Raw genomic sequence first — 72089 nt, 5'->3', positions numbered from 1 at the left:
CAAACATTTCTTTATAAAAGAACTGATGTCTCCTGGTTATCTGATGACATAAATGACAGTGGCACCAGAGTTGCTCCCTGAAGGAATCCACTGTGTAGCTATCACCAAGGAGGACACTGTTGTGACATCACTTTACCTCCCCCTCTCAACCAATCATTTTTCAAAGGAGGTCAGAGCAAGTGGGAATGCCATGCTATCAGTTTTGGGTCACCAGTTGGGCTAGCTTGATGAAGGGTGGTGGAGTTAGAGAGAGCGAGGGGGGATGGGGGTGGGTAGGCTGTAACAGATATGCGTCTGTCCCCTCGTCACTTGTCCAGACAGGAGGTGGCGGCAGGGCTAAGTAGCAATGCAGAGACGGCCCGGGGCCCATAAACGCCAGAGGAGCATAAATTTTGAGCTTTATCAAAACCATGCAGAGACATGGTGGCCACTCCCCATGGCAAGCAGTCTTGGTATCTCAAAGCTAGACCTAATGTACTTTCAATACTTTTCTATCAATCTCACAATTAATTATTAAGTGACTAATAATATAGCAATATGCCTTAAAAAGCCCAGTGGAGGATACAGTAGCATAATGGACTGTATCATGTAGTATATTGTTGTAGTACTTGTTTTGAACCATACCAACTGCTAACTTAATTCACCCTAAGGTCAATATCAATGTTATGAACGTTATGAACATTACAAGGGAAAAAATTATATCCTATGGAGGAGGATTCATTCAGGATTAATTAATAAAGCTGAAAACCAGTCCAATTTGTCCAAACCTGTGGATGGCAAGTGCCCCTTCCTTGGCTTCATTCAGTCCCCCACCCCAACCCATCCCCAAAGGAGGCAGTAAATGGTGCATTTTATCTATTTTCTGTCAACCATGAAAGTAAAAGCAGCAGATAGTGATCAGTAAAATAGGATCCCCCCCACCACCCAAAAAAAAAAGAAAAAGAGAAAAACAAACTCTCCCATTTCCTTTAACAGTCCTTCAAAAAATGTCAAAGCAACATTTGTATTTCAATACAATTATAAGCCTTCTTCCGCAAGAAAGAATGCTGTCTTATCAGGTTATTCATGTGGAAATATCATCAGGCATACCATCCCACCAATGACACCAACCGGTGCTGCCACCCAGGGGTTGGGGGCAGGAGGGAGAGTGAGGGGCTTGCCTCTGAAAAGCTACATGTTTGCATTCTGCTGTTCAAATATTATGGGTGGCTGACACCAGCACCACCAGGGTACTGGCAAAGGAGAGACTGCCTCCCTAATTCATATAATTATCAGTAATTACCTGACTGTTTTTGTGCACATTCTGGAGTCTGAGGGGAATAATTGGAGTGGGTTGTTGGGGTTGGGGGGGGGGGCATGCTGGTCTGTGAGCTAACGATGTGTTTTTCGATCATAATTAATGCTGCAGCTCAGGACTTATTAAATTGTAGTCATACAGACATATTTAGTCGTAATTTGGCAGATGCTGACAGATCTGCGCTAAGGGCGGCAATCTGCCTGACTGGACGGAGGAGTCACAGTGGAATGAAAGGAGGGTTGATTATGCTGGGGCAAGAGTATAATGCAATGGTGATTTGTTTTGTTAAGAAACTGTTTGACATACTCAACTGTAGTGGAAAGTTTTAACCAGTTGAAGCTTGAGGGGTAGTGCGTTTTATGAAATAGTAGAATTCTATTATATTGAAGAGGACATGCATGTAGGACATTTTTGTGATGAGAATAAATATTAACTATGCAAATTCACTCAGATAATGCGATTTATAGAAGAGGCTCTCCTTCTATAAACAATTAAGCATGGAGTCAATGGACACATTTCCAAAAAAAAAACATAATCCAACCAAGTGTACTATCATTGTACCTTGAAAATGTCACATGAACATCAGCCCTTTCTGTCACAAATTTATAATTGTAATTTACTTTGAATTTGATGACAGTACTTTCTGTGCATGCGTGTGAGTGTACACATCTATATTCTAGAGCGCACATGTATACATGTATCTGAGAGAGGGTGGGGGAGACTGTTAAAAGTCTTGAGTTTTGGCCTGTAAATGTCATGTTTGGTAGGAGATTTCCGTTTTTGCCTTCTAATTGGTGTCGGGGGATTTCGGGTTTTAGAGAGGAAGGAAAAAGAGAGACGAAGTGAGGAGGAAAGTTAGCCCACAGAACTACAGAGCTGCTCTAAACCCAAACTGGATTTTAATGTGTTCTTCCCCCCAAAAAGAACGTACCTTGGGTCATTAAGACGGGAAAGAAGGGGTCACACTACAATAATAATCCCAAACTTTTATTTGACAGTTCAAGAAAAATATTGTGTCAACACATAAAAAAGGTTACTGACGATCATAAATTATTTTTACAGCTCAGAAGAGAGAGACATGCTTTGACAATTTAAATTTAGTGAACAGAAACTTACAGGCATGCGTGAGCCATGATCTTTTTCTTTCTACACTTAATTTGGAGTGCTGAGAGAACTCTAAGGGGGTGAGACTTTTTTTTTCCAAATATGCTGCAGTGCTGTTAATTTGCTTTGATTAGGTGGTTATTCTTGTAGTTGGTTACAAAATCAAATTAAAAAACATACTCTCTCTCACTTTCTCTCTTTATCTCTCTCTCTCTTTCTCTCTGGTCTTGACAGTGAGTGGGTTACTACACTGTTTACAGTATTTCACATTCCCTCTCAAGTGTTTGGCTTGGCAGGTAGTCCAATCTTTTCCCTAGCAATTACAGGCTTGTGGGGTTTCTCAAATGGGCCTTTTGAAGAAATAACACTTTTCTCTTTGAGCTCTAGAAAAAAAAGTGAAACATTTGGCAGGAAATGTATATAGTCAATCATACAAACCAAGCTCCCGCTGTCTGACGTACTTTGCTACTAAAATATCAGTATATCTACAGTACTCACATTGGGTGAAGACACATCTCCACCCAAACGCTCCTCTCACACACACGTGCATGCAAACACACAGAAATACTTAGACACTTTACTCTTCTTTCTAATATAAAATAAACTATCACAGACTGAACCTTCCTTGCCAAATGTGTGGGGTAATTATTGTAATAATTGTAATGTATATAGATAAAGATGCCAATAAAAATATGTCGACATTCCAACAGGTACAATCTCAAATTAAACCCTTTCAATGCGTTTGGTGATGACTTAATAGCAATGTATAAAACTATTTAAAAAAATATTTGTTTATTAATGTTTATTTATATGAAATCTTTTTATTTTCTTAACTTTTTCAAAGGAATCACGTTTTCACAACAGTCATGTAATTACAATAACCGTTGCATTCATACTAGGTTAAGGCATAATAATAAAAGGATTGGGATTATGGTTAAATATTAAACTTGAGTTTTGGGTTAAGGTTGGGCATCATTCTGATATGGTTACAGTTAGGTTGAGGATTACATGAGCACAAGAAACAGTAGCATTAGAAGGTTAGAAAACAGTTGTATTTCACAAGGTTTGACCTTGGGAACTTTTGGTTTCTAGCACAGTACTTTCAAATGTAATTCAATTTAATCAATAAAATGTTTACTGAAACACAGGGGGGGAAACAAGTTGTTTGCAGCACTTCCATGTAATATACATATATACAGTATAAGCCCACCTTGAGTTTTACCATAAACCAAACTTCCAACATCAATGTCAGTTGGATTAAAGTAAGCATTACACGTAAACCATTATCTCCACTGAAATTCTTTCAAACTGTTGCTCTCTTTCCGCTCCATAGGTGTATGATATGAAAATGGATGGGAGAAGGAGGGGTGCCTGAGTGTGTGTGTGTGTGGGGGGGGGGTCAAGGGTCTGAAATAGCTCTTGATTGTCTTGGTAGCACTGTGATTGTTTGTTTATTCTGTTTGAGGTCAGCACAAGCCCTTTAGAGCCTCTGCTTCTTCTCATGGCGCCTTAAAGGGGCAGAATGGACAAGCCCATGGGGTGTGTCGTTGCGAGGGTATAGAGAGAGAGAAAGAGAGAGAAGGGAAAAGAGAGCTGGAGAATGTTTGACAGAGAGTTTGAGTGAGTAAGTGTGCGCAATAAATAAACGTAAGTAAAAGTGTTCATGCAGGGCAGTTGTTCGTACTGTTAATGGCCGGGTTTCCCAGATTCGTTAAGAAGCTCTTAATGCTAAGAGCTTCTTAGGAGCGCTCTAAGAATGCTCTAGAACGTTCTTAGAACGCTCCTAAGAAGCTCTTGGCGCTAAGAGCTTCTTAACGAATCTGGGAAACCCGGCCAATGTATGTTTAGCAAGTCTGTGTATTTGGTAAATGTGAGTGAGCGTGTGAGAGAAACAGAAAGAGAGGAAAAGTTAATTCGCATATTTAAAGGTCTGTTATTGACTGGTACTGGTAATTTAAACAATAATAATGATGTGATTTCACTTCTTAAACCTGATAAGAATTTGATGCTATATGTAGTTGATGAAAAGGGTAATAACCACATAGCTGTCCTTGCATTGTTGAAGCAAGGAGTTGTGGGGGGGGGTCTGAAGAAGGTCCCCCCCTCCCCACCCTTGCACTCATCCACCCACCCACACAAGAGTTTAAAAAAATCCCATTTACCCCGAGTGGAGCCAGAGCCAGGCTTGAAAAGGCAGAGGACAAAAAACGATTTTCCACGGAACAAAACCATTACAATGGTCCTGCTTTGATCTCAGACAACCCCTTCTACCAGTGCCAATTGAACTTTGTCACCATGCAACTGTCATCCGCAAAGGAAGACCCCATACACTCTGAATGAAGCAGTCCACAGCAATTTAGTCCAGACAGGGCTTTGAAGTGTCAGTGAAAAGTCCGGCTCCTTCCTCATGCTCCCTCCCTCCCCCCCACTCTCTCTCTTCTGTTGGACCCACTAATAAACTGCCCTCCATGCAGTCCCCCTCGCCATCAAAGAGAGAGAGAGGGGAGAGAGAGAGAGACAGAGACATAGAGATAGAGAGGGCGAGTGAGAGAGAAAGAAAGAAATATAGTCTCTCACTCAATTCCTCCTTCCCTTCTAAGTAACACAGGCATGCAGCGCTGGCATGTGGATAATCAGCCATGGGGCCCCAGCAACATCAAAAGCACAGAGAACCCCTAAGAATACAAATGTGAGGCCTAATGGTACACTTCATTAATGTCCTCCCCATCAAAGAGTACTTTACTGACTTGGGAGATTGACTAATTTACACATTGTGGGAAATTGCTCCCAGCCATGCGTTAAACTGCCAGGCAGCATTTATATAGAGGGAGGCCGAAAGAGAGAGAGAGTGAAAGATAGAAAGAAGAGGAGAGAGCCAGATAGAAAAGTGGACGCCCTCTTCCTTTTCTTCAGTGCTTTCTGGAACTGTTGTAAGTGGCTTCACGCCAAGCCACATTCTCACACAGTCACATTCAGACCAAAACTCAAAGTCTGTGTCTTTAAGTCTCACAAGGATTATTGTGTACTTTTGGTCACGTTCTATTGCTCAATATATATCTCTCACTTTCTCTCTCCTTGATTTATTTCAAATCTTTCATGCTCACCCTACTACTCTCAAACATGCTGAATCAACTTCTCCCTCTGTCTCTTTCTCTCAAATACATAATATACACTCCATAAATCCACTTCTTTCTCTTTCCTTCTCACATGCAAGTAAGCACTCTTCTCATCTCCCACACATTCAAACATACACACACACACATACACACACACACACACACACATAAACACGCATGCCCTCAATTGACTGTCGTCACCAGTTATTGCAAGCTTGAGCCTTGTGTATCCTAACATATTTTACAACCGCTTTAACTATTCAACGAGGATCTAAGTGAATGCTCGAAAACTTTTCTATAGGTCTCTTGTATGAAGTAGATTTGCCATTGAGGTGGTGGAGAGGGGAAAGGGAAGTTAACGCCTGCAAGGCACCTGCCATACAGAAGGTCTCTTTCAAAGAGCCAAACTTTATGTCTGTAATTTGTCTCCTCGAAACACTCTAAATGCAACGGCCATTGAGCCAAGACGTTCACTGGCTGTTATGAGGGAAAGGAGGAGAGGGGGAATGTTAAAAGTGTGTTGAGTGTCGTGTTTGACATAAGTAAATACACACATCTAGGTGGAACACCTGTTTATGTTGGAGACCTTGAAAATGACAGATAATATGAAAAGGATTTCAGTGTTTCTAATGTAGCAAAGACAGAGCTAGCTTGGCAAAGATGGCAGCTATGCCACAGGACTTGGATTTTCTGGCAGAAGGGGCATCCTAATGTGTCTTACCAGCTAGCTAACTGGGCAGAGGTTTGCAGTTTCCTGGCCAGCAGTAGCACACACTTTAGCCATTGGCTAACTAACAGAGGATATTTAAATATCATGACTAACTCAACCAATTAAACTGTCACAGTTTTTTTTCCACAGAGGCTACTCATCCATAATGCTCTCTTCTGTTGTTCCAGTCTTTGACTTTACACTCTCTATTCACATTGAAGTGGTGCAATGAGGTAGATCTGAGAGTATGTAAAATGCACTTTTGGGCCTAACCAGTGTTAGACTAAAGAGTGCTACTGCTTTACTACAAATTGAACAATGTGGTTAGAGTTTAGAGTACAGAACAGCTTGAGACATTTCGAGTGGTTCACTTAATATTTAACAGAGGTCATACAGAAGTTTGAGCAGTCCAAACTAATTACATAAAATTACAAAAATAAATTGACCATCCATACTTTCTTTCTAAAATTTCACTGAAGACCCAATACCTTCAAGAACATGGCTTCTTGGAGTGCTTGTTAGTTCATAAAGTCCCAAATTAAAGATGCACAAACAGTAGTTAATAAACACATGCAACATTTGGCTGCACAGTGAAAAATGATCATGTATTGTTTATTCTGGACTTCTTCCTAGTACTTTTTATTTGTCTGATTAATGTAAACCCAAATGGAGGAGCCTAAATTGATTTGATTTGTTACACATACCTCTTTTATCAATTTATTTGTTACAAATACCTCTTTTATCAATTGACACCAAGCTGTCACGAGCCCAAGTTCAATTTGCCCATTGTCCGTTTCCCCACAAGGCACTAAAGACTGAGCAATCTGTTCCGCTGATCGCAAAAGTGAGTAAGTGTGAAAACGAGCGAGAAAGAGAAGGAGACCAAGGAGGGATTTAGGTAATGTGGTGCTGCTTGTCGAACAAATTCACCATTGTGGCTCGTTAGTGTTATACTGTTCACATACCTGCCTTCAGGGAAGTTCAATGCAAAAAAAGAACAAGGGCCGCTTGGTGTATGCCAAGGAAAGGGGTGAGGAAGGGGGGTGGGGAGCGGGTGAGCTTGAGTATGTGGATGTGTGTGTGGAGAGAGGGGGGGTGGCTTAATGGGTCACAAATTCACATTGAGAGGGGAGGCACATCTGCATTTTATCAGCTTGGCCCAGATAATGTTACAGAGGATGGATGTCTGCAGATCATTGGTCATTGGGCCTTTTTCAAAGTGGTAAATTGTTGATGAAAAGCAGGGGACGTAGCACAATCACATAGCACACTGTCACTCCCACCCACAGGAGTTGAGCTCAACCCAGCAGCATAACACCCCTGTAAGTTGTTGCCAATAAAAAAGAAAGAGAGGAAAGGATAGATGAAAAATTGTGATACCCATCTTGAAAATCTGCATACCCCAGTTTTTTTTCTTCTGTATGCTGTGTTGAGACGGAGCTGTATGTGTCCCTGTCTTTGTGACTACTAAAATCCCCACAACCACATTATGCCTGATTATATCTCAATAGGGAATCATGGGACTGTGGGGGCAGGGGTTTGGCGGACAAAGTATTCCTGGAGGACAAAGAAAGTAGTCCCCGCGGACCTGTCCTCTCTTCCTTCCGCTTTATCACAATGTTCCTCCTCTTTCTACTCTATCATCTACGTTATATCACTGGCTCTGAGTCTCTGGTGTCTGGGAATATGATGAATGACAGTGAAGTGAAGGAGTGGTGATGGGGTGGGAACGGATATAGGAAAACAGAGAGTTAACATCAAAAGGGGATTTTCCTTTGTGGGATCATTTAAGTCATGGTGAACAATAATACTTCACTTTGTATTGTAGGCTACTGTAATGTTGGTTAAATTTGATGGTTTTGTTCTTCTTGGTCAATAAAATAGATGATGCCATAATCATGGAAATGTAATATATTTGGACTAAAGCTCAGTGATGTGATTTTCAACAAGGCAGAATGTGCCTTTTCAAAGGATGAGGTTATACCATATCCTTTTAAATTCCACACAAACAGGATGCATGACGGTTTAATTCACTGTAATAAATTGGTCCTTACACAAACATAGAATTGGGTTGTCTGAAAATCTGTTAAAATTAGGAACAAGGTCATTCAGTAAAAATGCTAACATCAGAGAAGCACATCAGGAACAACATGGAATTCAAACTTTTGCGCCAAGCAGCATGGAAAAGCAATGATTGTATGAGATGATTCCCTGTCTACGAATATATGTGTGGACAAAAACGTGTGTTCTTGGTCTGTTTGTCTTGCTCTCTGCCATGAATAGACATGAATACCTATAGATCAGTGGCAGAGTGTTCGTCTGCAGATCTAGAGGTTGTAGGTTTGAATACCTCAGTGCTTTTGATAAGAGTCTGCTAAATTAACACATTATAAAATGGTATCCAATCGATCAGCTAATCTGTGGAACCTCGTTTAATGTACAGAACAAAAGGTACAAGGCAAAGCTGTACAATTTGTCCAGCGAAATACTACATCCTATAAAAATGTCATGAGGCTTGGAGTACATCTCTAACCTTATCTTCATTGTTTTTGTTGATAGGAGAAGAGAGAGCAATCCCACACGGCGATCACTTCTTTGCCCCGTAGCAATGTTTATGGCGAGGATGAGGGTAAACAAAATTACGAGCGATGATGAGAAAGATAAGACATGGGAAAGCAGACGAGAAAGAGGCTATGGACTTCCGTCAAACCATCAAGTCTTCAGAGAGGCAGACCAGAGAATGAACGTAGGAGCATGAAAGCATGCCAAGCGAAGGAAGATGTAGCCGTATACAATCTGAGAAGCTGTGAAGGCTAATGTCCCCAAGTTATTCCTTTCCGCTGGCTCCAACATTAATGTTGCTTTGAAGTCAGATCTACAGTAGATACTGTTGGCCTACATCCCCTTGGATTGGACAGACATACAGGTTACAGTCAACAGACAAAAAGTCAAATAGGAATAAAGACCACAAGCTAATAATGTTTTAACGTTAAGGTTAAGGTTAACTCTTCATTTTACAGACGCTTTTATCCAAAACAACGTACAGGGTGATTTGACCATGGGACCTTTTGATCTGCACAAAAATGCTCTTCCACTGAGCTACACCAACCCCCCTTTATTTCTATTTTAATCGTTTTTTTCCGGTGAGCCAAATGATAAAATATCTGGTGACTTCATTAATCTGATATATTGCATATACTGACACATTTTCCATCAGATTTCTATATAGATTTTTTACTTCTACCAAACCGAAGCTATCACCTTTAGTGAATGCTTACATAATTCTGTGTGAATCAGAAGATGGATACAGATCAGTCCGCCCCCCTCAACACACAGACACTAGCACACACACACACATACGCACACGCTCCCTTATCTCCAGACTAGCATGCGCCCCAAGACTCCCTTAATCAAGACAAACGGGTGGGCAGCCCCTCCCCCCACACCCCTGCTTCATTCTATCTCCTCCCACTTAGCCTTCTGTGGCCGTTGGCTCGCTTGGGGTCCCACTATAATTGGTTTAGACATAATTTACTGTCCACTTGGTAATGTAGCATTTCAGCATCTGATAAAAATCATATCAAGTCACAGCAATGGGTGCCCCGGCTTGAAAGGGAGTCATTGTAATTGCTTAGATACCATAGGGGAGTTTCAGCTCTCTGTCTCCCTCAAAGTCTCGCTCTTATTGAGTCTCTCTTTCTCACTATCACACTCTGTCTCTCCCTCTTTCTATCTGTCTCACTTTTTCTTTTCCACTCTGTCTCCCCCTCGCTCTCTCACCACCAAAGTCTGGGGGGCCTCTCTCCCTCCCATTCTTATTGCTGCTTATTTTCACGGGTCAGGGAATGGAACTGTAATCACTGCTGTAAGAAAAAACTTAGCTCCACTCATAGGGGTACATCCCCTTTCTGTTTCTTTTACCCGTCACTCACTCTTTCTCTCAACCACCAGTTCATGGGGTGGAGGGGGGGGACAGAAAAACTGACGAAAAAGATAGAGTGGGGATGACGAGGGAGGAATTTGTCACGGAATTTAAGGCAAAGAAAAGAGCTGTCCAAAGACGTTGAATTGATGAAAGTTTTAATTATCCCTTTCTATTGATTTGGGGGTAATATAGTTTTTACTCTTTTACTTTAATGAGCCATGAATACTGCCTTAGGCAGATTATTTTGCCACAGTAGGCCCTAACCTTTATCATTGTTGTCATGCTTCCCTGTGTTCTTGTATTCTATTTGTACATGAATAAAACCTATAGATGTAAATCCCAGGCTTAACAATGTTAATAAATACTAGGTGTGCATTCTTATACTGTATTTAGGTAGCCCTAAGCAAATGGTGACATGTTTACAATCAACTTGACTAACTGTCCAATGATCTATTCAATGAACTACTCAACATGAAACCTGAATCTCAAGTCAAATCTTATAATGAAATGGAACTCTGTGATGTGATCCATATGGCTATGAAGTTTGGGTTCAATTGAGTGGAAGGACTTTCCTTCCGGACCTGTGAAAGCGGAAAAGGAGTTTATGACTCTGTTAATCCAGTGATAACACTAAGTATTACTTAGTTTGCAGGTTTTAAACGATCATTTTGCTAATGCATTAGGGAAAAATGCAATGTGTACTTAAAATACAAATTATGTCACACTATAATAAAAGGACTAGGAAAAAATACTCAGTGCTTGAAAAAGAAAAATAAGGTTTTAACAAAACCATGATGAAGTAAAGAATTATTACCATTCCAAGGCAAAAATGGAAGCACTTGGACACACACTTACATAATTTTAAGATAATAAAAATAACTGACAAAAAATATAGTCCACCTTTATTCCCCTTGTGGTATTTGGCTGTGATTTAGAAGACCACAAGACCACAATTTGCTTGTTTTTTTATGAGCGCCGCAAAATCTGTGTTTTGTCAGTGTCAGGAAGAGCCCTGGGTCCTGTTTAGGCTTTGTGCATGCTCTGTGGGTTCATGGCAAGAAAGGGAGGCCCAGTAGAGCCAGGCAATTCACTGTCTTTACCCTAAACTGTCTGTATTGGTATATTAGGAGCCAAGATAACTAGACAGGTGATCAAGTCGTGATCAAAGACGGAGGAGTTTCCACAGACTCTTTCATGTAAAACAACGCCACTGATAATACTAATTGTGACTGTCACGTTACAGTCACTTGAGTGGTTTCCTTTTCTTGTATCATCATGTCCTGATCTTTGTGGATTTTCTTTAAACACACTTTGAAGCTACATTCACCAGTGGTGGTTGCTGTGGCTTTTTTGATTAAGTATGTTAGTTCCAAAGCACACGACTCATTGACTGAATTCCAACCAAATACACACTGTGGTGTCGAGGACTTAAAATAAATTGAAACAAATTAATCAATATTACAGTCTTTTGATGCCATTGTCAATTCGTTTATTTTTGACAGATCCCTAATTTCTCCTTAATTTAAACTTTTAAGTAAAGCAAGCAGGAGCGTTTATTTATTTTCAGAAAATGCCGAGCTTGGCCATTGTCTGCAGCAGCTTTTTTCTTATGGCAAGGACCCAGAATAAACATGGATGTAAACATCACTTAGTTTAGCTGTAGCTCATTTGTCTAGACAAAATATTCACAAAGAAAAGTATCACAAAACAATGTAGGACAGTAATTGAACAAAGAGGTGCTTGTTTGAGGGGGTAGTTCCACCCATCCCTTGATCTGGTTGGTCAGTTGGGACTGAAGTGACATTGATGGGTGCTGTGTTTTAGCAAAAGTAGAACCATTTTGAGTTCAGAAAATTACCCAGGAGTACAGCATGGAAATAACACTGAAATCAATTTAAACCAATGTAAAATACACTCAAATCCTGTAGAAATTAGGTGGCAAAAACAAGACAGCTTTTACAATATTATCTTGGTGGACACATACCCAAACATTTTCCTGGGAGTCACCAATTAGGTAATACACTTTTTTAAAGTTTACTCACTCCCTTTTTATGACCCATAAACAGAGAACGATACAAAGATGATGGCGACGATACGCCACCACAAGGCTTGGTACACAAGTACAGCACTTAATTTGATAAACCTCCGTAACTACCTATTAACAAAACATAAGGCATAGTGGGTTGAGAGTTGAATGACTTTATTCAAAGGGCTGACTCCAGTGTCATCCACGGTTAACCCACTTTTCTGTAGCTTGCTTTAAGTTAAAGGTCCCATGGCATGAAAATTTCACTTTATGAGGTTATTTAACATTAATATGAGTTCCCCTAGCCTGCCTTTGGTCCACCAGTGGCTAGAAATGTTGATAAGTATAAACCAAGCCCTGGGTATTCTTCTCCGCCTTTCAGAAAATGAAATCTCAAACGGTCCTATCTGGAACTTTTCCCCTTATGTCGTCATAAGGGGAGAGGTTACCTCCCCTTTCTATGCTTTGTCCGCCCAGAGAATTTGGCCCGCCAATGAGAAAATGAGCTACGCGATACAGTTTTTTCCTCAAGAGACATCAGGGCTTGCAAATGACCGAAGCATGGCAGTTAGCCCCGCCTCTCTCCTCCTCATAGCATTTAAAGCTACAGACACAGAAATGGCACGTCCTAAGGAAAGCTCTTTGTGGGACTGCTCGTAGTGGCTGTAATTCTGCACCAAGGCTGAATATCGGGAAAAAGACTTCAGATACAGTATTAGGGGACCACTAAGGCCTATATAAAAGCATCCAAAAACAGCATGCCATGGGACCTTTAAATATGCCACCACAATGCTTGAGGACCCACAGGCCCGGTAGGTGAATGGGAATCAACAGGGATTCAATGGATACCAACTAGAACTTTTTGTAGAAGTTGTACACTAAATGAAAGGCAGGTTCACAAGAAAAAAAGTATGTTTGGAATTAGATATATGGTTTCCATGATTGTTTTAAAGTAAATAATTAAGAAAACTGTTCCCACCCACTTAGTAGATCAATGGTCTGGGTTCTATTTACACCATGGGCTATTAAGCCATCTTCTCTATTACACCTCTGACCATACACACAGCTGAAAAGTATTGCGCCTTGGGGGAAAAACTTAGGGGGAAAAAAGAGGGGCCAAATTGCCAGTTGAAATAACTGAAAAGGGGATTAACAGTGCGTGTGGCTATGCGGTTAACTGCCTATCCTCGAACTTGATAGATTTAACAACTTAATAATGTGTACAAAGGAGCGAAAGTGGTGCTCCAATTATGGTAGAACTTAAGTAAAATACAATCCTATCACAAGATAGCTCCAGGACTGGAATCCATTTCAGAAACCAAATAATAAGCAAAGTGTTTTATATCAGCTTGTGTTGTTTAAGATAGCTGTTGAAAAATCATATCATGTGGCAAAGGCAGACAGCATAATCGTCTATTAATCCAATTTAATGCACTCAAAACAGCATATTGAAACAATTAATTTCCAAACGCCCATCTAATGAGAATTACTACTACATGGTCAAGCTTTAATAATATTTGGAACTCCATTCCCCCCAAAAGTTCTGAAATTATATCCTGAAGGGAATCCCCATAGCTGTGTGGTTGGCACAATAAACTCAACACGGAGGGCCTCATTTACTAACAGGATTGCGCCCATTTCAGGCGTAAAATAGCGGGTAAAGACATAAAACCGTATTTACAAAGGCAGCGCACTTCAGTAAAAACGCAGATTACCGCTGCTGGGAGAGTATAAGGGAAAGTGGGTGTGTGCCGCAAAGAGATGGGAGGAGAAGTGTATTTCTTCCTTGTAACATGTTAATGTTAGCTGTAACTTCGTGAACCAATATTTCTATCTCCTGTTCGCTGAACCTTCTTTTTCTTTTCCTCGAATCACCCATGGTGGCAGTAACATGCAGGCGATTTCTCTCGTCTTTTAACGGCGCGTTAATTAACACTAAAGGGCGGAGTAAGGCGCTGATTGCCCAACGAGGATCTGGTTTGATAAATACCACGCAAAATGCGGAAATACACCGTGCGCTATTTGCGGTTGGGCAAAGGCGCAGATTAAGATGCGGTCGCAATCTTAGTAAATGAGGCCCTGAGTTTGAAGACACAAGCTGGACATGATCAAAGTGTAGCCTCTTGATAGAATTGTCAGATTACTTAAATAATCTCTAAATGGTTTTCAGACCTCCTCAAGAGTCAAGTGCAACTCTTGTTTTTGTTATGAACACTGTTGAGTTTAAACCCATTCACATAACCACCATGCCTCCCACACTGGCTAAACCTTCTAGAACTGTCAACCCAAGAGGGGATTAACTTCAGGCCAATAACACGCAATTAGATCAATGTTCTCCTCTTAAGCCTGTTAGTGCATAGTTGAGAAGCTAGTGGTCTCCCTTTAATTGTGTTTTCATTGACCAATGAGCTGTGGGTTCCTGGGGGTGGACAGAAAGTTCAGAAAGAACAGGGGTGGAAGTTAGGATACTAAGGAAGTCAGTGCATAGTAGGCTACTGTAGCATGCCGCAGCACCAATGGATTTTGACGTTGAGACCGGTAAAGGAGACTGAGGCTATCCTGGTCTCAGGCAAAGGATTTAACAGAGCCTCCTCAGTGTCCAATGATATGACAAAGGAGTGGACATTATTTTGCGGAGAAACTGACACTGCCTTTAATCTGGTAACTTTGTGTGCATCCCTTTCATGGGCGCGCTAATCCTGTTACATGCAAATAAAGACATAATCTTGAGTCTCCTCACCCCCATTTAGTTATCCCTACCATTCAATTGCAGGCCTTATTTACTATTGTCTGGGGGACCATTCATTGTGTGCTGAGTGACTACTCCTGCTGGGTTGTGTGGGAGAAGGTGAGAGGATTAAAAAACAAATCTATTATATTTAATTCCAGAAATATGAACACCTTTCCATAAATAACATCTTGTACTGACTTAAGGTATTAGTTGTTGACATGGTGCCTGTTATTGTGGGTGGAGCAAAACATTCTGTACCATGTTACCTTTCTAGGTCTCATATGAAAAGATTTCTTGACAGAAATGGGGAATAAAATATCAGATAAATACTATGAAAGGTAAGGTGTCAAAAACATAGATTGGAATGTTTAATCATACCTGTCTATGCATACACTTTTACTGACTATTCATAAACTCAGCAGAACACACCATACTCAAATAAAATGTAATGTATATAACATGTTTTCACGCAAAACCTTATGTTTCACTTTGGATAAAAGCATCTGAAAAATGTTTTATATAATTTTTTCATTTAAAAATATAACATAAGAAAATGTTACATCACTTCCATAGCCTTTTGGGTTGCGGAATAAATGAACAGTTTAGATATTACAGTAATGAAAATGATCAGAAAAACATCACATATTGACAAAAGAAAATCTAAATCACATTGATGACATTATACATGATGAGGATGAGTCTCTCCCACAACCCCTTCTGGAGGTGCCTCTGCCTCTTCTGCCTGAGTGAGGATGTGATGGAGAGCCTCTTATGATGGGCTCTTTCAAACCACTGGCAAAGGTATGGCATTCTGAAGGCTGAGAGCAATGGTTCGACTATCAGTCAACTCCTGGGATTGTGTATGTCTCACATAACACATATGTTACTGAATGGAGAGCATGGAACAAGGGAAAAAAGAGAATGGAGGGATGTCTAGAGCTGCATCATGTACAGAAAGACACTTTGGAAGTGTAACAATTTATACTCAGGCTTGTGATAATGAGTTCAGTGCATACAACTACTGTCTATTAGTGTCACTTCACCGTAGCTGGAATTTGCACTTAAACTGAGTTTGAGTAATATCAACTTAACTCATTGAAGTGAAGACCAACCAAAGAAAACCATTGAGCTGTGAATCAATTGAAACAGGCATCCCAGTTTTTCAATAACAACCAAATACTGTACATCTCAATACCATTTTGTTGTTTGGTTTGGAGGGTTGATGGATGTGTGTGTTTTTCCCTCTGTTATTTTTTGTCTAGATTGCTGGTGTAGGGGTTGGGGGTGATGCCGAAAACATAATTGGCATGGCCCCTGTGACACTGTCTGTCAAGACTGAGCTCTGACTCTCTTCTCTCACTGTGTGCGTCCACAAGTGAGGCCCCTGTGATGTTTCATTAAACAAGGAGCAGGGGGCCCCTAAAGAGATGTTTGTGCAGCCTTCATGGCTCCACCACACAGCAAGGAGTGCGCCGTCCATCGCAGCCCCCGCGTGATAACACCACCCTGCATTTCACGACGGCCCCTGTGTAAGCCACTATGCAAGTTTGTGAATGTGAGAAAGAAAGGATGAGAGAAAGACTGAGAGAGAGAGAAAGACTGAGAGAGAGAGAGAGAGAGAGAGAGAATGAGAGAGAGAGAGAGAGAGAGAGAGAGAGAGAGAGAGAGAGAGAGAGAGAGAGAGAGAGAGAGAGAGAGAGAGAGAGAAAGACTGAGAGAGAGAGAGAGAGAGAGAGAGAGAGAGAGAGAGAGAGAGAGAGAGAGAGAGAGAGAGAGAGAGAGAGAGAGAGAGAGAGAGAGAGAGAGAGAAAGACTGAGAGAGAGAGAGAGAGAGAGAGAGAGAGAGAGAGAGAGAGAGAGAGAGAGAGAGAGAGAGAGAGAGAGAGAGAGAGAGAGAGAGTGAGAGAGAGAGAGAGAGACTGAGACCGAGACTGAGACCGAGAAAGAGAGAGACAGTTTGTGTGTGTCTTAAAGTGCTGTTGGTTATTGTTTCAGATAAAGTACTGTTGATGTATGATTACTCGTTTTGCAAGTCAAGCAAAAAGCGACAATGCCGTAGACACTTTCTTGTTCACTGTGTTGTATGACTATTTTAATTAGGGCAAATATTTATTTTGAAACTATATATTTAGAATATAAACTGATCACATATTGCCTCACTTCAAAGCAACATATTGCCTTACTGAATATAGCACAATGGAATCAAGAAAGCTTTTGGTAAACAATTAACAACTAAAGCCATGCACAGTCGTGTAGTGAAACCAAATAAAATGTTTAAATTAATTTTAAAAAACTGGTGTCTCACAAAAAACATATGGTCATAATCATATACTTGCAGAAAATACTTGCATATAGTTCACATTAGATTTGATCAGTGCACACTAACTGCATAAATCTATTCAGGAACCAAACCAACTTGAGTATTCCTAAAAGGTAACTCAAAGAAAGGTTGTGTGCCTAAAAGGCATGGTGTTCGGTGTTCTTATGCAGGGATCTCATTTTGGACAGAGATAATAATCACACTTTATTATGTTAAATGAGGGGATGGGAAGATAATATAAATCATGAACGACTTTCCATCTCTTTCAGAGAGCAACTTTTGCCTTATAAGGCCTTTGAGGCACAGAGAGAGCATGTGGGATGAGAGGGACCCAGGTTGGTGTACTTTATAATATCTTGGCTGTCCTACCTATCGACTATGAGGATTATTTTCAGTAAGAATTATGGGGTTCCAGGATAATACTGTTTGTCTTGGCAATGATAGATTGTGTTCACAGTTAACAACCAGAACATACTCATTTATACCTATTTTACTAGAGCCAAATACCTCCAAGTTAGATCAGGTCTGTGCATTTTCTCTATTACTTTATCAGCAATGGTGACCTTAAATTTCCATACACAACAAAACTAAAACAAAAGGATTATTTGTTGCACATGGAACCAAATAGCTTGGTTATGGTGACAAACAGTCCTATGTACAGTATAATTATTATAATTGTTTATAATTATAATTTGTTTTTTCTTTTTTGTGCAAAGGACCATGCATGAATAAAAAGTTCATAAATAATTATATAAATCCTACAATCATCAATGTATCTCAAATATCTGTGCATGTTTGCATACAATGTAATTCATTTTAAACTTTAAAAGCATACACATGTATCTCTGCTATTTAAAATGTTCTGAATTATTTGTAATTCAGCTGTGTTTAGCACTGTGGTCATCTGTCCATCATGAGTAAAGAATTCACTGTGATATTGTATTTGAGGTAATCTTATTGGAAATGACAAACATTGACAACAAAGTATTTGCCCCTTTAATAGGCTCCAAATATCTATTTATGTCTGTGAGCAATTAGCTCATGGGTTTGCTGAGAATCCATTGTTTTGGTTCCTGGCAGCTCAGGAAGATAATGAACCATAATTGTTGAATGACGCGATAAATGCAAAGGTATATTGTGGCACCGCAACAGCTCTGCAATTATCTTGCTTTTGACATGAACGCTCTCGTTTAATGATGTCATGGAAACATGATGCAAGTTCAACTCCACCCCATTCCCCTTCAAATGACTATAACGTCCAAACATTTCCTTGAATTAAGTCCAAAAACATTCTGAGGAGTAAAAAAGAGGTTGAGGAATGTCTGTCATGCACTTAACAGTCAGCCTTAACATACTTTTAAATGTCCTTCGTAGGAACATTTCTGGCCAACTGATTTGCATTCATCTTCGCAGAAAGGAGAATTTATAGAATTTGATTTAGCATTTGAAACAAAATATAGTATATTATTTTACTTACTTTTGGAAGGTTTTTACAAAATAATATATATTTACCTATGATAACATTTTATGAAAAGATTTGATGTGATTATGCCTGGTTTTAGACACAATGTGGCATGTAATGCTTAACTTTGAATGCATAATTGGTTGTGCATAACTGTATCATTTCCATAAGGCTTTCTATTTTAGATAAATACAATTGGTTAATTAGCAAACTATCTTTGCGTGACTACAGTAAGTGAGTGGCCAGTGAAACTTTCTCTTGCAGGCGGAGTGACTGAAATATACATTTTCTGTTTTCACTTAAATCTGTCTTAAAAACCAACATTTACAAGGTGCCTGGGCAAAGCGAAGCAAATTATTGGTTTATTAAGTGTTAAAGGCTACTGGTGTTTCAGTCACCTATTACAAGTATGCAGTAAAAATGTGTCAAACAAATAGCTTCTTTCAACTTAATTGAATGGAACTGAAAGGCATGGAACACCTCTCAACAACCTTGAATCACATTGCTTTTCATTGAATCAAACTCAAAACCAAAATCTCTATGGATTTAAGAAATGTCAGATTACAGTATTTAAATGACAGTAAAAACACCTCTATGATTCAACATTGCGAAATATGAGATTAGCCTAAATGTCTCATTATCATTACATACGTTTAAAGTTGAATACATAAACACGCATGCACACACACACACACACACAAACATGCATAAGATGATCCACCCAGTTTTAGTTCATACTGTAATACTGCCATCTAAAAGTCAACTCATCTAGCTGGCCACATGTTATGATTCCCATCACTGATCACTGAGCACAAACACACAAACAAACCATAAGCAAAAGGCCACTGCCATAAATAAACTCAAAAATTAGTGAGGTTGACTTTTACAATTAGGACTGCAAGGGAAAATATATCACTGAGAAACATTTGAATGTGTTTCTGCTTCGAGGCAACAGTTTTCAGCCAGATCATCTTTCCACTGTGGATCACTCAAAAAGTGCAAGAGCAATATACTTGTGGAGTTATAATTTACTAAGCCCGTGGCTATATGAAAAGCCAAAGGGGGTGTTCAAAAACGCAAAGCCAAATAAGAAGGGTTATTTTTCAAACCTTCCCCTCTCGATTTTGTAGCAATTAATCTGCCCAATTTGATTATGACCTGCACAAATTAAACAATAAAAAACTGTCTAATGAGGAATTAATTATGAGGAGCAGGAGGGGAACCGGGCTGGCGCGGCAGCCATATATCAGCAGGGGTGGCAGACAGTGGTAGCCCATAAGAGAGACAAAGAGCCTTCCCGTCCATGTGGTCCCGCACTGATAGGACTCCCTCGTCACAGATCAGTAGATCCAGAGCCCTTCCAGCCTCTTAAACAGGCGGCGGTAATTGAAAGTGCCAAAATCAATAGCGCTGACAGGCCTTAATTAAATTAAATATGTCTCCCTGGATGGGGAGGGGGGTTCTGTAGTGGTTGTGCAGTGAGGCCGAAGTGACCTTAGAACTGGGGAGTCGTGTGTGTGTGGGGTACACATGCATATGTGTATACATGGGATGCACTATGCCAGTGCTAGACAAATAGTGTTAGAGAGAGGTAGCATCAGACTCTATGGGTTGTAATCAGCATGAACATCTATATAAATATAATCCTTTAAAAAGGTTAGTGTGTGCAGCAAATGGGTGGGTATTTTGTTTTGTAGACATTATACCATGATCCCAGATCAAACGTTGCCATGAAACCAGGTTGCTGGGATCACAAAAAAACAAAAATCAACTGTTAAAATCACCAATTTTCTACTTGATGTACAGTATGTATAACATGTGCTATTACCATTACAACAGTTCTTACACATCACATGTCTTAATCCATACAAACATCTCGCTTTTTGTAGAACTGCACCAACAGACAACAATGCCCTACTCAAAACAAGTTAGTTTGGTCAGTTTGGGGCAGATAATTGCTCTAAATGGTTTCTTAATCCCTTAATAAGGCACTGAGCAACAAATGTACCCAGTCCAACCATCTACTTTCAAGCAGCATTCACAGTCAGAATGAAAACCAGACACTTTAATTTAATTTCCCTTTTGTGTACAATCAAGTTCCCTATTCTCAATCTCTTTTTAAACGGACTTCAAGGAAGAGAATAAGAAACAGAAGGAATATTCCCGCAGCATCTATTTCACTTGGACCCCTGATTTGTCAGAATTCCTCTGTTATCCTGCAGCTGACTACTTTGTGTGGGGTTTGCCTCTTGCCCCCTCTCTCTCCCATTAGACTTCTATGGGATCTATTTGACTTTACCCTGATCCCGTTGACCATGGGGGAACATGAAGAGGTAGAGGACATCACCTGTGGTGAAGCCCAACTCCTCATCATTTCAGGCTTTGCCCACATTTAAAGGATTAGGGACAGTGGAGTCAGCAAGGGGTCACTGACAGTTCTCCTGTTGGGAAAGGAGGGAGTGGAGACAGGGGTTGACGATGGGGCTAGAAGCCTCAGCCCCCTCTGGATAAACTTGGGCTGCAGACTGTTGAGTCTTGGGAGATTATGTTGGAGCCAAGACTGCTACACTGGGGGATCAAGAGGACAGGGGAGGATGAGTGTTACCACCCAAGCACCCCCCCACTTTTCTGATATTTTGGTTGTTTTTGTTTGCTCATGTCTTGTTCCATGCCCAGTGCATAGAGAGAGAGACCAACCCAAAACGCAAGCCTGAGCTTTGTCAAAAACGGTCTGAAAGTACACAGTGTCACTGGAAGGCCATGGTGGAATTAATGTGACAATACTTCAGCGTGGACATCAAATGTCTGGGAAAAAGAAAGAGTACATGTTGAACGTTACATGACTTCTGGTGTAAATTCATAGTGGCATTTAGTGTCAACGCTGATTGTGATCTTCTTCAAAACAATCACATCTTCCGCAGCTCAAATGCTGCTCTCAATCTTGATTAAGGTGAAGGCCAAGAGTAATGTCTTTAGAACAAATGATGCAGAAAACAACATTTCAGGAAGAATGATATATATTGGTATCTTGGATGTTCCATCACTGATTTAAAATTGCAGAATTATCACGTTACTGTACAAAATAGTAAAGTGGGTACTTTTAATATAATGTCAAATAATATGATATAAACACAACCACATCACATTCAAGAAAGATTCTATGTTGTTACAGACAACAGGTAGTATGCAGAAAACAGGGTTATGATGATTGATTCAGAAGATTACCATCAAATTTGGACAGGAGAGCTCTTCTGAGCAGTTGATTGTGATCGTAACTTGGTTAAATCTAAGTTGATCAAACTAATGAACAGTTGATCAAAATGTAAATAAATGTGATATAGGACATCAATGGTGAATAAATATAGACATACATAGCTTCTAAAAAGAAATCAATTTAAACAACCTTGTGATCATTTATCCGTAATTGTTTCTAAGATCGCTATTTATTCAGCAGCTAAATTATAATGGAAAGCTTTCTTATTTATTTAGATCTATCTGCACATTTGTATTTATTGCTTGCTTATTGCAATAATTTGTTGGTGCAAATATTGGTTGCTATGTGCTTATTACTCAGACATATTTAATGACAAATGTTCTCAATTAACATGGCCCTGGCGATGGATTGAGAATCCATTCACTTATAAAACTACTTTCTGTGATTTGTCGGTTAATCAATCAATTTACGTGACCTATATCACTTTAGCCGGACCAATGGTTTGCAAATGATTTTATTTATATGATTTTTGTTAAATGATGGGAGAGAAATAACGTCTGATAATTCAATTTCACCCCAATACCTCTGGTAATTGAGATGTCGTTGATTGAAGAATTGGATTTTGAAGATTTCAGAGACCCATGCAATTGTATCTAAAAAGTACAGATGATAGGGTAGAAAAATTAAGGGCGTGTCAGATTGCGTTCACATGTTGAAATTATTATTCATTAAATGTCACCTAGAGGTCAGAGTTTGAGAGATATACGCGTCGATGCAGTTAGAGGGGGTTTGTGTGTGTGTGTGTGTGTGAGTGTGTGTGTGTGTGTTTGTGTGTGTGTGTGTGTGTGTGTGCGTGTGTGTGTGTGTGTGTGTGCGTGTGTGTGTGTGTGTGTGTGTGTGTGCACGAGTGTGTTTGTGCTTGTGAGACAGACAGAGCGATAGAGAGATCAACGCCTCAATAAATGCAAATGCTTATTTCATGAAATTTTGTATTTTACACAATTACTTACTGTTAATTTGTATTACTTACTGTTTTATTTTGTCTCCGGGCCATTTTGGGAATGGATATTCATTACATGGCAAATCCCGAGACATTGACAGGAGCCTGATGCGCATTGGGTCCACGTTCCTCCAAAGAAAACTAGGTTAGTAATAGCCTACATCTCGATAACTGTCATTTCTTCACAAATACCCATTAGGTTCATTATAAATGTTACAACATAGGCGTGATTTTTTTTTGTTTTGCTTTTTTACTTAGCTACAATCCTTTGGACTAAATGAAAGGTTTCCATTACAGACGCCGCATAACGGATCTCTTCGTTGCAAACACGACAGGCGACCCAAACAGCACCTTGACTGAATTCGCTTGGATTCCCTGGCGATGTCGCTTTGCAAATTATTATCGTTTCCAAGCGTTCTGAGAGATGTCATTTAAATATTTCTGTGAATGACTGCTATTCAAACAATATGATAACCCGCTGAGTCTTCAACAACCGAAGTGAAACTACTTTTCTTAACCTCCAGAGATTTTTGCCATCACCGTGGGGACACGCTTTTCCCTGTCACCAGAGGAAGGTGAGAAGATGAATGAGTCTTCAGTGTTTCTCCTGGAAGGCGATTACTGATTACTTTGGATACTGTGTCATACTACACTCCACGTAGTCTATAGCCTCTCATTTGATAATTTTACATGACTTGTTCACACCTTTATGCTTTTGCGCTGTTGGGTAGCTGGTGAGGGCAAGAGTTAAAGCGCAACTCCAGGCTAGTCAAATAATGTGGTCAAATAACGTCGCCTGTGTCATGTTTATTGTCAGGGTTTAGGCACGAGTGCTTTTTATTTACAAGTCATGAAAGCAAATAACGTTTAATTATCTCAGCGGATAACCATTTTATAACTAAATGTGTATCCCCAGATTTTTTATAAATACATAATTGTACACAGAGTAGCCTACAAGTAATTAACTATCCTAGAGGGTTGGACAAATTGTGATACTGGATGGAAAATAACCGTTTTAGTAGCTATGGCCTACGTTTAAAGCCCTGAAACGTAAGTTGTATTTGAATATTGCTGTAGGCCATTAGCCTATGCCTTAATTATGCAATCAATATATAGTGTAACATTATGATTATTTTTAACAGTTTTTTTGTTGTTGATTTAAAATAGCACTGTCCTTTTCTCACATGTAAAAAAACTGTTTTTCGTGAAGGTCCTCCGTTTCAAAAAGAGAAGTGACATGCACCTGTCAAAAAGTATGAATTCGACGCCAGGCAGGCCTGAAAACCTTGAAGTCTGCATGGCATTTTGGAGGTTAAATGACCGTGAGGCATTGTTACTTACTGGCAGCGAAGTGGCTCGTTACGCCTGATTGAGCTAATTGCTTTGAAATAGGACACATTATCTATAATTGTGGGGATCTTGGTGGAGACTGTCGGCTGTCTCTTTCATCTTTCTGAAGTGCATCATAATGCTGCGATCAAATTAAATTTAGGCCACTCAAAATTGGGCATTCCATCCTGTTCTATAAGCGCTGGTGTCTTAAAGTCACAGCATCAGTGACTGATGTGGAGTTGTAAACAAACCACATTTTGTTTTGCGGCTTTGCCATCTTGCCATTGGAGTTGTAGATGTTTTTGCCCACTAATTTTGGTAAATTCGCAAATGTAAAATAAATACATAAATAACAGAAAATATACATGACAAACGATTATTTTTATTGATCATGCCCCAAGAACTGTTACCAGAAAAAAATGATTTACTTTCATAGAATGCATGGACCAACATATTTTGCTTGAAAATGCTTTTTGACATCCTCAGTGCCTTTTATGTCGCTTCAGTCTAAACGGACAGACTCTGCTTGAAGAGGCCAAAGAAAACGGTCATAGGGGACCACAATGGCCCATTGTATCCCGTCCTTGCCTATTGACTCCGTATCAAAGGTAGTTTATAAAGTTGAACAAAGCCTCAATGAGGCTTACAGTTATTTTCCATCTCAGCTCAACACTCGCCTTGAGATTTAAATTAAACGGCATTGTAATCTGTTCGCCATGGCACATCATTGTTTTGAAAGAGCAGTGTTTGGGATGCTAATTGCCACCAACATTGTTTTCCCGAAACGTTATCTTCTGTGGACAACGTTAATAAACTGAGCTACACAAGAGATATAGCACACAAAGAAAAGAGTAGGTTGAATTTCAAGTGTCAGTTTTCTTTCACTTTCCCCTTTATCCCGTAGACACAAGGAATGCAGTAAAGAGAACAGCCGCCTGAGCACAGGCGTTGATGTAATGTATATTTGTGCTTACTCTTTTTTTACGTGAACACGAAATAAGGTGCAAGTGCGCGCGAACCCCAAGGGACATTCGACGACGCCACTTCAGACAGTTGAGTGGGGTGTGAGATCACAATGACTTCAAAGGACGATAGGGGTAAACACGTGTGCCACTCATTCCAGGTTAGCCTTAAACGTTTCCAAACATGTACAGCGTCCCCCATACTTTCCTGGCTGGACTCCCCTGTGTATTCTTGTATCTTTAGGGCCTTGGCAATTCACACAGAAATGGTCAAAGGTGAATGAAATATAACTTGCATGCAAAAACTATTCACCTGCTAACAGTACAGAATACAGCAGTAAATTATTTTAATGGGTTGAGCGTCACTCTTAAATCATCCTGCTACGCTGATGTTGTATTTGTTCCACAAGTGCAGGAATGACTACGTGCAACGTCAGAACTAAATCATGTTCTTGTCTGGCTGTATCCACAGTTACTTCCAAAGAATAATTTTCCGAGTAGGCCTCGTCTATTACTCCAGCTCCAGCGCTCATTGAAAAGGTTGGATATGGCGTGCGATCAGCAGAGAAAGCTAATTTTTCAGGCTGAATAGCCTAATGTCCCAGGGCTAGGGCGGGCAAGAGGAGGCGGGCTGCGGTCTGGATGCGGGTTAAAGTTTTTCAATAGTCTCTCAAAAGTCAGTGTTCTTTGATCACGCCGCTGCTGGCGCCTAAAAACAACCTTACTTGTCTGCATATTAAGGAGACTGACAAATCGTGGCAGATTGTTTAGACTTAGTAATTAGCAATGCAGAAGCTCTCGAGACAGTTAAACACATTAAAGGCCATACACTTTCCAGATTTCTAAATAGGCCTAGATACATTTTTAACATGAAGATGATTATGAAAACGGCAGTGCGGTCCTGCGCAAAATAGATGGATATGGTAAGCCCAAGGCTTTCATATCCCATATGGAGATATACATCGGGTATCTTATATCTGGAGCAGCTTGGAGTTTATACACAGAGAAGACAGGTGAAGTCATTGGTTAAATCTAAACTGGCTCCACGTTCCTCCTCCCCTTCACATTTTTTTTTACTTTAATGGATGTAGTCAAAGAGAAAAATCCCAGTAATCCCTCCCCCAAGCCCAATTATTACCTCTAAATGATTGCGAAGGTCTGTGTGTTTCAATACGATTAGAGCCCCGCAGCCATCAATAAACATTGCTCGGCAAGAGGTCGAACACATAAAGGAAGGCAGTAAACGTTGTGCAACATTTGAGACCAACTTTTTGTTACAGGTTCGACATTCATAGAGTAAAGTCAGGCTGTCGGTTACACAAAGTGCCCTATTAGTAGCATATACCGTACTGTATAGCTAGAAAGCTTCAAAATCCATATTATTGTTATCCTCCCAACGTTCTTTTTGACATAATAACTGTAAAGTGTCCTTCAAGGCATTGATGATGGTGTTCGATAAGATGATAACGATTATACAAAACACACAAAATTAATACATGCAATTATATTAATGATTGTATAAAATATTATTACACTACTAGCCCTAGTACACATTTTCTACTACTAATAACAATAATACTTGTAATATTAGTAGTAATAATCATCATCGTCGTCACCATAATCAACCTGCATTCCAGTGCTGAAATGCAATATATGAAAATGTAATCACTTCATAGTTTGTAATCACTTCCAGTTGTTAAAAAGTAATTTAATTGTTTACTTGCCCAGTCAAATAGCTGAGAATGGAACTCGACTGGAATCTCTATGACCAACCCACCTCGCAGCTGATTGGGCAGTTTTGTCCCTTCGCCTGCCTTATAGTACTGCACTCTAGTTTCATCAGGTAAACATGAGAATGCCATCAAACTAGGAGCACTTCACCAACTTTTCAGGATTGACTTTATGGTATACGTACGAGTGTTTTATCAAGTTGAAGGCAAACCTGTATGGCCCCAACTATTGCCATGTCAGCTTTATCCGTGGGCTTGAAAACTAAAGACAGCACGCGCTCATTTGTCGTCGGGAGAAGCGAGATGCAGACAAGTTTGAGCATGGCAGAGGAGACGGTAAAGCCCAAAGTTGCCATCCTTCCTTTCAGCGTCGAAGCGTTGATGGCCGACAGAAAACCGAGCAGAGACTTGTCATTATCAGATGTGTCGGCTGTTGCGGGATCGTCTCATACGCATGGCGCAAGGATGAGCTCGCTTTCAAGTTTGGATAACTCAGTGTCCTCTTTGGCCATGGGTTCCCCGTTCTCAGTGGGCGATATTATGAACATTCAAGACGATGCGTTGGTTAAACCCGAGAGCCCAGAAAGCAAGGACAGGAACTCTTGGATGCAGAGTCCTCGTTTTTCTCCCACTCCTCCACGTAAGTTTAGCTGTTTTAGCCAGGAGTGTCTGCGTGCGTAAAAATAATGTTGAGGGTGAATTACGTGTCTGGTTGAAGAAGCAGTATGCTTTTTCTGTTTATAAAACGACTAACCATTTTATGCCATTCAAGGCTGTTGAAAATAACGATAACTGTTTAATTTGTCTAGTTTTACGTCAATCCTAAATAATTATTTATATTCTATCAATGTAGCCTAGATATGTATATTATGTTGTGGTCATGACGGGATGCTTGCCATGGAGATGAGATTTTCATGAAATTGTCTCTGTCACAGGGAGGTTAAGTCCCCCCGCCTGTCCACTGAGAAAACACAAGACGAACAGAAAGCCTCGGACTCCTTTTACCACGTCCCAACTATTAGCTCTGGAGAGAAAGTTCCGCCAGAAGCAGTACCTCTCCATCGCTGAACGCGCTGAGTTCTCAAGCTCGCTCAACTTGACAGAAACTCAGGTCAAAATATGGTTCCAAAACAGGAGAGCTAAAGCCAAGAGACTACAGGAGGCAGAACTGGAAAAACTGAAAATGGCAGCCAAGCCTATGCTGCCTCCGGCGTTCGGGATTTCCTTTCCGCTAGGTGCGCACGTCCCCGCGTCCTATGGAGGATCTCACCCTTTTCAGAGGCACTCCCTGCCGGTTTCTCCCGTGGGACTGTACGCTGCTCATGTCGGATACAGCATGTATCACCTGGCCTGATGTGCTAGAAGGACTTTAGTGCCATATTGACTCTGAAGTGCTTCGATATTGCCTACATCGCCAAAAAGTTCACAGTAGTGAAAACCTGCAATTTCTCATATTACATATCATGACTGGATCGTCATTAGGACAACGTTGTAGACGAGATATCTGCTACAGTGTATCGAAGATTGATCTACTTTGCAATGGTTGCAATAATTATTGCCACATTAGCTGCAAGAGTCACTTCACTTGTGCCAGTCCCAGACGTTTACGCACAAGCTTGGCGTTTTCCACAAACAAACATAAAACCCACAGGTAGGTTGGGCGCATCACTTTCGTGGACTATTGTCACTCCACAAATAAAGGATAAGCCAGACGCTATATCGTCAATTTGCATTCATGTCAATGCGTAACATAATGGGTTACATAATCCAATGAAAGCTCTTTGCTAATTTTGGAGGACCACAGCATTTTTATTATAACAGCACTGTCTGTTGTTTGAATGATTCCCTTCGGAAGGGATGTGTACTGTAAGATAATGTATATTAGAAAAATATCCTCATTTATAATATGAATATATTTGTGACATAAATTAACAATAAATTGATTATTCATTTAAAAAAAACTGGTTGTTTGTGTTGACTGCGCTTCGAAAAAATGAAAGTTCATTTTAAAGTACCACTAGAGATTTATAATTTCAAAGTTTCTATTGTTTTTTGAAGCAATCAGTTATACTAATAAGGATTTCAATAACAATTTAAATACAGATACTGTGGTATCATCAGTATAGTCTTAATTTCTCACAAAATGATAGACTTCAAGTTAACTTGTCAGGCATAGGATGCTTGATGCTATGCTTGATATGTGTCAGCCTAGTGATTTTCACATTTCACAGTGTTCACAGTTAGAGACTAACATCAAGATAATATCTTGTCAATTAAGATGATAAGACATGTTATTTTTTATGTAAACAATTATATTAGCCTAATGCAATTTTAGACCTGTTTAACTATTTGAACGTTGACGTTTGAAAATAAACCCATAACCATTCAATGAAAGCTCTTAAAGCTATATCAATAGGCTACCTTCTTGTCATTATCCTAAAATGTGCCTGTTGTTGTCTGTTTAAAGGCCTTAACCACATTTTTATGCTAGCGTTAAGGAGCACCGCTTTTTAACATTCCAGTGTTGGACTAAGTATTATAGCCCTACATTGTGAATTAAACCTGTCAAGTGTAATTTTTCTGAGCAATATACGGAATGTATTTCTACAGCTGTTGCCGATTGCTTTGAAATAACTCAGCAAGATTTTGTTGGCGCCAGGAGAGCTCAGGGGGGACGGGGGGGGGGGGGGGGGGGCGGACGAACATCGACAACCGTCAGTTAGACCTCAAAACAGTCCAGTAAATTAGAGATGGTTTTAGGACTATTACCAGTAAACGACTTAACGGAATGTCGTTATTAGCCTACCTAGGTTACACCTAGCCTACATCATTGAGACTCCAGTTGCTAGCAGTCGTGTGTCCTTCACACATGAATATTGGCTTCTTGACATTGCAGAGAAACGATTTGGCAACGTAATAAACATTCACATTCGCTGACATAGGCTAAGCCTCAAATAACTAGGAAATGAATATGGGAAAATTACAAGGCTAGTCCATTGTAGGTTTAGAGCTTCTCTTGTGACGTTACAGCCATTCAGGCAGGGGTTAAATTGGAGTAAAATAATTGCTATAATGAGCAAAGGCAATCTGCCGCAGACGAATGCCGGCTCCAGCCAGGCTATAGCTTCAGGCGAGGCGGAACTTTTATCATTCCTAAAATGTCAACGGGGGACTAGGACGTGCAACAGTTTGCTTCTCTGCTTTCATTTCCTTTCAGTGCAAGTCTCCCCATTCAAATGCAGTTATCGTAAACAGGGGCAATGGGTAAACAGCAATATAGAACGAAACTTTGATGCGGTTGTTTATGACAGTAGCCTCCATTGGGCCTATCCAGTCATTGTCAACGAAAATGTTCTCTCTCAACCATTTTCCAACATTCTGACAGCTTAAGTAATAGGCCAAAGTCATCACTTAATTCCAGGAGGCATCAATTCAATAAATAGACTAATTGAAAATAAGTTGAAAATCACACAGTTGAACACCGTCTGAAAGGGAGAAAAAACCCTATGAGCCTAAAGGGATCTGTTAGACCTTTCAAGAGAAGTGTCTTTCTTTCAAGTTTCCCTCGATCTAGCCTGGAGCCAAACAAGACACAAAACACACTTGTTTATTTCATCTAGAAGATAACAACGGTTTAGCAGTGCACAAAACTGTTTAGTTGTTTGCCCTTGACAGCGCCCGTCCCCATTAAAAGGTGCAGGTGAGGAAATATTGTCTATAGGGCCTAATATGTTACTGTATAGGCCTTATGTGCTTCTATGTGACATTTTCATTAGCTTAATTTTATTTAACATAATCATTGCCGATTTAATAAATGTTTACACAACTTGTAATTGTGCTTATTAGAAATAAACGTTGCCTCCTACATGTCAATTTTTCATTTCCAGCGCAGTATAAATTTTTATGAAAGCTTTGGCTTGACCAGCGTTTGGATTAGCCTACTTATATAGCCTAGCCATCCATGTAGTCTACACTGATGGGGAAAAAGCAAAAATATTTATACATTGCAAAAAACAATATAGGCCTAGCAAAAAACGATTTGTTAATTGTTAATTACTTTACAATTGCAATATTATTGCAATTGTGAAGTCATTAAGGGGGAATCTGGGTGAAAACTAGCCTACAACACTAACACAGCAATTGAGAATGGCCGGGCTAGTTTTCGTAAGGCCTTCACGTAGGCCTATAGCCTATTGGCTGGCATTTGCTTTAAACAGCCAATTAGGCTAGTCAATACCGCAGACACCGCAGTCCAAGCATGGAGATATGTCTTCTAATGCTCTTCAATCTTGGCTCATTTGTTTAATTCTATAGCCATACATTTCTTGTGATCCAAAATAGATCTCCGTTTTAACGTAAGCATGGACCTATAAGGACCATTTCGCATCTTGTATAGTGACCTATACCACATCACCACCTTCTGTTGAAAGCGGGAGCAGCATTTAACCCTTTAACCAGTTTCCTGTGGCTGTATACTGCAGGACTGTCGTCACGTTTTATATGATGCTGGAGATTAGTCTATTAAAATAATAGGCTGTAATACACGAATTGCTGACATATTAACGACAATTTCGTAAAAATTATGTGCCCTCTTGAAAAATGTGTGTTGTGAACAACGTTCTCATCAGCTCTTCAAATGTCCCTATAAGACAACTTTTTAATAGGCCTCTAGTAGTTAATATGCGCTGCTCTATAGGTTATGCAAGACAACAATTGTGACAAAACTAGATAACTCATGGAAGATGGAAGGTTAATTCGTTTACTTTGTGCTTGTTGCCTAAAGCACTGCCACCATTTATTCAGTAATTGATAATGAGCAAATTGATGAATTAAGATTAAAAGTTGAGGATTTAGCTTTAAAAGTTCCAAACTAGTATTATCAGCCCAATTAGCCCAAAGTAGTGTACAGTAATTTCTTATTGATTTCAACCACTAATGCTTTCAATCACTGCATCATGCAATGCAAATTCTATAAGTAAAACACACACACACACACACACACACACACACACACACACACACACACACTGCATGTACGTTTTTTGAACTTGACATCCAATGTTGAAAGTTTTATGGGCATGGACATCCCATGTAACTTTACTATACAATATTTTAATGTCAGGAATGTCACTTAGCACTGGTTGGCTCTTTGTATAAAATGATGACACAAAAATTAACTATAGCATCAAGCTGATGTAGCCTATTTTGTTCCCCTGAGTTGCTAAATAATATAGCTCATGGCAATTAACTAATATAGCCTAGGCTAGTTGACACAGGCCACTCCAGCTAGGTTTTCTTGTTGGAGGGGCTGGCGCCTGGTCCAAATTGATGGAAGAAATGTTTCTTACTAATCCATTAAACACATTTTAACTATTGTTTAACTATTTAACTATTGGCATACATTTTTGTTAAGTCTGCAGATCTTACTATCAAGTATCCATTAGGCCTTCTGCTTGTTTAATTATAGCCTATTTAATAATGGTGAGCAGCCATCCCTAGAGTTAGAATGATTGATGAGGTCCTACTGGCGAAGCTTTCCTCATTAGAATTGACGCGTTGGTGATCTTACAAGTTAGCACAGTTGTCTGATTATATTTTTCACGTTAAATACTTTTTCCAACCTATGCAAGTAGGCACATTCAGGGACAACAGGGATCTCTGAGCAGAAAAGTAAGGATGTAACAGCCCATAGTCCATTGTGGTCATCTTCATTTGGACAGTGAGAAGGCTACAGAACAAACCGTTTCATATATAGAAAATAAATGGGTGATTTAAAAAAATATGAAGTCAGAATACTAGGTCTATCACTTCTAAAACTGTTGTGAAGGTGACCCCACCTTAAAAAAAAAATTCAAGCTCACAAAAGTTGGAAATTGTAGTTCTATAAATGACAACTAAAATATTATCTTTACATAGAAGTAGGCTAGTTCTGCAATGATTGTAGCATGTAGGCCAAAATTACAAAATTAATTAAAGACATGAACCAGATCCTTAAACTGCTTAAACTATCCGTGCAAATGTTTATCAGACGACTTATATACAAACCAAGGTAAAGCTGCTATGTCAAGATAGTTAAGAAAAACAATTGTATCTAAATAGGCCCAACTTTTTGTTTTATTGGTTTCAATCATATTTTTTATGTATAAGAATGAGGATATCACTGTATATGTTTTTTTATTACTAAGTTCTCTCCAAAGCAATGTAGTAGACTACCACAACCATCCATTAAGTTAAATTCAATTTCTTAATAACAAACCCATCAGATAAACCATACACACAAAGGAGGTGAACATGATTAGGCTATACTTACACTATGCTACACGAATGTGAAAATAGTTCTAACTCATACTACATTGAAGGTCATCTATAAATGACATATTTAGAATACATTTATAGCAGAAGAAAACAAAAATACTGAGATACCATTCTATTCAATGTTAGCATGTGCAGTAAAATTACACTACATCAATAGAAGTACCACGTCTTAGCCTACATATTTGAACAAGCACCACCTCCAACTGAACCTCGCCAAGACAGAACTTCTCATCATCCTGGCCAAACCCTCCATCTCCCACGATCTCTCAATTACCCTGGGATCTGCAACATTGACTTCTTCATCCTCCGCCTGGATCCTCGGGGTTACCGAGCTCACCCTCACGGCCCACATAGCTGCAGTCTCCCGGTCGAGTAGATTCACCATCTACAACATCCGGAAGATCAGGAGATACCTGTCTGAGCATTCCACCCCGGTGCTAGTCCAAGCACCAACTCTCCAAGTTGGACTACTGCAAGTCGCTTATCGCCGGTCTCCCAGCATGTGCAACCCGCCCTCTCCAGAGGATTCAGAACACAGCAACCCGCCTGATCTTCAACCTACCCAGACGCGCCCATGTTACCCTGCTCTTCATCTCCCTCCACTGGCTACCCATCACGGCCCGCATCAGATTCAAGACCCTGGTACTGACCTTCCGAGCGGTGAACGGGACTGCAGCTGACTACATCCAGTCTCTCGTCCAGCCTTAAACCCCCACCCGCCACCTACGGTCATCTTCGGACAACCGTCTGGTGGCCCACCTCTCAAGAGCGCCGGCTCCCAACCCAAGCTCTTCTCCTGTCTGGCCCCCCAATGGTGGAATAATCTCGCCACCTCCATCAGAGATACAGACTGTCTCTCCACCTTCAAGAAGAGGCTAAAGACGCACTTGTACAATGGTACTTAAGAAAGATTTGTTGGATCAGATGTTAATTTCCTCCAGGAACACAATGACACTTATTGAGGGACTTGCTGGACTTGTTGGTTAGTTGTAACTGATTTAACTGCTTGTACTCTCTGTGAATTATTTTATTGCTGCTTGCTTTCCTCCAGGTACACTCTAGCACTTTCGAGGATCATGTTGTTTAATTGAAACGTGTTTAACTACATGCTCTTCTGGTTCCACCCATTGGCACTTATTTGCTTTTCACAATGTATGCTTCATGTTTTGGCTGCCCGCAAGGTTTTTGGAGCTATCTCGTTGTCTATGATCATTGACCTATGCACCTTTTGTAAAGCTCTCTTGTAAGTCGCATTGGATAAAAGCGTCCAAATAATGGTACCAAATGTAAAATGTATGTAAATGTAATTTACTGCTCCTCCGCGTCAAGAGGGGCCAGTTGAGATGGCTCGGGCATCTGATAAGGATGCCTCCTGGACGCCTCCCTGGAGGGACTATGTCTCTCGGCTGGCCTGGGATCAGCCGTGTGACCCACCGTCGTATTGCGACAAATTTACCTCATACAAAAACAAAGTGAAGCATTTTCTTTTAACCGTTGGGCTGTCTCAGACCCCCCACATTGCAAAGGTTAAAAGAAAATTATTTTTATTAGTTTTTGTATTGGGTAAAACTGGGTAAACACAATGATGGTTCGTTATGAACCTTTGGGTCATGTGACCCGAAGGCAGCACAAGGGTTAAATAACGAATTAACTGCAAATGATTGACATTGTGAAAAGATTTACACATTTGAAATTTTGTCACACATGTATTTACCACAACTTTCAAGTAGAGGGCAGACCAGGACAACACAAAATAAGAAAAAGTTTAAAAGACATTCCTAAAAATGTGTCTTTAATCATAACTGTAGTTGAACTTTACATTAGGGAATACATCCATGTAGGAAATATGGAATGTTTTGTTCTGAAGCACATATATCTAAAAATTTCATTTTAAGAGATAAACACAGGAACAATCAGACCAAAGGGTCCATTATAGTAACTGATGAACCAACAGCACCATGGCATGAGGTTGGAGTGGACTGGTTCTATCTTAAAGGAAAGGACTACTTAGTAGTCATTGATTTTTACTCAAACTTCCCTGAAATGGTACTGCTATAAAGTACCTCCTCAAGTTGTGTCATAATCAATCTTTGCCAGACATGGCATACCACACAAATGAGTAACAATGGACCATGCTTTAGTAGCAGAGATTGGCAAGATGTTGCAGAACCTCATGACTTATGTTTTATTAAGCATGTGACATCTAGGGGTGAATGTGCTTTTTCAGTTGGGACCCCAAACTCTGGAATGAGTTGCCTCTACATGTTAGGCTGTCCCCTACACTGCATGTTTTTAAATCCCATTTTAAGGCTCATTTAATTCTTTGGTCAACACAGTATGACAGTTGCCTTTCTTTGTCTTTTTTATTTGTGTCTGTATTGTGTTGTTTTGTGGCTTTTGCTACTCCGACTGTACAGCACCTTGGTCAGTTGTGCAGTCTTCTATAAACATGAGAGCTCAGTGAAGCCCACATTGGATTTATACTACTCCGTTTTCACAGACACGGACACAGGGAACGCCCTCTCCGACGAGGAACTCCCTCTCCGTGCCCTCTCCAAGCCCCTCGGAGAGCTCTACGTGCACCTCCTGATTTTCCTGACTATCCGTCCGTCCATCATTTTACGGATACCCCTTGGCTGTGATTGGTCCGTATTAAGAACCTCTTGCGTCAGGGGCGGGGTTTCCGTGACCAACAAGACGGAACAGAATCCTTTGACCGCCAGTGCTGTAAGTTTACAATTCATATTTCAGCTAAACAGTACATGTAAATCAGCATCTAAATTAAAATGTGACGAGAAATGGGCAGTGTAGTGGCTGAAAATGTGCTTATTTTATTGATGAAACGGCTAATTTGTAAATTTGCTCCGACTTTTCGATAACCTAGCTAGCATCGCAGTGCAGCGCCACCTACTCTTCTGGCGGTGAATTGTTTCAGCACCCACAGCCTTCGGAGTACTATAAATTCAACAAATCCGTCCAACTCCGTCCGTCTGTCTGTCCGTAACAGAGTAGTATAAAGGCCGATTTATACTTCTGCGTTTTTACGGAGACGGACACAGGGAACGCCCTCTCCGTGCCCTCTCCGAGCCCCTCGGAGAGCTCTACGTGCACCTCCTGATTTTCCTGACTATCCGTCCGTCCGTCCGTCATTTTACGGATACCCCTTGGCTGTGATTGGTCCGTATTAAGAACCGCTTGCGTCAGGGGCCGTGATAAACAGGACGAACAGAATCCTTTGACCGCCATTGCTGTAAGTTTTTACAATTCATATTTCAGCTAAACAGTACATGTAAATCAGCATCTGAATTAAAATGTGACGAGAAATGGGCAGTGTAGTTGCTGAAAATGTGCGTATTTTATTGATGAAACGGCTAATTTGTACATTTGCTCCAACTTCTCGATAACCTAGGTAAATAAACACTCGACGACGACTTAAATTTTTTTAAAAAAAACGTTGCGCCACCTACTCTTCTGGCGGTGAATTGTATTCAGCACCCACAGCCTTCGGAGTACTATAAATTCAACCAATCCGTCCGTCCGTCTGGCCGTAACAGAGTCGGAGAAGTATAATTCGGCCTTAATTCGGCCTTAATCACTCTCTTCCTCTCCTGCAAATTGCAACACAGACTCATGTATTGAATAAGCGCATGATCAGACCGTGCATCAAAAAGTGCCATTTTCAGTTGTCGCGCATGCTCTTTGTCAAACACAAGTGCGTGTACCAAGATTGTTGCCATGGAGACAACCCTGAACCGTCTTTATTGTTGTCAGAATCAGAAGAATCAGAATGGGAATTATTCGCCATGAAAGTTTGCACAGACAAGGAATTTGCTTTGGCAGGAAGGTGCATACAATAAACATATAGGGACCTAAAATTTAAATATGTGGACTATCTATACTAAGGGTACATAAACTAGCAGTACTAAGTGGAATTAGAATTAAATAAAATATACAATAAAATAAAATAAGTTGCCGTAATTTACAATATAAAAATACAAATATTACAAAAATACAAATGTACAAGATACAATTTTGTAATGCAGTGCAAAAAGCAGTGTGTTTTAAGCAGGAAGTCATTAGAGTCAGTGTGGTCCCTTGGCCTTGTTGAAGAGGCCAACAGCGGAAGGGAAGAAACTGTTTTTGTGGCGTGAGGTATTGGTCCTGATGAACCGCAGCCTTCTGCCGGAGGGGAGTGACTGAAACAGGGAGTGTCCAGGGTGGGAGGAGTTGGCCACAATCTTCCTCGCTCACCTCAGGGTCCTCGAGGTGTGCAGGTCCTCGAGGGTAGGCAGATTGCAGCCAATCACCTTCTCAGCAGTGCGGATGATACGCTGCAGCCTTCTCTTGTCCTTGGCAGTGGCAGCAGCGTACCAGACGGTGATGGAGGAGGTGAGGATGGACTCAATGATGGCTGAGTAGAAGTGCACCATCATTGTCTTTGGCAGGTTGAACTTCTTCAGCTGCCGAAGGAAGTACATCCTCTGTTGTGCTTTCTTGATGAGGGAGCTGATGTTCAGTTCCCACTTGAGGTCCTGTGAGAGGATAGTGCCCAGGAAGCGGAAGGACTCCACAGTGTTGACTGGGGAGTCACACAGGGTGATGGGGGTGAGTGGGGCTGTGTTCTTCCTAAAGTCCACAACCATCTCCACTGTCTTAAGAGCATTGAGCTCTAAGTTGTTCTGGCTGCACCAGGTCACCAGGTTGGCCGCTTCCCACCTATAATCAGACTCGTCTCCACCAGAGATGAGCCCAATAAGGGTGGTGTCGTCCGCAAACTTCAGGAGTTTGACGGACGGATGACTGGAGGTGCAGCTGTTGGTGTACAGGGAGAAGAGCAGAGGAGAAAGGACGCAGCCCTGAGGTGATCCGGTGCTGATGGACCGGGAGTCAGAGACTTGTGTTCCCAGCTTAACGCACTGCTTCCTGTCAGACAGGAAGTCTGTGATCCACCTGCAGGTGGAATCAGGCACGTTCAGCTGGGAGAGCTTGTCCTGAAGCAGGGCTGGGATGATGGTATTGAAGGCAAAGCTGAAGTTCACAAACAGGATCCTGGCATAGGATGCTGGGGAGTCCAGGTGCTGTAGGGTGAAGTGGAGGGCCATGTTAACTGCATCGTCCACAGACCTGTTGGCTCTGTAGGCAAACTGCAGGGGGTCCAGTAGAGGGTCTGTGATGGATTTAAGGTGTGCCAGCACCAGGCGATCGAAAGACTTCATTACCACAGAGGTCAGGGCGACGGGTCTGTAGTCATTATGTCCTGTTGGCCTTGGCTTTTTGGGTACAGGGATGATGGTGGAGGACTTGAGACAGGCTGGCACATGGCATGTCTCAAGGGAGGTGTTAAAGATGTAGGTAAACACCAGAGACAGCTGGTCAGCGCAGTGCTTGAGGGTGGCTGGAGAGACAGAGTCCGGCCCAGCTGCTTTGCGGGGATTCTGACTCTTGAAAATTCTGTTAACTTCACCCTCCTGAATGGAGAGAGTCGTCGCTGTAGAGGGGGGGAGGTGGGAGGCCTCCTGGGTGGGAAGGGGTAGTTCAGGACTGTCCAATTGTCTTTCAAATCTGCAGTAGAACTCATTCAGGTCGTTGGCCAGGCGGGAGTCGTTAGTGGAGTAGGGGGCTCTGGGCTTGTAGTTGGTAATCTGCCTGAGCCCTCTCCAGACAGAAGCAGAGTCGTTTGCAGAGAATTGGTGTAAACCAGGGTTTGTCGTTGTTGTAGCTCACCCTGGTGCGTGTTGGTATACAGCAGTCCTCACAGAAGCTGATGTATGATGTCACAGCCTCTGTGAGCTCATCCAGACTATTGGTAGCAGTCGTGAACATGTCCCAGTCAGTGCAGTCCAAGCACGCCCGCAGATCCTCCATAGCTTCACTGGTCCACTGTTTTGATGTCCTCACAGCAGGCTTACAGCGCTTTAGCTTCTGCCTGTATGCAGGAATCAGGTGGACCATGGCGTGGTCAGAGTGACCCAGTGCTGCTCGGGGGACCGCATGGTATGCTTTGCTGATTGTAGAGTAGCAGTGATCCAAGGTGTTTCCTTCTCTGGTAGGGCATTTGATGAATTGTCTATATTTTGGGAGTTCTTGAGTGAGATTACCTTTGTTAAAGTCGCCTAGCACAATAACCAAGGAATCCGGATTTTCATGCTCCACACTCGCCAGCCAGTATCTGGTGAGCACACGTTGAGCCTCGTTGAGGCTAGCCTGCGGAGGCATGTAGACGCCAACCAGAATGAATGATGCAAACTCTCGTGGCGAGTAAAAAGATCTACAGTTAATAAAAAATGATTCCAGATCAGGAGAACAGTGCTGCAGAATCACTGACACATCTTCACACCAGCCACTGTTAATGTAAAAACAAATACCACCGCCTTTCGTTTTGCCAGAGAGCACAGGGTCACGATCCGCTCTCAGCAGGGGGAGTTAGCAAGTTTAAGCTGATGCGAAAATAATAAAATTGATGGGAAAAAGATGCCAGGAGGAACTGAAAAAGCCAGGTAAAAAAGAAAGATATGTCACTTGATAAATCTAGGTTCCTGCAAGGGTGGGAAAAATATGCTTTCTCAAAAGCCCCGAATAATTTAGGTAAAAAATTGAGTCATAAAGCTCAAAAAACTATTTTGCACTGAAATTAATGCCAAAAAATTGTCTGGATGGGCTGGTTTTGGCCATTACACTTCCTTGCTGAAAATTGGTCCCACTCCTGCCCTGACTTAGCCTGGTCCTAACCAGACCCTAGTACATTTCATTTGTACAGAGGGTCTGGGATCGCTCCATTGTCAAGCGTTAACTTCCTTGAAGGTGAGTACTCTGTTAAAGTTTAAAACTATTGGATCTGCCCAGAGCCACTCTGATCTGCCATAACCAATCGCTATAGCGTTCGCCTTAGCCAACTCCTTCACAACTACTGTAACGGAGCTAGCTGCCGTAGCTGGAAAATCAAACTTTTCCCGAACCCCGTGGGGAGGAGGGCCACAACATCATGGCCACCAACAACACTTAGCAAAGATTGTTCTTGCTCCGGCTTTAACTTTTGGATATTCGGCAGCGTTGCCACAACGGACCGAATGAATGGCTTCGCTTGCATCTTTATCCGCTGCCATTACTGAACCACAACCAGAGCCTGTTTAACCCTTGTGTTATCTTCGGGTCATTCTGACCCATCAATCATTGTGACCCACCGTCGTATTGCGACAACTTTACCGCATACAAAAACAAAGTGAAGCATTTTATTTTAACCGTCGGGCTGTCTCAGACCCCCCACATTGCGAAGGTTAAAAGAAAATGATATTTATTTGTTTTTGTATTGGGTAAAATTGGGTAAACACAACGATGGTTCGTTGTGAACCTTTGGGTCATGTGACCCGAAGGCAGCACAAAGGTTAAGACATTCTCTGCTACAACTCAAACTAGCACACAACATCAACGTCATCGTTCTCAGCGACTCCCTCTGTTCGCTGATTGGCCCTACAAAAAATTGATTTGAGAAAACCGACTTATGTGCCGAATTCCCAGACCTAGTACAGAAGCAAAATCAAAATTTAGGGGAAGTACGTAGGAGGGCAGAGCCAGGCTAGCCCTGACTGGGATTATTCCTGTTGTGAATTAAAAACGCTTGTAGTGTGTAAGGGCATGATTAAACAATAACTACCCTAGTTTAAAAGTATTTTTGTGTTTGTTTTGTTAAAGCCATTCACATATAGGGATTCCCACGTACCGTTTACCCATGCCACCCTGCCAAGACCTCTTGCCACCCCTTTGCCACCCCATGTAAAATGTTCTAGATCCGCCACTGATCACTGTGTTGACGTTCAATCACCATGGTAACATGATGACTTATTAAAGATGTCATAATTGCAGTCAATGTGTATTAATGACAAGCATTCCACTTTATAGATGTTGTAAACCTAGTCAAAAAGTCCTATAGGATTCTGATTCTGGGGATTCTGAAAAATCCCCTAAAACATCCTATAAGATTTTGGAACCAGTCCAATTGGATATATTCCTATAGGATATAAATCCTATAAGAAAAAATCATTTAAGTCCAATAGGATTGGTTCCAAAATCTTATAGGATTTTAAATTGGATATTATACTTTCATTTTCTTAAGGATCATGTACTGTATACATATTTACCTATATTATGTATATGAAGTACAAAATGTGTCAGTAAGATTAATTCAGCTATGCAAGTTTGTCTTGTGAAAAAAGAGGGGTAACTTAATAAAGTTAGCCACACTATGAAACATGAAATAAAAGTGTTACATTGAATTGTGAAAATCGCATGGATAATAGAAGAATAACATGACATTAATAATTGTACAATAGTACAGCACAAGTGCAATTAATTTAGTTTATTACTGATAAAAACAATACAATGGATCCAACTGCCTTCTTGCCCCTTAATAGCTTGTCCTTCTCCTCCTCCTCCGAGAGAAAGAGAGAGAGAGAGGGGGGGGGATAGAAGGTAAGAGAAATATATCAGTCTACTGTCATACTAGATGACATGTGAGTCAAGCACAGTAGTACTGAAAGACCAAATTAATCGACTTGTGTATTTGAGGCATGTCTCTATTTTCATGCTGCTGGTATGGCTTTGCCACAACTGAGACAACTACAAACATACCTTCATCTCATGCTGATGTTTTTCTCCTCCTTGATAACTTTTCCTCATCTGTGCATTTTTGAGCAATAAGTTTTCTAACTTCTGCTTTGGAGATTCCAGATTTGGCACTCATGAATTCTGTAAAAAAGTAACACAAAAGCAACAGGTGAACAGTCTTTATATTTATGACGAAAACCTTTGAAAGTGAAATTACTGTATAAAGCTCATTCCTAAGATTTTTTTGGGCTTACCAAGTATGTCAGTTATTTTTGCAGGGTCAAGTTGGGGCTTTTTTCTTTCTTTGAAGGAATTGGACCTTCTGCCAGTCACACTGTGACTTGCAAGCACCTGCCTCCCAAAGACCGCCATGCACAGTTCTTTGGTGGCCTTTTTCGAATCCCCCCATTTAATGAATGAGTATTGGCAGGGACTGATAAATGTATTAGGGCCAATCTTCACCTTCAAATTATAAAAACAAGCAATAAAAAAATGCTGTCAGATCAGCATGCTATGGCCCCCACCATCTCAGATTATTCTGAATTTTTATGTAGTTAGAGAACTTAAGGTAATTGATAACATGATCATAAGATTTACATTTAAATATATCCTAATGGGAGGCATGAAATCGTTACCTTTGGAATGTCCCTTGGCGAGTCATCACTGCTCACTTCTGTTCTTGATCTAGGCTCATGATCCGTTTCAGGACAGGTCACTGTAGCATCCAAGCAGGGCTCAGGAACTTTTGCTACAGGAGAGGAAAGTAAAACAAAAATACTGTCTTTATTAGAGTGTTACTGATAATGACATAACATGGGCTTTTACATTACGTATGCAACACCTCTTACCTTTATTTTCAATACTTTTTTGAAGACAAGCCACTTGGGCTTGTAGGCCTAGAATAAGATGTTTTAGTTCTTGTAATTCTGACTGAATTCTCACTGCAGGATCTTTCTTCCACCCTTCCTGCTCTTTCGCATGGTTGTTGTCATCTTGGCTGTAGGTATCCTACAAATCAGGGATGTAGTGGGGGCTAAACGCACGTAAACGCCGTTTACGCACCTCCCGAAATTCGGAAATAGCGTTTATCCACCTTTAAATTGCATTTATCCACCTCTAAATAGCGTTTATGCGCGTTTACGCACATATACGTTCCCTGCACCTCGTATTCTGCCGTTGGAATAATCCGAAATAAATTTGGTGTAATTTTAAAACACCAAAGACTACATTTCATATTGTTTAATATATAAACGCTGTAGTCTAAATCATTTCATCTGCGCTGTATGGTCTGTGACCCTCCAATCAATGCATTGCGGCTGCGGCGGCGACACCAATCAGGATCCACGAAGTACACACATACACGTTGTGGATTAGTCTACCTGTTCGGAATGGATTAATAACAGTGCGTTCACACTGCAGCGACGCGAATCGCTTGCCATCGCTCGCCTTCCCACAGTTCACCACGCTCGGGGGCGTTTCAGATTAATGTAGAATGTAGTTCTCTAAAGTCACTGTTGTAGTTGTCATTGGCAAGTGTGCAGACTTGGGTTTACGTACTCGCAACATCGATCAAAATAGAACTGTTATACAAAATACAAAACTGTTTAATAGACATACACGTTGACATGTGTAAAAAACGTTTTATTATATTACTCAAAGTCTCTGCTAATCTGTCGATACGATACATAGGGAGTTCCAGCCGGGCTAGCTAGCTAGTTACCACAGAACAAAGTTACGTAATGTGACTAGACTGAATTTGAAAGTACAAGCACCAACAACTTCGGCAACCTTGCGCCATGCATCGTTTTTTTTAATTAACATCTCTGTACGAATACAACTATGTATCGTACAAGACTGGGTAAGCAGCCACACAAACGATTAGTTTCTCCTCCACCTTGAAACCTAGAAAGCTAGAAATGTTCACCATGGTTGCTATGTTACGAGTAACAAGAAAACACTCCGATTGGCCATCGCTAGCGAAAATCGCTCCTCATTTGCATAAAGTTGAGAAAATCTCAACTCGGTCGCGTCGCTACCCACAATGTACCACGCAAGCGATTCGCCTGGCTCCATAGAAAATGAATGGAAAACATGTTGTCACTCGCATCGCGTCGCGGCAGTGTGAACGCACTGTTAGCCATGGATATCAGGCGATTTTTGAAGAGACCATCGAATGCTCCCACTCCCACAGATGCCCGCAAAAGGCCTCAAGTACAGAGTAAGATCAATTCACGTTTGTAAACGTTGTTTTGGTTTGCACAACATCGCATGACGACCACATATGGTTGAGCTTCTCTTTGTATTTTTGAAGAAAGGATTTGGCTTTTGCTGGTCCTTGTCTTCTTTCTTTTAGCATGTACACTGGACACCTTGGAATAAAAGTATATTAATTGCTGTTATTACTATATATTATTGCTGTTTCTACCTTTTCTTATTCTTATTATTATTGGTTTCTACCTTTTCTATTTATTGGTGGCCAAAACGCGAAGCGGCTTGGCCACCAATAAACTTAATAAACGTAATAAAAGTTAAGTGTTTCTACCTATTCTTATTATTATTGGGTGTGCTTTGCCTTCGGCAAGGGCACAACCTTTGTTCTCTCACATATATATTATTATTATAATTATTGTTTGCCAATAAGATAATTGCGTGTGGCGTTTCTGCAGCTGCCTTGCAGTAAAGCAGTTAGCCTAGCTATCTCCCAGAAGTTAACGAGCTGCTAAACTAATGTTCTGCTGGAGGTAGTCACGCGAGCTTTCGTGACGTTAGTGGCGTAAGTAGCATCATTGACTGTGGCTAGCAAGTTAGCCACCGCTCAAGTTAGCCATCCACTCAAAACATTACGTTTTGAGTGGATGGCGAGCACGAGATGCCGAAATGGATGCCAATAAGATTCTGAATGTAAAGTTTACTTTTAAAAAGTTGCCAAATGGTTCCATTGACAAGACCAAAGTGATCTGTGTGTTTTTTTTGTCGTTGTGAACTGAGCTATCATCGCAGCACGTCCAGTCTGAAATACCACTTGATGGTATTGATTTAGCAGACGCTTTTATCCAAAGTGACTTCCAAGAGAGAGCTTGACAAAGTGCACAGGTCACTGATCATAACAACGAGATAGCCCCAAACATTGCAGATAGCCAAAACATGAAGCATACATTGTGAAAAACCAAATAAGTGCCAAAGGCCATAACCACAAGAGCATGTAGTTAAACAAGTTACAATTAAACAACATGAAAACAACCTCAAAAGTGCAAGAGTGTACCTGTAGAAAAAGCAAGCAACAATAATATATTTCACAGCGAGTACAATAATTTTAAATCTGTTACAACTAACCAACAAGAGCAACAAGTCTCTCAATAAACATCATTTGTGATCCTGGAGGAAACTAACATCAGGTCCAGCAAATCATCCCTACGTACTCCCGGAGAAAGTGCGTCTTGAGCCTTTTCTTGAAGGTGGGGAGACAGTCAGTGTCTCTGATGGAGGTGGGGAGTTGATTCCACCATTGGGGGGGCAGACAGGAGAAGAGCTTGTGTTGGGACCGGGCACTCTTGAGCGGTGGGACCACCAGATGGTTGTCAGAAGAAGACCGTAGGTGGCAGGTAGGGGTGTAAGGCTGGAGGAGAGACTTGATGTAGTCGGGTGCAGTCCTGTTCACCGCTCGGAAGGTCAGTACCAGGGTCTTGAATCTAATACGGGCCATGATGGGAAGCCAGTGGAGGGAGATGAGGAGCGGGGTAACATGGGAGCGTCTGGGTAGATTGAAGACCAGGCGGGCTGCTGCGTTCTGAATCCTCTGGAGAGGGTGGGTTGCGCATTCTGGGAGACCGGCAAGCAGCGAGTTGCAGTAGTCCAACTTGGAGAGGACAAGTGCTTGGACTAGCAGCTGGGTGTAATGTATCTCTTGATCTTCCGGATGTTGTAGAGGGTGAATTTACACGACCGGGAGACTGCAGCAATGTGGGCTGTGAGGTAGAGCTCGTCATTCATGGTAACCCCGAGGTTCCTGGCAGAGGATGAAGGGGTCACCGTCGCAGATCCCAGGGTGATTGAGAGATTGTGGGAGATGGAGGGTTTGGCCGGGATAATGAGAAGTCCTGTTTTGGCGAGGTTCAGCTGGAGGTGGTGCTTGGTCATCCAGGCGGAGACGTCTGCGACGCAGGCCTCGATCCTAGCTGAGATCCCTGGATCAGTCGGGGGGAACGACAGTTCAGAGGCAGTGTGGAAGCTGAACTGCATCCTCTAACAATGCTAAGCGCTTAAAGATCCTGTAAAGTGGACCTGGAAACGAGTTTTAAGTTCGCCACACCACAGAATAATGTGTTATTAACTACCCATCCAAATTCGAATGAAAAAATAACAACGACAAGTATGTTAAATTAGGCTTTGAAATCGTGAAAAAATCAGCAGTCTTCTCTGCTTGAGACTGGGGGGGGCGTGTCGCCTGAAGGAGCTGAAGCTCCACCCCTCGCTGCCTAGTGCCTACCTCCGACCCAGATAATGGACGCTATGTCAAGCCGAACAAAACCGTATAGAATTAGAATTTATTTGTTCAATGAGTGAAACATACAGATGCATATAAATGAAATGTTCCCCTGAGCTGTAACAGTAAAAATGGACACCAGAGACAGCAGACAGTGAGCTCTCCAACTAGGATACTTCTAACACATTAGCTACCAAAATATCTTTTTTTATATATATTTTTCTACACCGAGTAGCCTAATATCAATTTAGCGGTTTGCACTAACTCATAGCAGAGATACCTCTGGAAAAGTTATCTAGTATAATTATAACAAGCACACAGAACTGAGTGATGAACTGCTGGCGGCGGTGGATGGGCCAGGTGCGACCGGAGGATGAACGGCCGGAGGGGCGATGCTCGGTACGGCTCCGCGCTGCAAGAAAAGCCGTGTGTTGGTGAACCCCGTCTGTCTCTGGTCCATGTTAAAACTGTCCGCCGTGAAATGGTCAGTGCAGAGGCGGCTGTTGGAGTTTATCCGAAGCTTTCCATGAGCGTGGCTCTTCACAAAATCTATCCACCTATTTTTCCTTTCATTATCAATAGGGAACTTAAATGGCGTTGCAGCGCAGCTGGAGTTCTTGCATCAGGGAAGATGCAGTTGTGGGTGGTGGGAGACATCCTGAAGCTAGCTAGCTAGCTGATGTAGGCTACAATAACAGTACAGCAGGAGGAGCCATTCAGTGATCTGACGTAGACAGGGCGAAATGACGTAGATAGGGCATTTTTTGGCTCCGCCCATTAAAACCTGATCTGAAAACGGAAGAGAAACTGTTCTTCGGTTTAAACTCCACATTTCAGTGTGACAAAGTTTTAGCGCTTTGCACATGCTTTCAGGAACTCATTTCACACGTATATAATGTACTTAGAAGCAAAACATGGAATTTACTTTACAGGATCTTTAAATACAATGCGGAAGAAGCTGAAAGCTGAACTGTTAAACTGTAGAAGAAGTAGAATATACGTTTTAGTATTAGTGGCCAAGCCGCGAAGCGGCGAAGCCACCTTAAGTGTTTCTACCTTTTATTCTTCTTATTATTGGTGGCCAAGCCGCGAAGCGGCCAAGCCACCTTAAGTGTTTCTACCTTTTCTTATTATTGGTGGCCAAGCCGCGAAGCCACCTTAAGTGTTTCTACCTTTTATTCTTCTTATTATTGGTGGCCAAGCCGCGAAGCGGCCAAGCCACCTTAAGTGTTTCTACCTATTCTTATTATTATTATTATTGGGTGTGCTTTGCCTTCGGCAAGGGCACAACCTTTGTCCTCTCACATATTATTATTATTATTATTATTGTTTATTTTCGCACCCCTAAGCCTTCGTCAATATTTGGACTACATAGACAACGTAGGTGTCAAAAGTTTCGTCTTGGTAGCGATTGAGTTGCTTGTATTTTTATTTACGTTCCGTTGCATGCTTTAAGTAGAAATTACGTTTTTGTGGCGAAAAGTGAAGCTAACGGTGGCTAACTTGCTAGCCACAGTCAATGACGCTACTTACATCACTAACGTCACGAAAGCTTGCGTGACTACCTCCAGCAGAACATTAGTTTAGCAGCTCGTTAACTTCTGGGAGATAGCTAGGCTAACTATAGCTTTACTGCAAGGCAGCTGCAGAAACGCCACAAGCAAAAAGGCCAGGGTGATAACTATTTACTAATTTTACTTTGTGATATGACACACAATTGTGATGTGTAATGTACAATATAAGCTGATATTATTAAGGAAGTACATCTACTTTCGGGAAACAGTAGTCTACTATTTCACTGAAGTATTAGCATCATGACATTAGCTTCTGTTGCCCGGGCAACACATACTACAGTGGTCTATGATGCATCTGTTTTCAATCGTTGAAATAAACATTCCTCAAAAATACATTTTCATAGTAGGATTTATTATGACATTAGATTACAAGTAAACGATTTGTTGGTGAAATTATCATTACTACTATCTGTGGTTTCCAGACATCCCAACCTGCAGAGACTCATTTCCGGGAGGTAGCTCCCCCCCCCCCCCGCGCGTGACGCAATACGGACGCATGATGTACCCCCTCAACAAATTAAGCAAATTAAGAAAACATCTTCATGAATTTGACAACACATGCACAGCAGCATTCAGCAAACGCACTGCAAATACACACAACAAAACCAAATACATAAACGCGCTGCAAAAACTAACCAAAAACCAAAAACGCTGCTAATACATATTGTGCTTTCGTTTTTGCAACGCGTTTATGTATTTGCAGCGCGTTTATGTATTTGCTTGTGTTTTGTCTATTATCATGCGTTTTCTTAATTTGCAGCGCGTTCTTAATTTGCAGCCCTCACATGGAACTGCAACCAGTTCAGAATCCGGAAGTTTTCCCGAGAGTGGCAGTTCTCCCTATATTAGACATTCTCTGGCAGTAGTCTAGTACTGTACTGTAGTAGTACAATTTCCCGGGGCAGCTTCTCCACACAGGGCTATATTGCATTTTGCATTGTTACTGACAATGATCGCTACCAGTGAGCCTTTTATGAATGAGGGATTTTCCCCTTAATAAATGTCAAGCTTATTTTAGTTTTTGGGGGCATATTTTCAGTTAGCAGATGGTACTGTTTGAATCGCGATTCCATCTTCTGCCGGTAACGTTGTAGAATAATCTTCAAAGGGGGTTCTTTATTAATGAATGAATGCAATATGAGTAGGCTAAATGCCTGAAAATATCACGAGAAGGGAAAAACTTAAAAGGACGTTTAAGTCATAGAGATTACGTAAGTTTTTACACCGGTCTGCCAAATTTATTCCTTTTGATTCAACTATGAGGCTGCCTCTTGCAGGGGAAATGAGAAGACATCTATTTCATTCTACACTTCACTCGTATTTTCAGTTGTAAATGAGCAGCAAAAAAACATGCTTTTAAATCTGTCATCTTTATAAATAATAAGTATGCATTTTTATATAAAATATACAGAAATATCAGTTGTAAAAATGTCATTAAAAAACGGACCCCTGTGCAACCGACGCAAGCAAGCACCCCCTACAATTTCCCCAGAAATTGTCAAGAGTATATGGCTGCAGCCTACAGCCTCCCGCCTCATGCCCTCCCGTCTCATGCCCTCCCTTCTCATGCTTCTACTTTTCAAAATAAGCTTGTCTGGTCCGCTATTTCTCCTTCCTACTATGTTGTACGTGTTTTTTTTTTAAAGCTAGACTACAAACTAAAAATCCATTCTACGGCTGCAGCCTGGGAGGCCCGGTTGAGTTTAGGCGTCACAACAACGGTTGAGGTTAGGATTAGTTTAAGGCCCAGGAGTCGTAGCAGAGGAGAGAGGTTAAGGTCAGCAAGCAGAGTCAAGTAAGAACACAGAGGTCGAGGTTAAGGTTAGGCACAACCACAACGGTTGGGGGACAATGATGGTCGGTACAGCACACCGTGCATTTTGTCACCTGCGGTGTGTTCTTTTTTTTTAACAACACTGATGTGTACCTTAAGGAAAATCACAAAAAGAAACCATCAAAGTCTGCAACCATAAATTTCTCTAGGTAACGTTAGCTAATATTCGCTAACAAATGTCAACATAAAACGCTGATGCAGTTTTAAATGAAGGTCATCGCAGGTTTCATCAAATATACGTTAAGATCAGGGACAATAACAGGAAATCAGCAAACTATATGGATAACATTTTTCAATTTCAAGTTTTTCAATTTATTGCAACAAACGTGCTCACAAACTTACCTTTAACTCCATCCGTAAAATAATTCACGATTTAGTATTTTTGACCCTCTGAACTTACCGTTGGACAGCCTGGGCATGAGATGGGAGGGCATGAAACGGGAGGGCATGAGACGGGAGGCTGCAGGTAGCCTGGCTCTGCCCTCCTACGTACTTCCGCTCAATTTTATTTTTGCTTCTGTACATAGGTCTGACCATGAGGTACGCAAGTCAGATTTTTCAGGTTGATTTTCTACCGGCGAATCAGCGAACAGAGGGAGTGGCTGAGAACGATGACGTTGATGTTGTGTAATAGTTTGTGTTGTAGTTCCGTAATGGCGGCGGAGAAAGATGCCAGCAAAGCCCCTGTGGAGTCAGATGGCTGAGCGGTGAGGGAGTCGGGCTAGTAATCTGAAGGTTGCCAGTTCGATTCCCAGCCGTGCCAAATTACGTTGTGTCCTTGGGCAAGGCACTTCACCCTACTTGCTTCGGGGGGAATGTCCCTGTACTTACTGTAAGTCGCTCTGGATAAGAGCGTCTGCTAAATGACTAAAATGTAAATGTAAAGCCATTCGGTCCGTTGTGGCAACGCTGCCGAATATCCAACAGCTAAAGCCGGAGCAAGAACAAGTTTTGCTGAGTTTTGTTGGTGGCCATGATGTTGTGGCCCTCCTCCCCACGGGGTTCGGGAACAGTTTGATTCTCCAGCTACGGCAGCTAGCTCTGTTACAGTAGTGGTGAAGGAATTGGCTAAGGCGAATGCTAGCGATTGGTTATGGCAGATCAGAGTGGCTCTGGGCAGATCCAATAGTTTTAAACTTCAACAGAGTACCCGCCTACAAGGAAGTCAACGCTTGTCAATGGAGCGAGGCCAGACTCTCTGTACAAATGCAATGTATGAGAGTCTGGTTAGGACCAGGCTAGGCTGCAGGCTGCAGCCATACCCATCTCGAAATTGTACCCTCTCTAGTTGGGTGTGCTTTGCCTTGCCTTCGGCAAGGGCACAACCTTTGTTCTCTATGATATATATTTACTATTGTTTTCCTGTTTTAGCATTCTCACTATTGTTTTTCCAACTTCTTAGTTCTTCCGCTGTTTTTTGTCCTTTAACTACTCCTGCATACTTTCACCGATTCCTACATTTTGTATCAAAACGTTCAGCTCCTTCAGGAGATGTGTGCTATGTCTTTTGGTATTTCTCACTTTTATACTTTTTAAGATATGAAGGTTTTTGTGCAAATTAAATTGATTAAAAGTAATGGTAAATCCTTTCAAATCATTAAAAAACTTCCTCCTCTTTCAAACGTAACTACTTCAACATACTTTCAGCTAGAGACACCATTCAACCTTTAAAATGTTCACAAGACATTCAGCTATTCCCAAATGATTCCATCCATCCATCCATCATCTTCCGCTTATCCAGGGGTCGGGTCGCGGGGGCAGCAACCTAAGCAGGGAGGGCCAGAATTCCCTCTCCCCGGCCACTTCCACCAGCTCTTCCTGGGGGACCCCGAGGCGTTCCCAGGCCAGCCGAGAGACATAGTCCCTCCAGCGTGTCCTGGGTCTTCCCCGGGGCCTCTTCCCAGTGGGACGTGCCCAGAACACCTCACCAGGGAGGCGTCCAGGAGGCATCCTTATCAGATGTCCGAGCCACCTCAACTGGCCCCTCTCGACGCGGAGGAGCAGCGGTTCTTCTCTGAGCCCCTCCCGGATGACCGAGCTTCTCACCCTATCTCTAAGGGAGAGCCCGGACACCCTGCGGTGAAAACTCATTTCGGCCGCTTGTATTCGCGATCTCGTTCTTTCGGTCACTACCCACAGTTTGTGACCATAGGTGAGGGTAGGAACGTAGATCGACTGGTAAATAGAGAGCTTCGCCTTTCGACTCAGCTCCTTCTTCACCACGACGGACCGATGCAGAGCCCGCATCACTGCGGACGCCGCACCGATCCGCCTGTCGATCTCACGCTCCATCCTTCCCTCACTCGTGAACAAGACCCCGAGATACTTGAACTCCTCCGCTTGGGACAAGATCTCCTCCCCGACCCGGAGATTGCACTCCACCCTTTTCCGGTAGATAACCATGGCCTCAGATTTGGAGGTGCTGATTCCCATCCCAGCCGCTTCGCATTCGGTTGCGAGCCGCTCCAGTGAGAGCTGAAGGTCACGGCCCGATGAAGCCAACAGGACCACATCATCTGCAAAAAGCAGCGACCCGATCCTGAGGTCACCAAACCGGACCCCCTCAACGCCCTGGCTGCGCCTAGAAATTCTGTCCATATAGGTTTTGAACAGAATCTGTGACAAAGGGCAGCCCTGGCGGAGTCCAACCCTCACCGGGAATAAGTTCGACTTACTACCGGCAATGCGGACCAAACTCTGGCACCGGTCGTACAGGGACCGAACAGCCCCGATCAGGGAGTCCGGTACCCCGTACTCCCGGAGCACCCCCCACATGAGCCCCCGAGGGACACAGTCGAACGCCTTTTCCAAATCCACAAAACATGTGTAGACTGGTTGGGCGAACTCCCATGCACCCTCCAGAACCCTGCCGAGGGTATAGAGCTGGTCCACAGTTCCACGGCCAGGACGAAAACCAAATTGCTCCTCCTGAATCCGAGGTTCGACAATCCGACGAACCCTCCTCTCCAGAACCCTGAATAGACTTTCCCAGGGAGGCTGAGGAGTGTTGTGGAAGAAATTGGGATTTCCTGTGTGCTTACACTAATCACTAATCAATAGAACTAGTCATTGGATACTAGTTAGTACGTTTATCATGTAAGCTTGCTATTAATAACAGTATATTGTGTCCATGTGTCAGGTTAATAGATGTTCGAGGTCAGGAGAAAGTACTGGCTAAACGGTCCTTGTCATGACTACAAGGAGAGCTCCAACTATGAACTCTCTAGTGTGAGAGTTGTCATGTGTTGGGAGCAGTGAATCTTTATCTCTGAGACTGTTGTAACGTCATTCCTGCCTGACTGTCACAATCTATGTTTACATTCTTGTGCCCTATTAAAGATGGTCCTTCGGCTTTCGGAGCAGAGAGACCTGGTTGAGACCTAAGCTTGGTGTTGTGTTGTCATTTATGGTCAGAAGACTGGTTTTCTCTCCCAATCTGCAGATTGATAAATACTTAGTAAAATCCAGAACTCAACTGAACTTAGTCACTCCGTTTATGAAGAGACGGACAAAACACTTTCTTCATCAATTGGCGTTGTCGGCAGGATTGCAGAACCAGATCCAGGAGAGACCCACGGTGGCACCAGTGTAAAGCAGAACCCGTGACGCGCAAAACCAAAAGGTAAGGGGATCCTTTTTCTAAAACCCCATTCACGGACTGCTTTATGCTTGGTGCGCCTGCTGTCCCTCTGCGATGCTGGTAACGTAAAACATTTAAGAACCTTTTTTTATTGTGACATTCAGTTGGGAGTCTGGTCTTAGCAGACCCGAGTCTGCTAGGCCTCAACAGGAGGAAGATAATATTAGAGTTTTGGTTTAGTAAATTTGGGTCATTAACTGACTTGCTATTTTTACTTTGTCTTACATTTACATTTAGTCATTTAGCAGACGCTCTTATCCAGAGCGACTTACAGTAAGTACAGGGACATACTCCCCGAGGCAAGTAGGGTGAAGTGCCTTGCCCAAGGACACAACGTCATTTTGCACAGCCGGGAATCGAACTGGCAACCTTCAGATTACTAGCCCGCTTCCCTAACCGCTCAGCCACCTGACTCCCCACTGTCTTGGTCAGAGTCTGTAAACTCTGATAGCGTACAAGAACTCTGGTCACGTGAAGTATTGGAAAAGTATGTAAAATAATCCATATTCTTGATCTGTGGGTAAGGATCTGTTAACAGAGAATATGGTTTTACGGAATACAGACCAGGGGTGAACCAAACAAAGAAATGTATATGTTACCTTTTGAGAGGCATGTTTAAAGCTGAAAACTTTAGTTGAACAGAGATCTTATTGGGACCTTTTTATTTTCGGTATGAATTATAACTGTATTAAGTTTTGTTTTGGGTTTTCTTAAGACCAAGCACAGTAGGTGGGCGGTCATAATGTATTAGGGTCAAAGGCTTTATGCGAGAGACCAACTTAAGGGTAACGTGGGTTTTAAACAAGTGAGGGATACTTTGACAATGTAATGGGACAGTTAGGATTTTAACTGACAAACTTGGCATTAAATCATCAGCGAGGGACACAATCAAATACTGAGGGAAAGATAGACTGGCAGTTTATTGATCAGCTCGTCTCTCTTAAGCACGAATTGTGGTTATTTTGTTACTCATGACGTAACGGAGTTGTGGAAATTATTGTAGGCGTGTTCCCAAGTTGAGGTTTTTTGTATGCGCGTCCCATGATTGAGCGCCCGGAAGGCGAGGATAGTTTGGCTTGAAAAGGCCATATTTGTAGTTCACTAGCGAGTTATATTGTAGTTCTTTTATTATTCTATGTGCTATGTGACCGTTTTACATTGCTATGTGCTTTTGTGACTGTTCTAAAGTGCTGTGTGATTTCTTGCTGCAGTAAATCAATAGAGTTGGTTTCATACCGTTAGGAGATTTGTTACAGATAGCCTACGTCGTAATTCAGTATGGGTAGTTCAGCTTCCACTACGAGAACGATAGAGACGTTGTTACCTGCGAACAGTCCAGCCAGATATATGTTTGAGCTACATGGAATTCAAGCAGTGTCAAGTATTGAGAAATGGCATGCGTGGACAAATCATGACCCGACACATTGTTTTCCGTTGGAGGGAACGTTTGACGTAAAAATATTGGAGAGTCTAAAAGCGTTTTTGAAAGACAAGGAAACAAGTCGGACGTGTAAACAATTTGTCAGCTGGCCAATGTTTATGATATGGTTAACTGAAGCTACGAGACGACGTGGCATTGGCTATCTTGAGAAAATACGGTCAGATCAAGCTAAAACTGATTCTGATAGAGAAGCTAGGAGTGAGCTGGAGCGTCTTGAGAGACAGAGACAAGATGAACAGAAACGTGAGTTAGAACGTTTCGAGCGAGACAAACAAGAGGCTGCTAGAATTGAACTAGAGCACTTTGAGAGACAGAGGGTCGGGGAGTCAGTGTTAAGAAGTGATCAGACCGAACAAAGTCATAGAGTGAGGGAATTCGAGACATTGCTTGCACAGGCTAACATGAAGTTGTTTGAACAGACTAACAGTGCCAAAACAAATTGTGAGGAGTCAGTAGTTGTGAAACAGGCTGAAGGTAGCGCTCAAGGGAAACTACTACCTAAGATTTGTAGCCTATTTTCCGACGATGATGATGTTGTTGCTATGGCTGTGGCTATGCAGAGGAGAGCCAGAGACAGGGAAAATGCATTATTAGGTGAAGCAGCGGGCCAGGTGCAGCCAGCGCAGAATCTACCAGAAAAGGTTGAAGGGTTACTTGCTGCTACAAGCACTACTGCAGATGTGATGGATCTGGCAGACCTAAGTACAGAAGAAACTCTACTGCTGATGAAATTGAGACAGTTGAGCAAAGACCCACAGCGACATACAGAAAGGGTAATCTCTAGAGGTCGGGGTTTGCGATCAGCTCTGGGTTCACGTCAATCAAGCAAAGAAAGAGAGCCCCATACACATCAAACACGAAAGGTGTGTAATACAGACCAGTTGGACCCACCAGTGCCCATGTACCCTATGCGAGCTTATCCAGGTCCTGATGCAGTACAGCCTATATACCTTTATCGCCCGTGGTCAGTGACTGAGCTGAGGGAGCTAGGAAAGGGTTTCCCTGACATAAGAGAAGACCCAGGAAAATTTATAAGAGAGCTGCAAATAACTATCAATGCACACAGACCTACTTTTCTAGATTTGAATCAATTGCTAGAGGTTGCACTCCAGCCTGGAGTGTTGAGAAAACTGAAAGCATTGATTCCAGAAGAGGATGACGTAGCACTAGTCTGGCCTGCACCAAACGCTGAACTCGATAATGGAACATATGAAGCACTTAAACGCCGTTTGATAGCTGTGATACCAAAAATGGGAGTTGGTGTTCTGGACTGGAGCAAAGTGTATGATTGTAAACAGAGGAAAGATGAGGAACCTACAGATTACCTGGAAAGGCTTACTAGGATTTTTGACAAACACTCTGGGTTTACAGCTGCCGCTTCCCCTGTCCCACTTTGTCATGTGTTCATGTGTGGATTGCTCCCTGAACTCCAGGTAGAAGTTAAGAAACAGGTTCTGCATTGGGAGAACAAAACTGTTGATATGATTATGGATTATGCAAAGCATAATTTTACTTTAATGCAGACAAATGCAGGAAAGAAAGTTGAGAAACTAATGGCTTTACAGATAAGCTCTTTAGAACAACAGGACACAGGATTCAAAGGGAGGGGCCGAGGCAAAGGTAGAGGAAGAGGGAGAAACTCGAGGGGGGGGAGACAGACAGATGAGGTGGATTGGGATGTTTGTCGACGCTGCAAGAAGAAAGGTCACTGGGCGAGGGATTGCCCTCAGGCGCAAGTGCAGTTTGGTAATAACCCCCAGCAGTCAAATGGCAACCTGTCCCCCTCTAACCAACAGTATCGCCTTGAGTACAATGGTTTTTCACAGTCACAGAATCACCACCCCCAACAGAGACAGCTGACGTGGCATGGTGCTGAGCCGTTTGAGCCGCCTCAAGGTCAGAACCCACAACAACAATAGGGAGGCCTAGGACTCGAAACATCAACATGTATGCCGGTAGTAACTGTGTCTAGTGATAATGAACCTAACCTACAGGAGCAACTAGATCTGTTATTGCAACACAAAACTATCCAAACTTTCCAAAATCAAGACAAACAGTCAATGCAGTGGGAGTAGCTGGGATTCCTGTTCAAACAGTGGTTAGCAAGCCGTTAAGAGTTGATATTGGTCCATTGAGTGATGAACATGCGTTCCTTTTAACTACAGGGTGTGAAGTAAATCTGTTGGGAAGGGATTTGTTATGCAAACTGAATTGTGACATTAAATGCACTACTGATGGAGTGTTCTTATCTATTCCTCAGGAGAAGGAACACTTGGCCTATCACATTCTGTATTCCCATACAGCTCCATTGGTGGACTGCAGAGATAGTTCCGACTTGTCCACCACAGATGCGTCCTTGCTAGCAGCTGTGCCCGAGCAGTTATGGTCTGAGCATGCAAATGATGTAGGACGCATTAAGAACGCTATCCCAGTTGTAATCACCATAGATCCCAGAAAACTTTTGCCGAACAAACCACAGTATCCTATTAGTAAGGAAGCAGAAAAGGGAATTTAGCCAGTAATTGAATCATTGTTAGCACAAGGAATCATTGTACGTTGTAAGAGCAAATGTAATACCCCAATTTACCCTTTGAAGAAGGCCAGTAAAAACACTTGGAGGTTTATTATGGATCTGCGAGCAGTCAACGCATGTGTTATCCCAACACATCCTGTCGTGCCTAACCCAGTTACGATACTCAGCTGCATTCCAGCCGACACAACTCATTACTCAGTAATCGACTTATGTTGTGCCTTTTTCTCTGTTCCCATTGCAGAAGAGAGCCAGTATCTGTTTGCTTTCACATTTCTCCAGGTCCAGTATAAGTTTGCAGTTCTGCCACAGGGATACACCGAATCACCCACGTTGTTTAGTCAAGCATTACGAGAGGACCTCCAGGATGTCACCTTAGCAGCCGGCTCTACTCTGGTGCAGTATATTGATGACTTATTGATATGTTCTACGAATCTTGCCTCCTGCCAACAGGACACTATTGCTGTGCTTCAGGCACTGGCTGAGAAGGGCCACAAGGCCTCAAAGGCAAAACTGCAGTTATGGTCTGAGGAGGTCAAGTATCTGGGCCATACACTCAAAGGTACAGAGCGACTATTGACTCCTGATAGAGTGGAGGCCATCCGATTGATACCGAAGCCTAGAACACCAAAACAACTCAAATCTTTTCTAGGTTCAGCCGGGTATTGTCGTCAGTGGATCCTTGATTATGCTGTGTTGGCTAGACCTCTCCTCGATTAAATGAAGGGCAAGACTGATACTCATTTGTTGTGGAACATTGAAGCTGATAAATCATTTGTATCTCTCAAGCAGGCTTTGGCCCAGGCGCCAGCTCTCGGTCTGCCAGACTACAGCAAGCCATTCACACTGTACTGCCACGAGGCCAAAGGGTTTGCCCAGGGTGTACTGACCCAGGAGCATGGTAATCTTAGGAGGCCTATCGCCTATGTGAGTTCTTCTTTAGATACTGTGGCAGCAGGTTTCCCCCCGTGCTTACGAGCAGTCTGTGCTGCGGCAACATGTGTGGAAGCAACTACAGATATAGTGCTGGGGTCGCCCTTGGCAGTGATGGTTCCTCACGCAGTAAGTGCTCTTCTGTTACGCACCAAAACTCAACACCTGTCAGCCACCAGAGCCACAAAGTATGAATTGATTTTGTTGACTCAAAGTAACATTACGATCCATAGATGCTCCCCATTGAATCCAGCTTCATTGTTGCCCACCCCTGATGATGGTGAACCACATGACTGTGAGATGGTTGTCGATAAAGTGCTAACACCCAGACCTGATTTGTTTGACAAACCTATGGATAATGCTGAACTTGTGTTGTACGTAGATGGATCTTCGTCCCGAGCATGGGATGCCTCCCTAAACTCTGGATATGCGGTCTGCACGGACAGTGAGACATTCGAATCTGGTAAACTATCTCCACAATGCACTGCACAGCAGGCAGAGTTGTTTGCGTTGACAAGGGCATGTTGTTTGTCAGAAGGCAAGGTTGTAAATATTTACACTGACTCGAGGTATGGATTTAGAGTTACTCATGATTTTGGTGCCATATGGCGAGAAAGAGGTTTCATTAACTCCTCAGGTGGAGCAATCAAGAATGGAAAGATGATTGATAATTTGTTATCTGCAATACTACTACCGACAAAGCTAGCTATTGTTAAGTGTGAGGCTCATACTAACAATACAGATGATGTTTCAAGAGGAAATGCTAGAGCTGATTTAGCAGCAAAGGCTGCGGCCAAATCCTCTGATGTGTCCCAGGTCTCTATTTTTTCTGTGTCTCAGCAACCGGAAACACACACTCCCTCTCTTCATGATGTGGCGGACCTTCAAGCCGCTGCTGATAACACTGAGAGGGATGGTTGGTTATCCGTTGGCTGTGTGAAAGATCCAACTTCGGCAGTGTGGAGCCACCCCGACGGCCGCGTGGTGGCGCCACGTGCATTGTTCCCTTGGTTAGCTCGCATGGCGCACGGCTGTGCCCATACGAGCAAGGGGGGTATGGTCTCAATAGTAAATACTGATTGGTTTGCACCTGGTTTTTCCACAAAGGCTGAGCAACATTGTGCTCAGTGTCATACCTGCCAGCAGCATAATCCCGGAAAGGGACCAAAGAGAAGAGACGCAGCCCACCCGCCACCAAGTGGTCCTTTTATGCATTTACAAATTGATTTTATTCAGATGAACAAGTGTTGTAATTTTGAGTATGTACTTGTAATTGTTGACATGTTCTCGAAATGGGTAGAAGCCTACCCATGTCGGAAAGCTGATGCTACCACGGTAGCCAAGATTCTCATGAGAGATGTGATCTGTAGATATGGGATCCCCACAAGACTGTCCAGTGATAGAGGTTCACATTTCACAGGTCAAATTGTTCAGGAACTTTGTAAAGCGCTCCAGATCAACCAGCATTTCCACTGTCCCTACCACCCACAGTCTGCGGGGGCAGTGGAGAGGCAAAATGGAACTTTGAAAAACAAACTAGCCAAGATATGTGAAGAGACTGGCCTAAAATGGCCTGATGCACTCCCACTAGCTCTTATGGCCATGAGATCTACTCCCCAGAGGAGGAATGGACTTTCTCCACACGAGATAGTTTTAGGGAGACCAATGAGATTGCCAGTCTCTCCCCCACTATCATTGAAACAGATGGATATCCACCAGATGGATGATACAATGTTAAACTTTTGTTATGCCCTAACTAGAGCAGCAAGGGTTGTGCATTCACAGGTGAAAGCTGCCCTGCCTGAACCCGCTGGAGAGCCATGTCATCCCTATCAACCGGGAGACTACGTGTACGTGAAAGTGCACGAACGGAGGACTTCCCTCTCACCGAGATGGACCGGTCCATACCTGGTTCTCTTGGTGACTCACACAGCGGTGAAAGTGGAGGGTCGGCCGACATGGATCCATGCGACACACTGCAAAACGGCCCCTCCACCGAACAACACGGTGGAGGGTCCCAACGGAGAACCAGGGGCCAGTGGAGGAGCAGGTGCACCTCCAAATGGAACCTCCTCCAACTTGCCATTTGTCTCATCCCCACTGGGTTACTCCTCCGGGAGTACACCAAGGGGGGTGGAGACCCGTTCGCAGCGGCTGATCCGGGAGCAGGTTCCAGTCCAGCGGACCGATTTGAGCCAGAACCAGGACCCCGCCATCCAGCATTCCAATCCAGGGGCGCCGAGAAGGAGGTCCCAAAGAGCACCCACCCGGAGGTGTTGAAGACGTCGAAAGGTGAGTCACATGTGGAGAAAGCCAGAGAGGGGCTGCTGTTGCTACCATGCCTCTCTCCCCCATGTGTGATTCATGAAGCAGATGACAGCACCCAGAACGGGGACGAGAGGATACTGTGGCGGAGGCCCTCGGTTGTTTCAAGGAAACCGAGGCCGCTGCCTGAGCTACGACGAGAGATGACATCCACAGATAAACTGACGCACACACCTGACAGACATTTACTGATACCGGACGCACGAGTCCACAGATATCGCAGACATGAGCCACTACCAGAGTCATTATTACATGCTCCCAAAGAAACTGATTTGAACATTGACACCCATCACCTTGGAGTACACATGAAGACTGAATACTTTGCCAACACCTTCCTAAAAACCGCCAAAATGACTGCACGGAAAATGAGAGGAAATGGTTCTTGTTGGGTGTGTGGTATGATTCCCCAACACGCAGGAACCTATCCTTGGATAGCGGTCCCACTCTCTAAGGCAGATATGTGTGAGATCTGGAGGTGGCCTTGTATTGGGTTAAATGTGAAAAATGTTACTGTACACAAGCGACATATTCCTAAAGGGGTTACCTATTCACCCCCATTGTGGTTAGCCTATGCTCCACCTGCTTGGTTATGTCTGACTCATAACGGGACAGGGAGGGCACTGGGGAACAGCACGTGTAATCATACTGTGTCTACATATGCTTATACAAATTTGTCTGATTTGCCTGTTGAAGGTGAACCGATAAGTATAACAACAGATCAATTTTTGGTTCCTCATGCAGCTAACAATGGCACCATGTGGGTATGTGGTAAGAGTGCTTATTATTTCCTGCCAGCCAACTGGTCAGGAACATGTTACCTTGGGTTTATTGTAGGAGCCCTCAGACCTGTAGATGGGTTGCCTCTGCACCCCTTGCCCAAACATTGGTGGCACCGCCACAAGAGAAGTATTATTAATGCAGATGCTAAGAAGCTGGGATCACATCACTTGGAGTCGATAGTACACAGCCACTTTTCACGGTTTTCAGCTGCCATTCTCCCTGTGTATGGTGTTATCACTGCCTTTAGAGATATTAGGAGCTTAGCAGTAGGGTTGGAGTCCATTGGTAATGAGACAGCCGACGCCTTAACTGCGGTTGCTTCTGAGATGAAGGCCATGAGGCAGGTAGTGCTACAGAACCGTATGGCACTGGATTATCTGTTGTCAGCTCAGGGAGGCACATGTGCTGTGATAGGTCATGACTGTTGTACTTTTATCCCAGATGAATCTGCTAATATCACAAATATGGCTGCGCACATTAAAGAGATCATTTCAGATTTGGGGGAACCTGAAGCTTGGAATTTTGCTGACTGGCTGACTTCCTCTGTGGGGGGTTTCTTTTCGACTATCATTCAAATGGGAGTCACTGGATTGGGCATGTTAATCGTTGTTGTGCTGATTGTGGGTTGTGCTTGGAAGATGTGTACTGCCTGCTGGGTACAGTGCTGTGCAGTGGGCTCTCGTAAGGCTGCCAGTAAGATTATGGTAGCCCAAATCAAGCCACAGACAAAAGCAAGCAAGACTGATGATTACTTTATTGCCCTGGGAATGATTGATATGTCGGATATGTAATCTCAAGTACCAAGTGACTATTTTGCCAATGTAATAAAGATGGCCATTTGCCTCCTTCTATTTTCCAACTGATATACAATACTGTGTGCAATCTGAATAGATCTGTCCTTAACCACAGATCAGTGAACAATAATTAAAGATAGTGGTTACTTTATTACTTTTATACTGTTTGAAATAATCTGAAGTTATGAACAGTGTTTGATCTATACCAGGCTGTGTTGAGCTCATGAGAGCATGACCCTTGGTTATGTCCAGGAGAGAAATATGCCTCTGTTTTCCTGTATCATTGACTTTGTACTTGTCACCTGATAAAGTACTACCTAATACTTCTTCAAATCCTATAATCATGTATGCTGTGCTGAGTAGTAGCAGATAAAGTATTGTTTGATTGTTAAGTTTTGAAATGTTATGAAACTTGTTTGTTGTGTTGACGTTAAACGTCAAAAGGGGGGACTGTGGAAGAAATTGGGATTTCCTGTGTGCTTACACTAATCACTAATCAATAGAACTAGTCATTGGATACTAGTTAGTACGTTTATCATGTAAGCTTGCTATTAATAACTATACTTAATTAATAAGTATATTGTGTCTATGTGTCAGGTTAATAGATGTTCGAGGTCAGGAGAAAGTACTGGCTAAACGGTCCTTGTCATGACTACAAGGAGAGCTCCAACTATGAACTCTCTAGTGTGAGAGTTGTCATGTGTTGGGAGCAGTGAATCTTTATCTCTGAGACTGTTGTAACGTCATTCCTGCCTGACTGTCACAATCTATGTTTACATTCTTGTGCCCTATTAAAGATGGTCCTTCGGCTTTCGGAGCAGAGAGACCTGGTTGAGACCTAAGCTTGGTGTTGTGTTGTCATTTATGGTCAGAAGACTGGTTTTCTCTCCCAATCTGCAGATTGATAAATACTTAGTAAAATCCAGAACTCAACTGAACTTAGTCACTCCGTTTATGAAGAGACGGACAAAACACTTTCTTCATCAGTGTGATCCCCCTAAAGTTGGAGCACACCCTCCGGTCCCCCTTTTTAAAGAGGGGAACCACCACCCCGGTCTGCCAGTCCAGAGGCACTGTCCCCGATGTCCACGCGATGTTGCAGAGTCGTGTCAACCAAGACAGCCCTACAACATCCAGAGCCTTAAGGAACTCCGGGCGGACCTCATCCAGCCCGGGGGCCCTGCCACTGCGGAGCTTTTCAACCACCTCAGCCCCAGAGATAGAAAGGCCCCCCCCAATGTCCCCAGACTCTGCCTCCACGTCTGAACGTGTGTTGGTGGGATTAAGGAGGTCTTCAAAGTATTCCTTCCACCGATCCAGGACGTCCCCCATCGAGGTCAGCAGCGCACCATCCCCACCATATACAGCGTTGACAGTGCACTGCTTCCCCCTCCTGAGTCGCCGGATGGTGGTCCAGAACCTTTTCGAAGCCGTTCGGAAGTCATTCTCCATGGCCTCGCCGAACTCCTCCCACGCCCGGGTTTTTGCCTCCGCGACCGCCAAAGCCGCATTCCGCTTGGCCTGCCGGTACACATCAGCTGCCTCTGGAGTCCTACCAGCCAACAAAGTCCGATAGGCCTCCTTCAGCTTGACGGCTTCCCTCACCTCCGGCGTCCACCACCGGGTCCGAGGGTTACCGACGCGACATGCACCGACCACCTTGCGTCCGCAGCTCCGGTCAGCCGGAGTTATACCTTAACGTGTAGGAACAATTGTCCTCTTTCAGCCAATGTAACTACTAAAGAGCTCACATTTACAGATTTTCAGCTATGAGCCTTGACGCGAGAGCAGCCTTTCAAATTCTCTCACTAACTTCAATGGAGAGGTGGGTAAAAACCGTCAGAGAAAGCAAGAAGGAAGACGATTTCGAAACTGCCGGTAGAGACATATTTCTGACCGCACAGACATATAAAGGACATCTCTAGTTTCGACAGTCTTGGGTCTCGGAAAATATCCTAATTTTATTGATTGGACGTGTAGTTTTGCGTCTAGGTCAACTTGTTTGAGGTGTGGATGCTAGGTAAATGTTCGTTTCTCTCTGCCTAGCTCGTTAGCTATCACAGCTGCGCCATCACCGTGGCAACCAAACAGACACGCACCATGAACGTTTTTGAAACTGCCAAAGGAGTTGTATTTCTGACCGCACAGACACGTAAAGGATATCTATGGTTTCGGCAGAGTCTTGGAATGAAATATACGTAATTATGTGGGCAATGTAGAACAGCGGACAGATTCGATATTTGATCTTTTGTTAGTTATGGCCATTCTAGTGACGCTACTGTCATCATGGCTGCTAATAGAACGGCGAAACCAGGTCACATACGGTCTAATAACTATCATTCATTACCTACTGTAGCTACAAACAAATGCTTCGTAACTTAAGAGTATTTACTTTTTATTGGCGATATTGACAACAGCGGTTAAGGAACTTGTCTTTAATCAAAAGATGGTCTCCGTTTTCAATTTGAAGCAGTAGATCTAGCTTATGTAGGAAATTTTCCATTGCATCCTCTCTCTAGCTTCACCCCTTCGGTTATTATTCAAGCCTACGGTGTTAATACAGTCTGTAAAAATACCACTTTGACACACTTGCAAGAAATGATCTGTTGGTTAGATGTAGCATGATCTTATTATTTAAGTATAAAAAACTCACCAGGGACAACGACAACATTGGCAACCCTGCACTATGAATTATTATTTTGATGTAATCTTAAATTAAGTGTCTGAACAGGACTGGGTGTGCAGGCACACATGATTAGTTTCTCCTCCGTCTTGAACCTGAAACCTAGATTCTAGGTTAGAAATGTTGCCAGTCTGTTGCCAATGACCAACGGTTGCTACGTTTTTCCAGCAAGTTCAAGTCATTCCAGTGTTGTCCTTTTACCTTCAAATTCGTTCAACCCAGACTTCAGCAACTGGTTTTCTGCTAAATTTTCACATTTTCCTGCAGCTCATCTTTCTGAATTTTTGCCCTTATTGTTTTGCATTTTTCTTCTTCTTTTCTTCTATTTTCTTCTGTTTTCTGCCTTCATCTTGCTCCAGGTCCTTTCAAAAATACCTTTCACAGCAGTACCTTCCAACTGCCAGTACTTTTGCATTTTTCTTCTCTTTTCTGTACTTTTCTGACTTCATCTTGCTTGCAGGTCCTTTTAACATACATTTCAGGCCTTTTGAAACTCCAGCAAATAATTTTCTGCTAAATTTTCAAATTCTTCAGAATAATTTCTCTTTTTGCATTTTTCTTCTCTTTTCTGTAGTTTTATACCTTCGTCCAGCTCCAGCCCCTTTCGAAAATACCTTTCAGGCGCTTCAGCTTATAACTTTCTACTAAATTTTCACAATTTTCAGCTTTTTTAGCATGGTCAGCTATCCCCATTCAGGTTTTCAGCATTCTCACTGCTGTTTCGCAGGAACAGCCTTTTCTAGTTATTATTTATTTTTGCCCCCCTAAGCCTCAGTCAATATTTGGACTACATAGACAACCTAGGTGTCAAAAGTTTCACCTTGGTAGCGATTGAGTTGCTTGTATTTTTATTTACGTTCCGTTGCATGGTTTAAGTAGAAATTGGGTTTTTGTGCCAAAAAGTGCCTTCTGTCAATGAAGGGTACTCAGTGCTAGCCTACGTCACTACGTCAGCACACGTTAGCAACGACGCATGGATACAACGTGATAGAGACGTTCTAGCACGCAAGTTGGAGCTTGGATTATGAGTGAAAAATGCCAACCCCAAAAAATACCAACCATTGGGCCTTGTTGAGAAAGCAATTTCGAGTGGAACTGCCATCTCGGATTTTTGATTTAGGTCGTGAAAGTCTTTGTAATTTGAGCGAGTGCGGGTCGCCCTTGAGACTGCCTAGGCGGCAGCCATGCAAGCGTCATAGTAGTCTAGTATTTTCGTAATTTTATAGTTCGGTCAATTCTACACCAAAAAAAAACAGAAGGAGGGCAATGTTAAGACGATATGACTATTGTGAAGACAGCCAGATGGTGAGATTTTAATGTAGGTTGCTGTAAAAACTTTGATTGGTTTGCTACGTGAGAGCCCCGTCAGCCTCCGCTGACGATACCGAGGTGAAATAAGTTTCATATTCGAGATTCAACAGACATTCATATTCGTACCTCCGTTCAGGCTCCGCGTCATATTTAGGGACCGGGGTAAAAGAGTAGACAGTCAGAATGTTTCTTCAATATCTTTGTCAAAAATGAACATAGAAACTTCAAACTTGTTGCACATTCTTCTACTACTAGCTGACCAAGTTGTCCAAGCTTTGGTTTGGTGATAAAGTTGATTATTGAATAACCCATAGCCAATAAATCAATAAAAACACAAATATTTCAGTGTTTCCTCAATATCGTTGTCAAAAATGAACATAGAAACTTCAAACTTGTTGCACATTCTTCTAATACTAGTAGACCAAGTTGTCCAAGCTTTGGTTTGGTGACCAAGTTGATTATTGAATAACCCATTACCAATAAATCAATAAAAACACAAATATTTCAGTGTTTCCTCAATATCGTTGTCAAAAATGAACATAGAAACTTCAAACTTGTTGCACATTCTTCTACTACTAGCTGACCAAGTTGTCCAAGCTTTGGTTTGGTGATGAAGTTGATTATTGATTAACCCATAGCCAATAAATCAATAAAAACACCAATATTTATGTTTCCTCAATATCTTTGTCATAAATGACCACAGAAACATCAGACCTGTTTCACATTCTTCTACTCCTAGCTGACCAAGTTGTCCAAGCTTTGGTTTGGTGATAAAGTTGATTATTGATTAACCTATATTGCCAATAAATCAAGAAAAACACCAATATTTCAGTATTTCCTCAATATCTGTCAAAAATGACCATAGAAACTTCAGACCTGTTTCACATTCTTCTACTAATATCAGACCAACTTGTCAAAGCTTTGGTTTGGTGATAAAGTTGATTATTGATTAACCCATAGCCAATAAATCAATAAAAACACCAATATTTCTGTGTTTCCTCAATATCTTTGTCATAAATGACCATAGAAACTTCAGACCTGTTTCACATTATTCTACTACTAGCAGACCAAGTTGTCCAAGCTTTGGTTTGGTGATAAAGTTGATTATTGATTAACCTATATTGCCAATAAATCAAGGAAAACACCAATATTTCAGTATTTCCTCAATATCTTTGTCAGAAATGACCATAGAAACTTCAGACCTGTTTCACATTCTTCTACTCATAGCTGACCAAGTTGTCCAAGCTTTGGTTTGGTGATAAAGTTGATTATTGATTAACCCATAGCCAATAAATCAATAAAAACACCAATATTTCTGTGTTTCCTCAATATCTTTGTCAAAAATGAACATAGAAACTTCAGACCTGTTTCACATTATTCTACTACTAGCAGACCAAGTTGTCCAAGCTTTGGTTTGGTGATAAAGTTGATTATTGATTAACCTATATTGCCAATAAATCAAGAAAAACACCAATATTTCAGTATTTCCTCAATATCTTTGTCAAAAATGAACATAGAAACTTCAAACTTGTTGCACATTCTTCTACTACTAGCTGACCAAGTTGTCCAAGCTTTGGTTTGGTGATAAAGTTGATTATTGATTAACCCATAGCCAATAAATCAGTAAAAACACCAATATTTATGTTTCCTCAATATCTTTGTCATAAATGAACATAGAAACTTCAAACTTGTTGCACATTCTTCTACTACTAGCTGACCAAGTTGTCCAAGCTTTGGTTTGGTGATAAAGTTGATTATTGATTAACCCATAGCCAATAAATCAGTAAAAACACCAATATTTATGTTTCCTCAATATCTTTGTCAAGAATGAACATAGAAACTTCAAACTTGTTGCACATTCTTCTACTACTAGCTGACCAAGTTGTCCAAGCTTTGGTTTGGTGATAAAGTTGATTATTGATTAACCCATAGCCAATAAATCAATAAAAACACCAATATTTCTGTTTCCTCAATATCTTTGTCATAAATGACCACAGAAACATCAGACCTGTTTCACATTCTTCTACTCCTAGCTGACCAAGTTGTCCAAGCTTTGGTTTGGTGATAAAGTTGATTATTGATTAACCTATATTGCCAATAAATCAAGAAAAACACCAATATTTCAGTATTTCCTCAATATCTTTGTCAAAAATGACCATAGAAACTTCAGACCTGTTTCACATTCTTCTACTAATATCAGAACAACTTGTCAAAGCTTTGGTTTGGTGATAAAGTTGATTATTGATTAACCCATAGCCAATAAATCAATAAAAACACCAATATTTCTGTGTTTCCTCAATATCTTTGTCATAAATGACCATAGAAACTTCAGACCTGTTTCACATTATTCTACTACTAGCAGACCAAGTTGTCCAAGCTTTGGTTTGGTGATAAAGTTGATTATTGATTAACCTATATTGCCAATAAATCAAGAAAAACACCAATATTTCAGTATTTCCTCAATATCTTTGTCAAAAATGAACATAGAAACTTCAAACTTGTTGCACATTCTTCTACTACTAGCTGACCAAGTTGTCCAAGCTTTGGTTTGGTGATAAAGTTGATTATTGATTAACCCATAGCCAATAAATCAGTAAAAACACCAATATTTATGTTTCCTCAATATCTTTGTCATAAATGAACATAGAAACTTCAAACTTGTTGCACATTCTTCTACTACTAGCTGACCAAGTTGTCCAAGCTTTGGTTTGGTGATAAAGTTGATTATTGATTAACCCATAGCCAATAAATCAGTAAAAACACCAATATTTATGTTTCCTCAATATCTTTGTCAAGAATGAACATAGAAACTTCAAACTTGTTGCACATTCTTCTACTACTAGCTGACCAAGTTGTCCAAGCTTTGGTTTGGTGATAAAGTTGATTATTGATTAACCCATAGCCAATAAATCAATAAAAACACCAATATTTCTGTTTCCTCAATATCTTTGTCATAAATGACCACAGAAACATCAGACCTGTTTCACATTCTTCTACTCCTAGCTGACCAAGTTGTCCAAGCTTTGGTTTGGTGATAAAGTTGATTATTGATTAACCTATATTGCCAATAAATCAAGAAAAACACCAATATTTCAGTATTTCCTCAATATCTTTGTCAAAAATGACCATAGAAACTTCAGACCTGTTTCACATTCTTCTACTAATATCAGAACAACTTGTCAAAGCTTTGGTTTGGTGATAAAGTTGATTATTGATTAACCCATAGCCAATAAATCAATAAAAACACCAATATTTCTGTGTTTCCTCAATATCTTTGTCATAAATGACCATAGAAACTTCAGACCTGTTTCACATTATTCTACTACTAGCAGACCAAGTTGTCCAAGCTTTGGTTTGGTGATAAAGTTGATTATTGATTAACCTATATTGCCAATAAATCAAGAAAAACACCAATATTTCAGTATTTCCTCAATATCTTTGTCAGAAATGACCATAGAAACTTCAGACCTGTTTCACATTCTTCTACTCATAGCTGACCAAGTTGTCCAAGCTTTGGTTTGGTGATAAAGTTGATTATTGATTATCCCATATCCAATAAATCAGTAAAAACACCAATATTTATGTTTCCTCAATATCTTTGTCATAAATGAACATAGAAACTTGAAACTTGTTGCACATTCTTCTACTACTAGCTGACCAAGTTGTCCAAGCTTTGGTTTGGTGATAAAGTTGATTATTGATTAACCCATAGCCAATAAATCAATAAAAACACCAATATTTCTGTTTCCTCAATATCTTTGTCATAAATGACCACAGAAACATCAGACCTGTTTCACATTCTTCTACTCCTAGCTGACCAAGTTGTCCAAGCTTTGGTTTGGTGATAAAGTTGATTATTGATTAACCTATATTGCCAATAAATCAAGAAAAACACCAATATTTCAGTATTTCCTCAATATCTTTGTCAAAAATGAACATAGAAACTTCAAACTTGTTGCACATTCTTCTACTACTAGCTGACCAAGTTGTCCAAGCTTTGGTTTGGTGATAAAGTTGATTATTGATTAACCCATAGCCAATAAATCAGTAAAAACACCAATATTTATGTTTCCTCAATATCTTTGTCATAAATGAACATAGAAACTTCAAACTTGTTGCACATTCTTCTACTACTAGCTGACCAAGTTGTCCAAGCTTTGGTTTGGTGATAAAGTTGATTATTGATTAACCCATAGCCAATAAATCAATAAAAACACCAATATTTCTGTTTCCTCAATATCTTTGTCATAAATGACCACAGAAACATCAGACCTGTTTCACATTCTTCTACTCCTAGCTGACCAAGTTGTCCAAGCTTTGGTTTGGTGATAAAGTTGATTATTTATTAACCTATATTGCCAATAAATCAAGAAAAACACCAATATTTCAGTATTTCCTCAATATCTTTGTCATAAATGACCACAGAAACGTCAGACCTGTTTCACATTATTTTACTAATAGCTGACCAAGTTGTCCAAGCTTTGGTGATAAAGTTGATTATTGATTAACCTATATTGCCAATAAATCAAGAAAAACACCAATATTTCAGTATTTCCTCAATATCTTTGTCAAAAATGGCCATAGAAACTTCAGACCTGTTTCACATTCTTCTACTAATATCAGACCAACTTGTCAAAGCTTTGGTTTGGTGATAAAGTTGATTATTGATTAACCCATAGCCAATAAATCAATAAAAACACCTATATTTCTGTGTTTCCTCAATATCTTTGTCATAAATGACCATAGAAACTTCAGACCTGTTTCACATTATTCTACTACTAGCAGACCAAGTTGTCCAAGCTTTGGTTTGGTGATAAAGTTGATTATTGATTAACCTATATTGCCAATAAATCAAGAAAAACACCAATATTTCAGTATTTCCTCAATATCTTTGTCAGAAATGACCATAGAAACTTCAGACCTGTTGCACATTCTTCTACTCATAGCTGACCAAGTTGTCCAAGCTTTGGTTTGGTGATAAAGTTGATTATTGATTAACCCATAGCCAATAAATCAATAAAAACACCAATATTTCTGTGTTTCCTCAATATCTTGGTCAAAAATGAACATAGAAACTTCAGACCTGTTTCACATTATTCTACTACTAGCAGACCAAGTTGTCCAAGCTTTGGTTTGGTGATAAAGTTGATTATTGATTAACCTATATTGCCAATAAATCAAGAAAAACACCAATATTTCAGTATTTCCTCAATATCTTTGTCAAAAATGAACATAGAAACTTCAAACTTGTTGCACATTCTTCTACTACTAGCTGACCAAGTTGTCCAAGCTTTGGTTTGGTGATAAAGTTGATTATTGATTAACCCATAGCCAATAAATCAGTAAAAACACCAATATTTATGTTTCCTCAATATCTTTGTCATAAATGAACATAGAAACTTCAAACTTGTTGCACATTCTTCTACTACTAGCTGACCAAGTTGTCCAAGCTTTGGTTTGGTGATAAAGTTGATTATTGATTAACCCATAGCCAATAAATCAATAAAAACACCAATATTTCTGTTTCCTCAATATCTTTGTCATAAATGACCACAGAAACATCAGACCTGTTTCACATTCTTCTACTCCTAGCTGACCAAGTTGTCTAAGCTTTGGTTTGGTGATAAAGTTGATTATTTATTAACCTATATTGCCAATAAATCAAGAAAAACACCAATATTTCAGTATTTCCTCAATATCTTTGTCATAAATGACCACAGAAACGTCAGACCTGTTTCACATTATTTTACTAATAGCTGACCAAGTTGTCCAAGCTTTGGTGATAAAGTTGATTATTGATTAACCTATATTGCCAATAAATCAAGAAAAACACCAATATTTCAGTATTTCCTCAATATCTTTGTCAAAAATGGCCATAGAAACTTCAGACCTGTTTCACATTCTTCTACTAATATCA

The 72089-nt window shown here is 41.5% G+C and overlaps 2 protein-coding genes and 1 long non-coding RNA gene across 3 annotated transcripts; 1 reads left to right on the top strand and 2 right to left on the bottom strand.

The window, feature by feature from the left end:
- Positions 1-19458: 19458 nt before the first annotated feature.
- LOC134023356 (uncharacterized) lies at positions 19459-23071 on the bottom strand. The gene is made up of 3 exons (XR_009930767.1): positions 22935-23071; positions 21388-21495; positions 19459-21258 (listed from the first exon to the last, which is right to left on the bottom strand). It is a non-coding gene; the product is annotated as an uncharacterized LOC134023356 (long non-coding RNA).
- Positions 23072-27025: 3954 nt separating this feature from the next.
- Positions 27026-28904, top strand: msx1a (muscle segment homeobox 1a). The gene is made up of 2 exons (XM_062456893.1): positions 27026-27568; positions 27864-28904. Exons 1-2 carry the CDS (start codon positions 27145-27147, stop codon positions 28280-28282), a joined length of 843 nt encoding a protein of 280 aa, XP_062312877.1. The 5' UTR covers positions 27026-27144; the 3' UTR covers positions 28283-28904.
- A 12736-nt stretch (positions 28905-41640) lies between these two features.
- Positions 41641-49469, bottom strand: LOC134030114 (protein insensitive). The gene is made up of 6 exons (XM_062474023.1): positions 49425-49469; positions 42693-42852; positions 42480-42592; positions 42099-42306; positions 41869-41985; positions 41641-41666 (listed from the first exon to the last, which is right to left on the bottom strand). Exons 1-5 carry the CDS (start codon positions 49467-49469, stop codon positions 41876-41878), a joined length of 636 nt encoding a protein of 211 aa, XP_062330007.1. The 3' UTR covers positions 41641-41666; positions 41869-41875.
- Positions 49470-72089: the final 22620 nt, after the last annotated feature.

The sequence above is a fragment of the Osmerus eperlanus genome, chromosome 1 (assembly GCF_963692335.1).
Source record: "Osmerus eperlanus chromosome 1, fOsmEpe2.1, whole genome shotgun sequence".
Taxonomy (NCBI): domain Eukaryota; kingdom Metazoa; phylum Chordata; class Actinopteri; order Osmeriformes; family Osmeridae; genus Osmerus; species Osmerus eperlanus.
The sequence above is the reverse complement of the archived record's forward strand: the minus strand, read 5'-3'. Positions and strand labels throughout refer to the sequence as shown.

Bases quoted from the DNA above. Each gene is read 5' to 3' on its own strand.
- msx1a (XM_062456893.1), top strand. From the start codon at position 27,145: ATGGCCCCAACTATTGCCATGTCAGCTTTATCCGTGGGCTTGAAAACT. The intron at 27,569-27,863 runs GTAAGTTTAGCT...TCTCTGTCACAG, and splicing joins TTTTTCTCCCACTCCTCCAC to GGAGGTTAAGTCCCCCCGCC.
- LOC134030114 (XM_062474023.1), bottom strand. From the start codon at position 49,469: ATGAGAAGGGAGGGCATGAGACGGGAGGGCATGAGGCGGGAGGCT. The intron at 42,307-42,479 runs GTAACGATTTCA...TATAATTTGAAG, and splicing joins CGCCAAGGGACATTCCAAAG to GTGAAGATTGGCCCTAATAC. The intron at 41,986-42,098 runs GTAAGCCCAAAA...ACTTTTTTACAG, and splicing joins AAAAATAACTGACATACTTG to AATTCATGAGTGCCAAATCT.